General features: G+C 38.3%; 3 protein-coding genes and 1 non-coding gene across 6 annotated transcripts in view; 2 read left to right on the plus strand and 2 right to left on the minus strand.

The window, feature by feature from the left end:
• The first annotated feature begins 7,054 nt into the window (after positions 1–7,054).
• On the plus strand, positions 7,055–8,077 carry LOC126029264 (olfactory receptor 1G1-like). Its single transcript, XM_049787677.1, has one exon. The coding sequence runs from the start codon at positions 7,091–7,093 to the stop codon at positions 8,075–8,077; it is 987 nt and encodes a 328-aa protein (XP_049643634.1). The 5' UTR covers positions 7,055–7,090.
• Positions 8,078–29,067: 20,990 nt separating this feature from the next.
• Positions 29,068–29,174, minus strand: LOC125995975 (U6 spliceosomal RNA). Its single transcript, XR_007491194.1, has one exon. It is a non-coding gene; the product is annotated as a U6 spliceosomal RNA (small nuclear RNA).
• Positions 29,175–29,945: 771 nt separating this feature from the next.
• On the plus strand, positions 29,946–30,885 carry LOC126029419 (olfactory receptor 1D2-like). Its single transcript, XM_049787727.1, is given in 2 exon segments — positions 29,946–30,326; positions 30,328–30,885. Coding segments are annotated over 2 exon segments (939 nt in total).
• Positions 30,886–69,142: 38,257 nt separating this feature from the next.
• Positions 69,143–72,089, minus strand: part of RAP1GAP2 (RAP1 GTPase activating protein 2) — a 263,550-nt gene continuing 260,603 nt past the window's right edge. For all 3 annotated transcript variants that reach the window (XM_049782321.1, XM_049782311.1, XM_049782302.1), the window contains one exon: positions 69,143–71,512. The gene's annotated coding sequence lies outside the window, so the exon portion shown is untranslated. The remainder of the gene's footprint in view (positions 71,513–72,089) is intronic.

A 72,089-nucleotide genomic window follows, 5' to 3' on the forward strand; every position in this document is an offset into this window, starting at 1 on the left:
TTTAGCTTCATTCTGTACATATGTGTCTTTTTATTAGGGGAATTGGGCCAATATTTATTATTATCTTCAGCATCTTCTTACTAAACTAATGGCACAGATAATAGAGCTTTAGATACTGTCACAATTGTTCCCAAAGTTTGTTCCCAAGGCTTTGTTTTGTCTCTGAAGAGATTGGGTGGATAAGATAAGGGTAGTATCTTGTATGGTAAAATACAGAAAGTGGAATTTTTGTGTTGATAACAGTTGTAGTATAAAAATTATTAAAGTAGAAGACTAAACCTGGTATTTATAGAAAAAGGTTAACCAACATTATCTAAATAAAGTTTGAAATAATTTTTCTCTGGTTTTAGGTGAAATGATTGATATTTATATATAAGCAAGTCCATTAATTCTCATTATCATCTCAATTCTGCTATTAGGACCAAAATATGGAAACAACCCAGGTGCCTAACTACAAATGAATGAATAAAATATGAATAACTTTGTAAATCATGGTTTTTAATAACATTTTAAAAGAAAATTAAGTAAATACACATTTAAAAATTAAAATATGTGGTTGAAAGAAGTAGAATGCCTGTCTCAAATACAGACAGAAGGTGGGAAAGGAGGAATATGGGGAGGCATTGGTGGTGGGAAGGTTGTATTGGTGAAGGGGAGGTGTTTTATTTAATAACTGAAACCCAACTACAGACATGTTTGTAATCATAGTGCTCAAAGATATTTTTTAAATAAAATAAATAAAATATGTGGTTGTTATTTTGTTAAATTAAATGTTTAAATTATTAAACTACTAAGTTAAGAATAAACACTTAAAAGTATTACATATATGTGAAAAACTTTTACTGAAACTACAAAGAATGACTTGAATTGGGCGAGAATGGGTCTTATGCCAGAATACTTCAGAGGTATTTAGGCCAAGGATTTTTCTTTCTATTTCTCCCATATTTTGCTGGACGTATGCAAACAACAATTTCCACTCACACACCTTTCTAACTGCTATATTTCTTTAACTCTTATCCTTTAAAAAAAAGAGAGCTTACTAAACCTTCTGCTATTGCCTTTATGAATTAATTGGTGATACAATAATTTTCACAAATATACTTGCTACTGAACTTTTGTCTTTCTTTTCTCTTCCATTTGTTTTAGTTTTTCTTTCTATTTTCTATTTTTTTAACAACCTGGCTTTTTGTCATCTTGAAACAAATGTATTATGATCAGATATGTCAACTATGTAATGCATTTTCTTTAAATAAATTTTTAAAAAAGTATTACATATATAAAGTATAAACACTCATAAAGTATAAAATAATTATAAATTAATTATTTAAGTAAAATATGAGACTTCTAGAAAATCCAAGAAATTGCTCATTGTCCCAAAAAATACTATAAGAATAATTCATATTTGAGGCAGGAGTGGTAGCACAGTGGTATGGCATATGCCATGCACTCAGCTAACCCAAGATGAACATAGGTTTGATCCCAGGCATCCCATATGGTCCCCCAAGCCAGGAGCAATTTCTGAGCACAGAGCCAGGAGTAACCCCTGAGCTCCACTGGGTGTGACCCAAAAAAAAACAAAAACAAAAAATATTATTATTTCAAAGTAGTCCATACTCTGCCTTTTTTTCTGACCTTGATAAGATTGGAAAAGAAGGAGAGTTCTATTACATGATCATTTCTACAAGAGAAAGATCTTATTTTCTCAATTTTGTTTTTATTTCTTTCCTTCAGATACTTTTGTAGAACAACTTTAAGTCTAACATTCACGTTTCTATCACCCACTAAGGGGAACCCAGCTTTTTACATCTTTTTACATCTGGTCAACACAGACCAATGAAGTAATATAAGTTAGGCTCTAAGACATATTTTAACCTAAATTAGAATTATCTAGTTGAGAAGAGAAAAGAGAAAAATACTCTCTGAGTGAACAATGGTTCACTTCATCTGATATAGTTTCATAATGCTAAAAGCTTGTTTCTATGGCTCTCAAAAAAAATCACAGGGAAATAAATCTTAAGGTTAAGTGAAGTAAACCAGAATGTACTTTGCTGCCTTGATTGTCGGTGGAATGCGAAGATACCACTGAGATCACAGAAATATCATGGTCTGGTCCCTAATGCCTTTGCCTGTCTTGGACCAACTCACAGCAGAGACACAGTTCTAAATTCTTAATCCTCTTGAGTTTAAGATACCTCAAAGAATTAATTATCTTCAATTTAGAAGACCTTGAGATTGGCCCAATCTTCAACAAAGAATAGCAGAACCCTAATTCCTGATGAACCTGATGAAATTATAAAAACAAATGTCTCATGGATTCTATGAACAATAACTAGCAATGAGTCCTGAAATAAAATGGTTCAGGATGCTATATTGTTATTATTAGGTTCTTTTTGGTGTTCTATGAATCAAACTTCTCAGGATGACTTCTAAAGGAGTGATCATAAACATGACCTGGAGCTCTTGTCCTTTCTTCTTTAAATGGACAAAAATAAGAATTTTTTTAATACTCTGAGACAAAGAATAAATTTAAGTAAATGAAGTAATGGAAAAAAAATCATTATTCAACATATCAAGAGCATGAAGAAAATTTCTTTTTGTGTCTTTAAAGGAAATTCCTGTCATCCATAGTGGGAAGAAAAGAACATAAAATAATAGAGAAAAGACTGCCAATAATACCCTTTGTGACTGGCACAAACAGCCAGGTAAGGACTAAAAAGAGGAAAAATACAACTCTTCTTTGTCTTTTACCTTTACCCATTCTACGTTAAGGTCAGTTGAGAAGATATTTTAAACAAAAACATCCTGTAGTAAAAAGTATAAGCAATTCTTTGAGTTTATAGCAAAAGAAGGCAGAGAACCAGGCACTTAAATCTTATAAACATTGAGTCATTGTGCTTTAAGAACAGAGCAGAGGAATTGATTAACTTCTCTCTAAATAATATGATTATGATTCCTTTCATTAATGACCATATTTTTATTAAAGAATTTTCTTCCAAATTTTCTTTTCTTCTAATCTTTAACAAAGAGAAACTGAGTTATATTTGTTGTCTTTCTTTTTATACATTTGATGAGTTTTGATTTAGCGGAAAGATTTCCTAAATTTAATTTTCAGTTAATATAATCACAGTTCAAAGTAATCTAAATGTTCCCAGAAAAATTCTTCTCTCATCTTAAATCCCATACTTCTGACAAGTAGTCATTATTATTGGTTTCTTATTTATTATTCCACATAGTTTTAATATATTTAATAAGAATATATTATTTTTGGAGGGAGGATTAAATGTATATATGTATATAAATATGTATATGTTGAGTTTGGGGCCACACCTGGTGATGCTCATATGGGACGCTGAAGATAGAACCAAGGTCCATCCTGGTTCAGCCGTGTGCAAGACAAACACCCTACCACTGCACTATCACTCCAGCCCCTAAATGTATATATTTTTAACTATCTATTTGAAACTAACAGGGGAATGGGAGATTGAAATATAACCTGAATATATCTCCCACCTCCTCCTTAATTTTCTTTTTTTAATCTGTATCTTTTATATTATTATTATTATTGCATTCTTTCTTTTTTACCAGCAAGGGACTCTAAGGGTAAAGTAATTGCCTTTCAAACACTAACCCGGGTTTAATTCCTAGCACTATCTGTGGTCCTCTGAGCCACTAATAGGCACAAAATTAGGAATAATCACTGAGCACTTCCAAGTATGATCCAACAACACAGAAAAATATATATTATAATAACTTGGGTAAATTTTCACTGAGTTTTAGTGAAAAAAGACAGTAAACTGAGCGAATTTTGTCTTTGAATACAGTGTAAGGTATTTGCTGGGCAAGAGATTGCCTTAAAATTGAGACTAAACTGTATAAAAAGGGGGAAAAGAAAAAGGATGATTTTTTATTTGTTTTTCAGAGAGTTGATCATCTCTGTTCAGATTTGGTGGTCTCTAATTTATAGAAGGGATCTAAAAAGAAAGTTGCTAGGAAATTGGGGCTGAGTTTTCTGTCTTTACTGAACAAAAAAGGCAAGAGTAGATTCTGAGACTTTTTTTTAAACTATGTTAAAAAAAGCTCTCAGTTCTGAATGATGGAGAGGTAAGGGTCAACCCTAAAGGCATCAGTTGTGAGGTCAGAGAGACATAAAAGTGATCATGGCTAAAAAAAATTCAGAATAATCAACCAAAGCAACAGTGAGCACTAAAACTCACTAATCTGTCCTCTATAGTTAGACCTGTCTTCACAGACAGTGTAAATATCACAGGTTCTAATAAATACCTATCCTGAGTAGTTTGGGAACTCTTAAGATGGTAGTAAAGGGGAAAAAATTATCTATTGTAATTACATATTAGCTAATTATTCATGAGCCTGAGAACTTGAAGACTTGTTGGTGGACAAGATGGTGATTAAGAGACCATGTGGAGCCAGTACATGAAGGGATCACATGACACAGCCCCCAGATCATTCCCATATGGCTCTTCCAGGTTCTGACAGTGGTGGCTCAGACAATCAGGGTCTATATATGACCTTATCCATTATTGTATGTGACTTAGTGCTTAGTGATTGTTTATTTATTTATTTCTATTGTATGGTATTACTTATTATTTACAATTTCAAATGGTTTATTTATTTATTTCTATTGTATGGTATTTATTATTTACAATTACAAAATGTTCTTTTAAGAATGTTTTGAAAGTCACCTCTCATTTTTGTTCTTACCTTTTTAATGTTTGTGCAATCTAATTTAAATGAAAAGTTCATTCTAATTCTAATAAATTATAATTCTAATCTAAATTTATTTTAATTTAAAAGTTTTTCATTTGATTTGACTTGGCTAAATCAACTCTTTTCCTTCATTGTTGTTCTCATATATTTTACTCCAAAGGCTCCCTTGTTTTAAAGTCAGATGACTGTTAGTGTGTGCTATACTTCTTCTGGTTTTATAGATTGTATATATCTAGCCAGCTTAAATGTATTGAGTAAACACTATAAATATGGATCTAACTTAATTTTTCCCAAGGAGTAAGGCAGCTTGTCCCAATACATTGGTTCAATCTCTAGTTTCCTTTCTGAGGATTCTGCAAAGTCACCTTCAGAAAACCAAAGCCTCGTGTATTCTGCACTCTGTTTCTAGAATTTTATGAAATGGAGATAGCTTGCAACATGCCCTGGAGCATCTATCTATATGAGGAAGAGAGTCTGGTGAGAAATTACATGGTCAGTGAGAGAAATAAAACAAGCTGCCTTTTTTGTCCAGCAACAGAAATTTCAGTGGAAGTAATTAGGATTGGCAGATTTGTAAGACATGACTAACTCTGAAGGGATAGGGGTGGAATGGTGGAAAGCTGTTTTTCTAGGTTTGTTCCCAATTGGAACACTGACATATTCCCATAATTTCATCATTTCTTTGTCTAGTATCTTTAATCCCCCATAACCATACTATTTTTTAGAAGTTTCCCCAGCCAGAATCCTATTTACTCAAAGCTACATGTGAAACTACTAACAAAAAAGTCAAGTTGTTCCCTCAGCCTGATACTCCCTGTACTCAATCTTCCTTTCCATTCTTTTTATTCTTGGTGTTTACTGGGGATCTATGTTCTATCAGACTTAGGGCAAATGTTAGATTTCAAAGGTAAATAAATATCTTCTTGGTCTCACTCAGTGATGCTCAACATCAAAAGGACATAGAAGTGAATAGATTATCCCAAACCAGGATGACTCATGCTGTGGCCCTGGGGCTGTGAGAAGCAAAAAACTGAGTTTGTTGAGAAAGGGTATTTAAGGCAAGAAGACCAATCTAGAAGAAGTGACATCAAAGCTAAGATTTGAAGAATAACTTGTCTGATGAATGAGAAAGAAGAGACTATTCTAGCACTAGATAAGATAAGCAAATGCCATTGTCATTAAGTATATTCACCTTTAACTAACTGGAAGTATAATTGATAAATAACTGGGAGTATAAATTTGACACATAGCTAATAAATGCCAGTATGATCAAAGCTTTCAGATGAGGCTAAGAAGTTTTTTGAGTTTACCCTGAAAATAATGGGAAGCCTTTGAAATATTTTTCTGGTGTAATAACTAAATCATTAGTGATCTTAGAGATCACTGGGGAGACCTTATGGCAGATAGGTGTAATAGACATATTACATATACATAGTAGAATAGATAGACATATTACATTATACATAGTATAATTACCCAGATAAGTGACAGTGGTAGTGCCCTGAATGATGTAAGTGGCAACTAGAAGTGGGTACAATGAGTAAATATGGGAGAAATATGTGCATTTGAGCTTTATTAGAGGAAATTAAGTTGCCAAGATTTGGTGGGAATTGATATGGTGAAAGAAAAAATTGAATCAATGATGTCAACTGGATGATGGTCTACTCAGACCAGTTGTGTGGTGGTGGTGGTAGTAATTGAATTTTTTCTCGGTAGTACCATGTTACATACGTTTCTTACCAATTTCAAAACCACTTTTCTATTAGCCAGGTTTTTGAAGAATTGCAATAATATGCTAAATGGTTCTTTGGTCTGTGAAGTAGTAGGACATGAATGTCCACAGGATTAGCCTAACTTTAACTTAGGCTCAAACTTAGGGTCTCAAACTCGTGGCCCTCCGTACAACATTTTGTGGCCCTGCCCTAGAGGAATCTTTTTTTGTTTTGTTTTGTTTTAGTTGTTTGGGTCACACACCCCAATTTTCAAGGCTTACTACTGACTTTGCACTCAAGGATCACCCCGACTTTGCCTCCTGCAGCCCGCAGATAAATTGAGTTTGAGACCCCTGGAAGATGTCAGCAAACATATCCAACCTAAACATGAAATATATATACTTTGGGCTGATGCTTATGGTATAGCTTTTTTAAAAGAAAAATACCTTCTCCAATTGCAAACAAAAATTTTCCCCTCTGCCTGTATCTCAGGTAGCAAGCAAAAAATATATTGCAAATATTCAGCTGAACTATGTCAAATGGGTATTTTAACAGGTCTAAAACAGTTAATTACTAGAAAGTTTATATATTTAGACTACAAACCAGGAACAACATTAGAATAATTATTAATATTCAGAGTTTGCAATGTAATGGCCAGTCTCATTCAATTAACACAACTTTCTTCTTACAGACAAATGGGATGGGAAAACCTAACCAGCATCTCTGAATTTTTTCTCCTGGGACTCTCTGATCAGCCAGAGGAGCAGCTGGTCCTCTTTGGGCTTTTTCTGTTCATGTACTTGGTCACAATAGCAGGTAACCTCCTCATCATACTGGCTATCATCACTGATGTTCAACTTCACACCCCCATGTACTTCTTTCTGGCCAACCTCTCACTTTCTGATGCTTGCTTTGTGTCCACAACAGTTCCTAAAATGCTGACAAACATATTGACCCAGAATCAGGTCATCTCATATGCAGGATGTTTATCACAACTATATTTTTTCATGATGTTTGTGATGCTAGAGGCATTTCTCTTGGCTGTCATGGCCTATGATCGCTACGTGGCCATATGCCACCCACTCCATTACGTCATGGTGATGAGCCCTAGACTCTGTCTCCTCCTAGCGTCTACATGTTGGATCATGAATGCCCTTCACTCCCTCCTACACACACTCCTGATGAACAACCTAAACTTCTGTGCAGATCATGAGATTCCACACTTCTTCTGTGACATCAACCCCCTTCTGAGTCTGTCCTGCACAGAGCCCTTCATTAATGAGCTGGTGATCTTCACTGTTGGGGGTCTTGCAGGCCTGGTTTGTGTGCTTGCCTTAATTATCTCTTATACCTATATTTTCTCTACTATCTTGAAGATTCCATCAGCTCAGGGAAAGCGAAAAGCCTTTTCCACCTGCAGCTCTCATCTCTCTGTTGTCTCTCTATTTTTTGGGACTTCCTTTTGTGTTTATTTCAGTCCTCCATCATCTCGTTCAGCACGAAAGGGCTCAGTTGCTTCCGTAATGTACACCGTGGTAACTCCAATGCTGAATCCCTTTATCTATAGTTTGAGAAATAAAGATATTAAGTATGCCTTGAGAAAACTGATTTGGATTAGAAAAATTCATTCCTCTTAATGGTAGTGATTAATATCCAATTTACGGATATCAACCCAGTTCTATTTACCATATCAAACAGGATATGGTATGAAGGAGAGAACAGATAGAGATCTCACTTCCAGGATATCTGACCACAAATTGAAATATTCATGCCTAAATTTCAGTATAACTTCAGAATAAATTTGTCATTAGATCAATTTATTACCTTAAATTATAATCATAATATTCCAAAATTAAAGTCATCTAGATTTATAACATAGTAAAGATGTCCTGAAATACTCTTGTCACCCTTATCCCTTATTCCAAGACCTATGGAAACTTGCAATTACAGATAGTACCAAACCTCATAGATATTGTTTTTCCTATCTATACATATGTGTGGTAAAACTTAATTGTAATTGTACACATTAATTTTATTTTGTAAAGTAGTAAAAATGATAAGTGACAATTTATTAGGATAATTATAACAATTTTCTGTAATAAAAAGTATGTGAATGTGGTCTCTTTCCAAATATCTTATTCTATATAACATTTCCAAACACAATTGACAGCAGGTAACTTAAACTTTAGAAAGTAGCTAATGGGGACTGCCATATTTTAAAGCAATATAGACATGAACAAAATAAAGAAGTATCTGGTTGAGCTGCTGTAAGTGGCCAAGAGAGAATTTCAGAGCAAGATAACTTTCCTAAATATTTGCTGTTACCTTGGTGACTATCAATGCTGTCGTGTTTGTGTTTTGACACAAGGACTCTCCATGTCTGTGAAGTCTCCCTACTGAAAGAACAGAAAATGGGACTTGGAAAGCATGAATGGGGATAAAGTCTTTGGGTATACACTGCATATCTGATATTTTATCAGTTATCGAAAATGTTTTAGCATCTGAAACATTAAATGTAGCATGTAAAACATTAAGTCCACATAAAAACTTTATTTGTAACTTTGGGAGATTTTCTGCAAGGTAATTTCATCTGTATAGTCCCAAATCTTACCACTTGGCATAATATCTGGATTTTTTTTTTTTTGGTTTTTTGGGCCACACCCATTTGATGCTCAGGAGTTACTTCTGGCTATGTGCTCAGAAATTGCCCCTGGAAGGGGGGACCATATGGGCCACCAGGGAATCAAACCATGGTCCTTTCCTTGGCTAGCGCTTGCAAGGCAGATATCTTACCTCTAGCACCACCTTGCCGGCCCCAATATCTGGATTTTTTAATGTGTTCTGAACACCACTGACATTGTTAAAATGATAAAAAGAAAAGGTAAAAAAGAATTATTTGTGGACAGTTCAAATTATCTTACCTGAATGATTCAAAATCCCTTTTGCATGTTTTTTGTTCACGGATTTTCTCTCCATACCACCCATTCTGACTCTAAATTCACATTAATCTTCAAAAAAATATAATTATATCACCACAACCAAGATTTTAGTTAAAAGGCTGCAATAATTATATACTGTCTTCAGAATACAATTTAAACTATTAGTCCCAATATTCATTTCCCAACATTCATTTCTAATTTATGTGCCCACAGTTTATGTCTGTATTCCCTCTATGGTAAATTCAAGTCAATATTTTCATAGTACACTCTGTGATTAATCAAAAACTAAGTAAGTAGAAGTTGTTGAAAATCTATATCAACCCCCATCACTATTGAGGAAATTAAAACGGTAATCAAATGTTTGCCCAAAAACAAAAACCCACACCCAGATGGATTCATTAATGAATTATTTCAAATCTTTCAAGAGTAACTACTACCAATCCTGGCCAGGCTCTTTTAAATAGCTTTTATGAAGGCAACATCACCTTGGTACCTAAACCAGACAAATATGCTACCAAAAAAGAAAATTACAGACCAATATCCCTGATGAACACAGATGCAAAGATCCTCAACAAAATCCTGGCAAATAGGATCCAGTGCTTCATCAAGATCACTGACTATCATCAAGTAGGTTTCATCCCAAGAATGCAAGGATGGTTTAATCCATAAATCTATCAACATAATACACAACATCAACAAGAAAAATTAAAATCACATGATCATATCAATATATGCATAGAAAGCATTTGATAAGGTCCAACATTCATTCTTGATAAAAACTCTCTGCAAGATGGGAATGAACAGAGCCTTTCTCAATATAGTTAAGGCCATCTACCATAAGCCAATGGCAAATATTATCCTTAATGGAGAAAATCGAAAGCCTTTCCTCTAAATTCTGGCACAAGACAAGGCTGTCCTCTCTCACCACTCCTATTCAACATAGCACTAGAAGTACTTGCTATAGCAATTAGGCAAGAAAAAGATATCAAGGGAATAATTATAGAAAAGAAAGAAGTCAAGCTCTCACTGTTTGATGATGACATGATACTCTACTTAGAAAACCCTAAAGACGGGCCCGGAGAGATAGCACAGCGGCGTTTGCCTTGCAAGCAGCCGATCCAGGACCAAAGGTGGTTGGTTCGAATCCCGGTGTCCCATATGGTCCTCCGTGCCTGCCAGGAGCTATTTCTGAGCAGACAGCCAGGAGTAATCCCTGAGCAATGCCGGGTGTGGCCCCCCCCCCAAAAAAAATAAATAAATAAATAAGAAAACCCTAAAGATTCTACCAAAAAGCTTCTAGAAATAATAGACTCATATAGAAAGGTGGCAGGCTACAAAATTAACACACAAAAATTAATGGCCTTTTATACACCAATAATGATAGGGAAGAAATGGACATTAAGGAAACAACCCCATTCACATTAGTGCCACACAAACTCAAATATCTTGGAATCAAATTGACTAAACACATGAAGGACCTATACAAAGAAAACTATAAAACCCTGCTCCAAGAAATAAGAGAGGACACGCAGAAATGGAAACGCATACCCTGCTCATGGATTGGCAGGACTAACATCATTAAAATGGCAATACTCCCCAAAGAAATATTGTATAGATTAATGCACTTCCTCTAAAGATACCCATGACATTCTTCAAAGAAGTGGATCAAACACTATTGAAATTCATTTGGAACAATAAACACCCTCAAATAGCTAAAGCAATTTTTGGGAAAAGGAATATGGGAGGCATTACTTTCCCCAATTTTAAACTGTATTGCAAAGCAATAGTTATCAAAACAGCATGGTATTGAAATAAAGACAGACAGACCATCAGATCAGTATAATAGGCTTGAGTACTCAGAGAATGTTCCCTAGACATACATTCACCTAATTTTTTATAAAGGAGCAAGAAATCCCAAATGGAGCAAGGAAAGCCTCTTCAACAAGTGGTGTTGGCACAACTGGTTAGCCACTTGCAAAAAAAAGTGAACTCAGACCCCAGCTGACACCATGTACAAAGGTAAAATCCAAATAGATTAAAGACCTTGATCTCAGACCTGAAACCATAAGGTATATAGAGCAACACGTAGGTAAAACACTCCGTGACATTGAAACTAAAGGCATCTTTAAGAAGAAAACAGCACTCTCCAAACAAGTAGAAGCAAAGATAAACAGATGGAAATATATTAAGCTGGGAAGCTTCTGTACCTCAAAGAAAATAGTGCCCAGGATACAAGAACCATTCACTAAGTGGGAGAAACTATTCACCCATTACCCATCAGATAAGGGGCTAATATTCAAAATATACAAGGCACTGACAGAACTTTACAAGAAAAAAGCATCTAATCCCATCAAAAAAATGGGGAGAAGAAATGAACAGACACTTCGCCAAAGAAGAAATACAAATGGCCAAAAGGCACATGAAAAATGTTCCACATCACTAATCATCAGGGAGATGCAAATCAAAACAACTATGAGGTGCCACCTCACGCCACAGAGATTGGCACACCTCACAAAGAATGAAAACAAACAGTGTTTGCGGGGATGTGGAGAGAAAGGAACTCTCTTTCACTGCTGGTGGGAATGCCGTCTAGTCCAACCTATATGGAAAGCGATATGGAGATTCCTCCAAAAACTGGAAATTGAGCTCCTATTTGATCCAGCTATACCACTCCTAGGAATATACCCTAGGAACAAAAAAGTATAATACAAAAATGGCTTCCTCACACCTATATTCATTGCAGCACTATTTACAATAGCCAGACTCTGGAAACGACCAAGATGTCCTTCAACAGATGAATGGCTAAAGAAATTGTGCGGCATATATACAATGGAATATTATGCAGCTGTCAGAAGACATGAAGTCATGAAATTTTCCTATACATGGATGTACATGTAATCTATTATGCTGAGTGAAATAAGTCAGAGGAGGGAGGTAGACACAGAATAGTCTCACTCATCTGTGGGTTTTAAAAAAAATAAAAGACATTTTTACAATAATTCCTAGAGACAAAACAGAGGAGGGCTGGAAGATCCAGCTCACGACATGAAGCTCACCAAAAATAGTGATGAGTGCAGTTAGAGAAATAACTATTTTGAGAACTATCAGAACAATATGAATGAATGAGGGAAGTAGAAAACCTGTCTTCAGTGCAGGCGAGGGTGGCGTAGGGAGGAGGGAGAATTGAGACATTGGTGATGGGAATGTTACACTGGTGAAGGGGGATGTTATTTACATAACTGAAACCCAACTACAATCATATTTGTAATCAAGGTGTTTAAATAAAGATATTAAATAAAAGAAAATCTACATTAGTAAAATATGTGACAAATATATCATTCTACAGATAGTACACCATAATTAATTCAATTGATTCCTGTTTTATTCTGTTTGATTTTATTCTAAGTTATAAAAACTACTATTGATTTTAAAGGAGTTAAGGTCGATGTTTTGTACAAGCCCAACAACTTCTTGGTCTCCAGTACCACATGGTTATTCCCCTCCCACTTTATTCCCAGCATCTCTAGATGTGTCCCTAGAGTATCCCCAGACCTCCCAGAGCCTCGGAATCTGAGCAACACCAGATTCTTGGGTCCTATTATTGAACTACTGAACAGTTTGTAAACCACTGAGAGTGATGCCCCATCTGCTTGAACACTGCTTGAAACTTTCATCAAAAACATAAAAAAAATTACCACTATTTTTCATTATTTTTATTTCCTTTCTGATATCTGATAGTCTGTGATTGTTATAGATACCTGCTCCAGTGAGGTCAATTGTTGATAACCAATTTACATGCTCTCTAATTTATAGAAATTTACATACCACATTTTGATAATACAAGTACTGTAAAGAGGTAAACAGCATTGGCTCTAGAGCTAGACTGAAACACTTGACTATGATACTTGTAAACTTGTAAACCCTGAGAAACTACCTTTCAAAACAAGTAGATACATCTGCAAAATGGAATAATATGCACAGCATGCATAAACTTTTAGGAGAGTTCAGCCCACCAGATGTATCCCCAGATTTTCCTGGTGGGGAGAACTGAAATAGTCTCCTGCATCACTTTGTTTCATTAATTGTTTAAAAAAACTCATTTTTATCTTTTTCCTTTATATTGATATCTGTGAGTATATATATTCTTTTTTATATATTTATACATTTTTGATTTGTCTCTGTTTTCTTCTCTTCCTTAACTTCACCTGTTTTGGTTCTTCCATATGGTACAAAAATCGACAAGAAAAAGTCTTGCCTGGGCACAGATATGATGGAGCCTGACACTCTCACCCACAAATGCTCATGTCAAAACCAAGGCACAGATATGATGGAGCCTGACACTCTCACCCACAAATGCACCAGCAATATAATAGTACCTCTTCTTCTTCTTCTTCTTCTTCTTCTTCTTCTTCTTCTTCTTCTTCTTCTTCTTCTTCTTCTTCTTCTTCTTCTTCTTCTTCTTCTTCTTCTTCTTCTTCTTCTTTGGTTTTTGGGCCACACCCAGTGACGCTCAGGGGTTACTACTGGCTATGCGCTCAGAAGTCGCTCCTGGCTTGGGGGACCATATGGGACGCCAGGGGATCAAACCGCGGTCCGTCCTAGGCTCGCGCTGGCAAGGCAGACACCTTACCTCTAGTGCCACCATGCCGGCCCCAGCACCACTTCTTCTTGCAAAGGCATACTAAAAAAGGGAAAATTTACTTATAGAAACAAGCTCTTATCTACTAGGGATAAGAACTCATACATTTTATAATACAGGGGCATCTCCCACCTTGAACATATGTCATGTGGACTCAACTTAGACTCCAGATGATTAGACAGCTACTGATCAACTCAGAACCCTAGATTCCAGACATAGAACCAACACAGTTCTCCACAACAGCTCCAGGAACCAAACTCTCTCTGGGACATCCTTAATACTGTTCTCACACCACCAATATGGGCCAGCTTTGATCTGACATTCTGACGATGAGGAAATGGCAACAACTTGACCTAAGAGCAGATTGTCTTACCTCACCACCTAACAATAAGACAAAATCAAAAGACACGTCATCCTTTGATCTGTGCAAAAGCCAAGATCGTTATCTACAGAAGACCGACTGTGACTACATGACTGGACAGAGTTTATCCTGGGACAAATTAAAAAAAAGTCCCTAGTCTAGGCTTTGGCCTACAATCTGTACAATAACCAAGATCTCTAATTCCAGAGATCTGACTGAGACAACTGCAACTGAGCAGATCTTCTGGAAACATAATGAAAGACTCTACCCCAGGCTTTGTCAGGGGGTCAGTGTAAAAACCAAGACTACTAACTATAGAATAGATTGAAATAACAGTGATGGGACAGAAATCTAGAACCATAAAGAAGGATGCCATCCTAGGCTCCATCCTATGAACTGTGCAAAGACCAAGAGTTCTAACTACAGAGGCCTGATTTTATCATCCACAACTGAGCTAAAAGTTTCTAGCCACCATAAGAGGATCTAAGGGAGAGTAAAAGACCATGCTTGGGTCTGTAGTTATTCACATGACAGTATATTTCAAGGGTGGAGAAACCCTGTATCTATTAGGCCAAGGGAATTGCCTTTCTTTTTTTTTTTTTTTTTTTTGGTTTTTGGGTCTCACCCGGCAGTGCTCAGGGGTTACTCCTGGCTCCACGCTCAGAAGTCGCTCCTGGCAGGCTCGGGGGACCATATGGGACGCCGGGATTCGAACCGATGACCTTCTGCATGAGAGGCAAATGCCTTACCTCCATGCTATCTCTCCGGCCCCCGGGAATTCCCTTTCTAATCTCTCCTATTTTTACTGTGCCTATGCAAAAAAAAAAAAAAAAACTCAAACTAATTTTTTTGGTTTTGTTATTGTGTTTTTTTCTTTATTTTATTTTCTTTCCCACTTTTTTCTTACTCTTTTTCTTTCTTTTTCTTTTTTGTGCTTTGTTTTGTTTTATTTTAGGACCGTGGTTATTGTTTGGTTGTTGTCTTATTGCTGTGGTGCTTTTAGGGGTTTTTTTGTTTGATTTTTTCTTTCCTTCTAATAGAACCTCATAACTTGAACCACTTGTTCTGTCTTAAAAATTGAGGGAAAAATAATGGAAGGTACCAAGACCAAACAGTTGTATGAATAGTAATTAGAAACTAAAAGCCATTAGACTTAAACACCAAATCCAAAGCCAATGACAACAGAATCGATATCCAATCTACAAACTAGACCCCGAGGGACCACTTATACTGGCAGCCCAGTGGGGGAGTAAGAGAAGGGGATATGGGATGCATGCTGGGAACAGGGATGGAGGAGGACAACATTGGTGGTGGGAATGCCCCTGATTCAATGTCACTATGTACCTAAAATATTACAGTGAAAAACTTGAAAAAATAAAATTAAATAATAATAATAATAAAATTTTAAAAAATGAACCCAAATACTTTACACAAGGTGAATATGAGATGAAAAAGATGATAATAAGATAAAAACAAAAACAAACTGAACAGGCAAAAACATCCATTAAAAATAGCAAAACATCAATGAATCTATCATTTATTTCCCTAGAAATTAATAGAAAAGTTAAGCCAAATTAAGCAGGTGTTCCATATGGTCCCCCAAGCCAGGAGCGATTTCTGAATACATAGCCAGGAATAACTCCTGTGCATCACCGGGTGTGGCCCCCCAAAAAAAAAAAACAGATAAGGGAATCCATCCAACACTCTTTTTTATCATAACTGCAAACTCTACACCAAAACTAAAAACTAAATAAAATATAGAATCACAACAATATAAAAAAGTTAGAGTACACTCATCCTCTTCAGATAGGAAGCTCACTGTGGGAAAGTAAACTGCAGCTTACAAACAGACAATGAGCTCAGAGCTGCTGGGAGGAGTATTATACAACATGGAGAAAAGAGGAGCTCAGTATGAAACCCAGCAGCAGGGGGAAGAGCTGCAGTTGCAAAACTCTAAGGTACTGGAAAAATAGGATATAATTGTGCCAATCACCCAAGCTCCCCAAATAGCCACCTCTGTTTTCATATTTACTGAATGAGGAAATATTGCATTGAAAATTATTTGCTTGGGTAGAAGTCATTGGCTGTTCTGTCTGGCAAACTGATTAGAATTTGACATTCCTGAGGTAAACTCCACCCATCTCAAGTCAATAGCAATGAAAACTATGGGCTGATGTGATTCCTTCTTAGCCAAGTCAATAGACTCAGTTTCTTTCCATTCACACCAGTCTACTGGCAAGCTACCTATGCCTCCCAAAACATTTCCAGCTAGCAATGAGCTCATGCAGACTGCACAAACATCAACTCCAGAGGGCAGGCTAATGACTAGTGCTCCAATAGCCTACTAAATTTAAATCACCACATCAGATACCCAGCAGATACTCATGTCCCACAAACATGTGTGGACATAGTGAGGATGTTGGAGAACTCCTAGGTCTGTAGAACTAGAATTCCCAACTACCACTCAATCCCTTCCAATATAGGTGTTCAGGAGCCATAGAGCATTTGTTATCTGAAGCCTTGCCTTCCAAGACTGAATGAATCTGGCACAAAATAATGTATTGTCACTCACTACCCAAATTCCCCAGCCACTGTCTCCCATACCCTTGGAAACTAATTTTAAAAAAATGTTCAATGCATCAACACCATACATTTCCACATCATTGTAAACACAATACTGAACTATAATAAAAATTTAAGGATACCATTGTATGTTAGAAATCTAACATACTAGGCACCCCACAGACCTGTTAAAACTTGACACAAATTTATCACAAGGTAAAACTGACAGCATACCTCTTGTTAGACTTGCTTAAAAATAGTATTTAGGCATACTAGGACACACATTAATTCATTTATCACTTATCAATAATAGTCCACTTAAAAGGTACCAAGGGATGATTTAAATAATCATACCATACATCACTAGACAGTAAATAGTATAGTGAATAGTCACTATTATTTTTAGTGAACTTTGTCTCTATAGATATAGTCATGTGCTAGCAAATGAAAATCCCTACTAAACATGTAATTCAGCTCAGTAAATAACTTTGCTAGGTATGTGAAATAGTGGTCCCCAGTTACTGCTCAGACTAACTAACTTGGACATCAATGATTCTGAACTCTTGACCAGAGTCCAGCTTGTTAGATCTTGGTGCTACAAAGAATCTTGGTACTAGTTCTGTAGTTGCTACAGAGAATTTGTGACCACAAATCCACAATAGTCATCCATGCCTATAAAAATAATCAGAAACAGAGGGATTTCAATTCTGCAAACTATTCAGGCCAGTTCAAACTCAGACTTCCTAGATCTCTCATAACAATAAGCATAATAAAGAAATTCATATAAATATAGATAGATAGAGACAAAGATCCAGGAAGATCTCAAAACATATTTTGGTTTTGCCATTTTTTATTATTTTCCTGACAAAATTGTTCCTTGAAAGTTCTTGAGTGTTATAAATATAGCATTCTTTATTATCCTTTTAAAATATCCTTTATTCTTCAGTAATAACTCATGCATGTACTTCAATAGTAAATCTTTTTAAACCATTTTTATGAGGTATCAGGACTGACAATACTGTTAATCATACTTTTCATGGATATATTATTTGAAGACCACACCCATCCTAGAATACCCACTTCCCTCCACCAGTATTTCAAGGACACCTACCTCCCACTAACCCTGGGAGCTCAAAATTCTAGAAAAGATCTTCAATTCCAATGACTTTGACCATTTGTTGTTTCCCTGTTTCTTTTCTTATCTCATATTCTTATCTATATTTAGAATAGATGTCTTTTTATAATTGTGGCGGTGGTGACATCTTAGAAGTCAAAAAATTTGTAAATCATGATAAAATGATAAACTAAAAATTATATTCAAAAATTGTCTTTTTAAACAGGTTTATAAATTTTCAAAATTAATGTGAATAAATCTGATAATACATCTTAAAATGTACATAAAATATATACATGCTACAAATACAAAATTTAGTAAGAGTAAAGAGAGTTAAGAAAACTATAAGGAAAGAATCTGGATAGGCTTATAAAAAATGTGTTATTCAAGAAAAGGGAATATTGGTTTCATGTTAGAATAATTCTATTAGGGCGGGGGTTGGGTGGGGAGGAGGGAGATTTGGGACATTGGTGATGGGAATGTTGCACTAGTGATGGGTGGTGTTCTTTACATGACTGAAACCCAAACACAATCATGTATGTAATAAAGTTGTTTAAAGAAAAAGAAAGAAAAAAAGAAACAGATTGTGATATAAGGAATAAAACTTTATTTGCAAATGACATGATCACTTACACAAAAAAAAATCTAAGGGAACTGACTAAAAATAAAGTCCTCCTTGAAATACAAAAAAAAATAGAATAATTCTATTAGAGATACTGCTTGTCTATATTAATAAAGGATTGTAATAAAAATCTCCATGTATGTACATACCACCTCAAAATATATATTAAATAAAACAATAAAGAAATAATTCTTTTTGCAAATGTACATAATCCTTAAAACAAAGAGGTGTAAATATTCTTCTTGGTCCAGTAGAGGGCATCCATAAGTGCAATGAGTGAATGCTATATTCAATATCAAGTGCTGAGGAGATTGTCTTGCCTTTTAAAGACAACCCTTTAATGCAGGGGTCTTCAAACTACGGCCCGCGGGCCACATGCAGCCCGCAGAGGAGTCTGATCCGGCCCTCCAGCAGTGACAGCTGTTTGGTTGCCAAGATACCTGCCAGCATATGCACTCAGTGTATATCCAAATATCAGGAACCATGCACTCAAAATGGTAACCATCTTTGGTAGCACTTATGCCTGTGAACAGACTTTTTCAAGAATGAAACATCTGAAATCTCCAACCAGATCAAGATTTACTGATGCCCACTTGAATCACTTGTTACAGCTGGCAGTGACAAATATGGAACCGGACATTGACCCATCTCTTTAGCCAAAAGCAGGCCCACAGTTCCCATTGAAATACTGGTGCGTGATCTGTTTATTTATAAATGGTTTTCATTTTATTTATATAAGATATGTGCAGTGTGAGTAGGAATTAGTAGCTCATATAGTCCGGCCCTCCAGCTCTCTAAGGGACCGTAATCCGGCCCCCACTTTAAAAAGTTTGAAAACCCCTGCTTTAATGCTACTTGCAAGACTGATTTCAATGCTTTGAATTTCCTGACCCGTTCGTTACCTGTCTTTGAGATTCTATATTGGTCCTTTAAAACTAAATGATAATCTAGCTGAATAAATTATCCTTGGTGATTTCGAACTGTTTGTTTTTTTGTTTGCGAGCCACACCCAGCAATGCTCAGGGGTTACTCCTAGCTCTGCACTCTGGAATCGCTCCTAGCATGCTCAGGGAACATATGTAAGGCCAGCTCATTGTGCTATTGCTCTGGCTCTGATATTGAATTTTTGTACAATAGCTCTCCATTCTCTTCTATATCATAGAGTTTCACCATAAGACAACAATGAATCTTGTGGGGTTTTCTTTGTAAATCACCTTCTTGGTCTTCGTATTCTGTCTCTATAAAATGAATCCTTAGATTATGTCACTCTGAACACAATATGTCTTGGAGTCTTTCCATCTGAGTCTATTTTCATTGGGACCTTTTAGGTCTCTCTCTTGGATCTTGATGCCTGTATCCTCAATTCTGGGAAATCCTGATTTATTTAACTATTGTTACTTCACCAAATTTGCATTTCTGTTCTTCATAAACTCCAGTGACTCGTATAGTCCCTCTTGTTCTTATCCCATAATTCTCTAGTGTTCTGTTCATATCTTTTCAGACTTTTTCTCCTATTTTTTTCTAGTGCTTTCCTCCATCATCATATTTTCTTAACTACTGTTATTTTGCTCTCTGAGCTTGTAATATGTTTTATTAAAATATGAAACATATGCTTCTGGTATATTTTATATCATCCATAATACTCTTCTTTCCTGCTTGTAGTTTTCTCTTTTCAGTACTCATACTTTCTTCTGATTTGCTGACTGCCTGTGCCACTATTCCTTTATTAAACATTAAACAATTAATTTTATTTTAATTTAATGTTTAATTCGTTAAACATCCTCATTGTGGTATCACTGGAGTCATTGTCTGAGAATTTACTGAGCTGGTTGGTGTTTGGTTGAGCCTTCTATGTTATTGTCCTCACTCATTTAACTCTGTGAGCTTTTTGATGTCTTCCCTTTTGGGTTTGTAGTGCCCCTGCTGTGCTGAGGATGAATCTTTGAAACTATCCCTCCTAGGACACTCTAAGGAATTAGAGTATGAATTGCTCTTTTTCTTCCCTTCTTATCTTCACTCATTTATAGAATAACTGTGAGTACTGCGACATTTGATGAGGAGCTCAAGTTGGTGCAGCAGCAAGCAGAGGTAAAGGAAATGTGGAGGTGACTAAATTGAAATAGCAGCTGTCAAATGTGGAGGCTGGAAATTAACCTCACCTGGTGGGATGTGACAGTGAGCAAAGATTCCTGTAACTGGTAAATCTTTAAGTTCAAGTCGGATGGAAAAGAAAAATGCCAGATGAGCTCACTCACATGGGGTATTTATAAGGCAAGAGAATAGACACAATACAATAAAAATCCATCCCTGAATTCTTTCAACAGTTAAAGGTTACCAATGGCATAGAGGGTTTTAGTGTTTTGGTGGTAAGTGTAGTGAAATAGCATTGCATACCAAAAGCATAAACATTAACTCTATTGTAAATTATGTTGCTTATATAATAAGACTGTTTTTAATAATTTAAATAATGTTTGTAATACAAATAAAAATATGTAGACTTAAAGAAGAGGATGACTTTATTTTTCTCTAATATATATTCTGATTGTTTTTACTCAGTACTTAAGTTATTAGCAATCTGGGATCAACCTATTCCAAGTTCAGTTCTTAAGCTAATAGTGCATTGTGCAAAATCTCTAATTATATTTTTTTCTAACTCTTAGGAAATCTTTTAGGAGTAACAATCAACATAGAGTTAGTTCACTCCTTGTAAATAAGAGCCATTTCCCATGACACTAGCTTATAGCTACTATGTTGGATCAATTATCCAGGTTCATTTCAACAACTGTCATGGGATTGCTTGCTTCCCCAAACACTCTCCAAAACTGACAAATAGTCCTAAATGTATTCCCAGAACATCCCTTTTCTTTGAAAAGCTTAGATCTAAGTATTACTTCCTTGGATCCCTCACTCCTTTTTAGTGTGAGACAATCTCCCAATCTGTCTCCTTATATCCAGGCACTGAAAATCAGAGAATCAATTTTCAACCTTTGAACTTTAGCCAAAAGGAAAATCATCAAGTCCAATTCAGAAAGCAATGTCTTAGGGAGTCTAAGATTAAGTCGTGATTAAGTTTTTATCACATTCAGGAGAATATTGAGGCAACAGAACCAAGGGACTCTGAGACCAACACAGAACAGTAGGTAAGATTTGGATGTTAAGGCTCAGGTCCCTGTTGTATTATCACTCTGGCCCCTAAGATTTTTTTTATTACTGCAATATACAGTAATAAATATCATGGATAAATAAATATCATGGATAAGTTTCAAGCATGCAATATTCTAATGTTTAACTTTTATCTGAATTAACCTCCTCCACCTGTTAGTCCTCCTTTCTGGTAAATACTATTCTGCCCATATAATCTAAAGGTTTAGTTAAAATTTGTTTAGTTTATCTATTTTCTTTATTTGTTGTAGTTGTTTTATTTGTCTACATACAGTGTGCAAAACTTCTGTTTATTATTCCATTTGCTTAATGTTGTTTTTGTTTCCCATGTTATTGGAGATGGAGCCAAAAATATCACTGTGGCTGATATCAAAATTCAAGACTTACAGAGTCTGAGTTATTGGAGTAATAGTACTGCTTGTCTTACATAAAGTCATCAAGAGATAAATCCCCAATATCACCAGATGGTCTCTAGAGCCTCTCCAGAACTAATCCCAGAGAACAGATTCAAGAACAAACCCTAAGCACTACAGATATGCCCTCCCCCCAAAAAAGAGCTTGTTTTCTTCTGCATTTTTTATTTCAGGATTATATTTAAGTCTTCTATCCATTTTGAGTTAATGTTTGTGTATGGAGATAGATTGTAATATAATATTTAATGTTTAATATAATATTTAATTATAATTAATATTTAATATAAAATATAATATTTTATTAATTTCGTGCTTCTTTATTATTTTCACTTTGTCGTATAGTTTGAGGTTGTGTATCTCAATTTTTGTCTTTTTCCTTCAAGATTATTTTAACTTTAGGTTCTTATATAGTCCCAATAAATAATATTTTACTCTGTTTCTCTGAAGAATGCCATTGGAATTTTCACAGGATTGAACTGAATATCCTATTGTTTTATGAAAAATGTGACCATTTTAATAATGCTAATTCTTCTCTTTTTATGAGAGGAAATTTTTTGTTTTTGTTTTTGGGTCACAGCCGGATTTGCTCAGGGGTTACTCCCGGCTCTGCGCTCAGAAATCGCCCCTGGTAGGCACGGGGGACCATATGGGATGCCAGGATTTGAACACCATCCTTCTGCATGGAAGGCAAACGCCCTACCTCCACTCTATCTCTCCGACCCTGAGAGGAAATTTTAAATTTTTCACCAATGAGTATAATACTGACTGTAGTTTTATATGTATCTTTATTATTTTGTGAGACTATGCCCATTTTGCTAACAGTTTTTAATAATAAATGCTGAGTCTTCAAATGTTTTTCCATATCTATTGAAATAATATGTGCCTTTAATTCTTTTTTTTTTGTGCCACATCACATTCATTAATTTGCACATATTGGGAAAAGAGCTCAAGTGGTAGCACCTGTCAATATGCATAAGTTTCTGAGTTTTACCTTCAGCATCGCATGACTCCCTGAGCACCATAACTCTGGTAATATCAAGTACTGCCATGCCTGATCATTAAGTCAAGCCCACACTTCCAGGACCAAAATTTCCATAATTGATTCTGGATCTCTTCATCTAGTACCATTTGTTATCTATTTTAAAATTTGCAACTGTCAAACATGATCATGAGGCCATGCTTTATCATGTTTTTATTTGCTTGAACATGTTCTATCCTTTCATCTCTCTCCTTTAATGCCTTAATAGTATTCTCAAACTATCCCTCATACTGTAAATTCACTGTCAAATTAAATTAACTATAATTATTTTAACATTTCTTTTCCTTTAACTTTTTCTGCTTTGATTATTTTACACCTTATTCTGAGATGAGGTTCCAATATTTTGATTCTCTTTCACCTTATGCAGAAATTATATATCATTTGCTCTGTTGATGTGAAAGAATTTTCAAGATTTCTTGTAAGGAAGGACTGATGTTGGTATATCCAATAAACTTTATTTCTATTTTAAATTTGAAAGATAATTTTAGAATGGAGATTGTTCTTGACATATATAATTCCACTCTTAACTGAACTGTATTTTATGCAGATAACTATTATAGATTGCTTAACAGGAGTGCTTTCTTCACCCATAGTATTTTTTATCATTGACTTCTATCAGTTACCATATTAAGTCTTGATATAGGAGTTTTTGAATTTATATTCTTAGGTGTTCTCTTGGCTTTGTAGACTTGTCTTGTTAGTTTCTTCCCCAAGTTTGGGAAAGTCTCTTATGAGAGGAAACTCATCATCTTTATGCTTCTTTCTTGATGTCCTCTGATAGTTTTATGAGTTTTTTCATTATTAAAAATCTTTTCTCAAGGTTGGAGTGATTACAAAGCAGGTAGAGTGATTCTTTGTATGCAGCCAACCCCAGTTCAATCCTTGGCATCTGGTTTTTTTTTTGTTTTGTTTTGTTTTGTTTTCAGAATCCTTCCTGGAGTAAGCCTTGAACACAGAGTCAGAAGTAAACCCTGAGCACCATCAGATATGGCCCACAAAACAAAACAGAAAATTTCATTTCTATCTCCTCTTACACTTGACTCATTTCTGATGTAATTTCTATGTTCTGTATGATAGTATAATAGTCTTCACTTAATACACTGAATTATTTTAATTATATGAACTCTGGTGTTACTTTATAGACTCGATCTCTTTAACAATGTGGCTTTCTGCTCTTTAATTTTGTTCCTGAATCCATTACATTGCCTTTTTTGTGTGTGTTTTCTTGCAATTTTTAAAAGTTTTTTTCATGACAACTATTTCAAATTATTTTTTCGCTGAGTTTAAATTTCTGCATCTTTAATTTGATTTCTGGGGGATTAGTTCTTCTTATGTGTGGTGCCATATTCTTTTAGTTTTTCATGTTATTAGGTGGTATGCTTCTTAGTGCATTTGTCTAATCAAGAAGAAATCAAGTATTTTTCTTGATTCCAGTAGGTGATGCTGTGACTAGTTTTCTTTTCTACCTCAAAGCAGTAGATGGAGAGGGAGTTGAGGAGAGCTTAGTTCAAGTAGCAACTAGTAATGGGTGGTCAAGGAAGACCAGACCCAAGGGCACAGTCACTGCCCTGTCTGTCTGGGTACATAAAGTTGGTCTTCCCCTATGCACTTACTCTCTATTTATTGTCTTCCTTTAATAACATTTTAATTAGAATCCCAATTTAATAAGTAAAACTTATTTAATCTTTATGATTGGGGGATGGCAACTTCAGGTTGCACTTACTTCCAACTTGGTACTTAGGGTTACTACTGAAAGGTACATGAAGTACCATACAGTGCCAGGGCTTTGATACAGGACCTGTGTATGCAAAGCATGAACTTCAGTTCTTTGAGCTATGTCACTTACACCTAAAATTTATTGTTTTGTTTAAAGACCTTATAAAGACATATATGTGTGTCGTATAGCATAAATATAAAACTTTAGTAGTAGCTGTTTGCTAAGGGAGAAACATTTTATGACTCAGCAGGTCACAGTGTTCATGAATCCATTTGCCACATGAGAGATAAAGGACTCTTTCCAGCTGCAGCTCAGGTTGACCTTAAAGAAGTTGATGGTCTTCTAACAGACTGGCAAATAAGCTCATCTCCATAGTAGTGTCATCAAGATACAGAACTCTCAATCTTTCCATCCATCTAGATTTATTATTCCCTCCATTCCCCACCACTAAACCACCACCACCAGTGCATAAATGATTCAGTTACTGAAGAAAGAAGGCCACCAGCTTAAGATTCTCTAATTCTACTATATAACAGAAACAACTAACAATTTTGTCTCCCAGACTACAAGATGAAAGTGTCATCCCTCACCATGACCAAGGTAATGCTTCATCAGTCCCAGGGCAGTTGGGCACTGGTCCTGTGCAATAAATCAAGGAGAAACAGTCAAGGATGCCAATCCATGGGTTTTCTCCCTATCCTGCCAACCCTCCCACCATGAGGGCATCAAAATCACATCCACTTCCACGAGTAAAAAGAAGAGCAGCAGGCAGTAAAGCCATATAGGAGCTGGACCTAAAAGATGATAGTTTGGCCATGTAGCAGAAACTATGGACACCAAGAACAATGACCATAACCAAGGCAAGAAAACTTCAAGCGGGCCCGGAGAGATAGCACAGCGGCATTTGCCTTGCAAGCAGCCGATCCAGGACCAAAGGTGGTTGGTTCGAATCCCGGTGTCCCATATGGTCCCCCGTGCCTGCCAGGAGCTATTTCTGAGCAGACAGCCAGGAGTAACCCCTGAGCACCGCCGGGTGTGACCCAAAAAAAAAAAAAAAAAAAAAAAAAAACAAAAAAAAAAAAAAAAACAAAAAAAAAACTTCAAGCAGAAAATTGCAGTACTGCTGTGAAGATTCTGTTACAGAAGTCTGGACTTGGAGCAGGGCTCTATGGAGCATATTCCCAAATGGAAGAAAGATCTGGGCCTTCTGTGAGTATGGTTGAAGATTACCAAATCTTTTTTTTTTAATTATGTGAACAATGATGCAAAGAAAGAGAACAAGGTAAAGTTACAGTGGAAGGACACTCAACCAAACACAGAGTTCTCAGAAGAAATCCCCCTGCTGCCACCTTAATTTTGAACTTACAGTCAAAGGACATTAAGAAAAATAAAACAGAACCCATGTACAATTACTTTGTCCCTCAAGTCCCCAGATTGTACTTAGTACATTATAACATTTCTCAGCGGTACACCAAGCAATCTAAAGCCATAAAATTTATGTAACTCCTTAAAATTACCAGATCTTTTAAGTAACAGATCTTCTTAAGTAACACTAAGACCACATTTGACTAATAAAATATTATTCTGATAATTTAAACGCTGCTAGCAAGATGCACTTAGAAGAATTGATGCTAACTATAGGATACTATGAAATATCACCAGTTTTCAACATCCTTTGAAATAATATTGATTGATACTTACCTGGCAGGGGAGATAACATGATCAAGAAATAATATTGATTGAGGAGAAATAAAACCCAACATGTGTTGAAAAAAGATTTCAAAAACCTTCTTTGTTATGTGCATTTGGATTAAAGTCACAGCTTCTTTAAGCAAGGATTTACTATATATATATATATCCTCTTCTGCTTAAACTTTTATTTTTAACTTTTTTATTTATATTTAAAATATCTCTTTTTTTCATTTCCAAATGTTTTCTTTTTCTTCATTTCTGTTTATGATTAAATTCCATTTTCAAAGCAATGTGGTCTGAGAGGAAAGTTGATACCATTTCTATCTCTTGATTTTACAGAAACATGTTTTCTGATCCAACCTATGATTTATCTTGGAGCATGTAATAGGTGCACTGGAGAAGATTGTGTGCTCAACTTTGGGTAAATATTGGGTCCTATATGTGTCTATTAGGTATCTCTTCTATTTCTTCTTTTAAGGCTGTGTTGAGTAGTTGCATACTTGATCTATCCAGAATAATAGACAAATGTAAATATCCCCTACTCTAACTGTATTGTTCTAAGTTCATGTCTATTCATAGGTTTTTTTTTTAAAGATCCAGGTGGTCCATCATCAGGTGCACATATTTTGAAAAGGGTGAATTCTTCTTGACATATTGGTTCCTTAGAGATGACATGGAGGTGGGGTGTTTGTCTTGCATGCAGAAGGACAGTTGTTCAAATCCCGGCATCCCATATGGTCCCCCGAGCCTGCTGGGAGCAATTTCTGAGCCAAGAGTAGCCCTTGAGCACTGCCTGGTGTGACCCAAAAACCAAAAAAAAAAAAATTTTTTTTTTGAAGTCTATGTTATCTAACATAAGTATGACCACCCCAGCCTTTGTAAGAAAACTGTTTTAAAGCCTTTGACTTTGAGGCTCTGTTTACTCTGACTGTTTAGGTGTGTCTCTGGTAGTTAACAGAGAACATTTTAAAGTTCTTGGAACTGAAAAGATAGTACAGTGGATTGGGTACTTGCTCTGTTTGTGGCCAACCTAGGTTCAATCCCTAGCATCCTGTATGGTCCCCTAAGTACCACCAGAAGAAATTCCTGGGTTCAAAGCCAAGAGTAATCACTGTGCATAGCCAGGTGAGGCCCAAAAAAGAAAAAAGAAAACATTTTGAGACTCTAAGACTCCACGAAAGAGTTGCATTTTAAGATCTTCACACAATTCTATCATATCCTGATCCCTGCTTATCTATAAATTGAATTCTTAGCCTCTCTCCATTTCATTCTAAATTATATAAATTGATATTTCATTTCTGTAGTATTACAAAGATTTAGGTGAGGGGCTTACACATGCAACTCTCTACAATGTTCTTTTCTTCAGACTGTTTTCATTTTTAATCTAACAATCTTAAGAAATAATAACATTAATGTGTAAATATTCATCATCATAGTATACCATATGTGCCTACCTTTTATGCTTTTAATATTTTAACTTTTAGTCTGAATATATTAAATTTGAAAAATAAAATAATACATTATGTTATTTTTGTTTGTTTGTTTGGGGGCCACACCCGCTGAGGCTCAGGGGTTACTCCTGGCTATGCTCTCAGTAATCGCTCCTGGCTATGCACTCAGAAATCATTCCTGGCTTGGGAGATCATATGGGACTCCGGAGATGGAACCTTGGTTCATCCTAGGTCAGCGTGTATATGCTAGGTCAGCTGCATGTAAGGCAAAAGCCCTACTGCTGTGCCACCTCTCCGGCCCCTCATTATGTTATATTAATATTTGGCATGTCTGAAATGTATTCATTAAGAAAGAAACTAAGGGGTCAGAGAGGTAGTATTGCAATAGGAGTTTTTCCTTATATGTGGTCTAAATAAATTTAATTGTCAACCATATGAATCTATATGATTTCACTCCTCCAAGTCCCTCCAGAACACAGAGCCTCCTGGCTCTGAGCACAGCCAGGTGTATCCCAAAAACTAAAAGGAAAAAAAATTAATATTTGAAAATTTTCCTTGGTTTTCTTATTGTCATTTATTAAACAATATAAAACATAAAAACAGTACTTGACAAAGTAAGTGCTAATATAATAATTAACTAGCCACTGCATGTTCTTGAATCTGTGTCTAACATGCTATCTATTCTACTGATCTATTTCCTCCAGAACCAGAATTACAGATATTTTTCAGGCTTTGTGGGGTTTAGGCCATAACTGGTGATGCTTAAGGGATACCCCTGGTTTTGCAGTCAGGAATCACTCTTGGTGGTGCTTCAGGGATCATATGGGATGCTGAGGATGGCACCTAGGTTGGCAATATGCAAGGCAAGTTATTTCTTTTTTTTTTTTTTTTTTTTTTTTTTTTTTTTTTTTTTTTTTAAAATATGGAACGCTTCACGAATTTGCGTGTCATCCTTGCGCAGGGGCCATGCTAATCTTCTCTGTATCGTTCCAATTTTAGTATATGTGCTGCCGAAGCGAGCACGGCAAGTTATTTCTTGCTGTGCTTTTTCTTCCATCCCCAAACCACACAGTCTTAAGTCCCTTTTTACTATTTTCTTTTCAGCATTTTTCTAACATGTTTACAGTAAATTTGGATGCACTTTTCTTTCTTAAAAAAAAAAAGAACAGTTAGAATTTTTACTGCAAATAAATGATTATGATTAGTTGGAGATGCAGCACTGAAACATTTGCCTTTCCAGTCTGCACTCACCTTAAATATGTCATTTTAAATATCTACCAGCCATGGGGCTGGGACAAAATATTTAATAGGGAATTTGCCTTGCAGGGAGCTGACCCAGTTTCGCTCTCTGGCATCCCATATGGTTCCCCAAGCATTCCCCTTTCCAAGAGTAATTCCTGAGTTCAGAGTCAGGAGTAACCCGTGCGCTACTGGATGTGATCAAAATCAAGCAAATAAATAAATATTTATCATCTATAACAATATTGTACTCATTCTTAAACACTTCAAGAAAACTCTAAGTACATACTTTGAGTACATCACAAGAAAATTCTAAGGTAATATAATTAAAATATTTTTCTTACAACTTTTAGTATGCCACAGATTTATGTTGAATTATTTTTTTTCTGTCAGTATCTGCTATTACATTATTTCTTCTTCAAAAAGCTTTAAATTTAGTGTAAAGTATTTATAATTCTAAGAAAGTAGCTGGTTTTGGTTGGATTAAATGCTTTTTTTCAGTTGAGTATTCTTAGTTATCATTTGCTGATTTTGATGTTACAGAAAGTTGGGATTATGGATGGAAGCAACCAGAGTGAAGTCTCAGGGTTCTTACTCCTGGGGATCACAGATGATCCTGAGCAGCAGCGGGTCCAGTTCTGGATGTTCCTGATCATGTACTTGGTCACAGTGGTGGGAAATGTACTCATAATCTTGGCCATTGGCTCTGACTCCCACCTGCACACTCCCATGTATTTCTTCCTCGCCAACCTTTCCTTCACTGATCTCTGCTTCATCACCAATACAATACCCAACATCCTGGTAAATCTTCAGTCTGAGGATAAGGCTATCTCCTATGCAGGATGTTTAACACAGCTCTACTTCCTGGTCTCTTTGGTGGCCTTGGACAATCTCCTCTTGGCAACCATGGCATATGACCGCTATGTGGCTATCTGCCGCCCCCTTGCACTATACTACAGCCATGAGCCCTACACTATGTATTTTGTTCCTTGTCTTGTGTTGGGTACTGTCTATCACATATGGGCTCATTCATACATTGCTTATGACCAGAGTGAAATTTTGTGGGGCCCAGAAAATACGATACATCTTCTGTGAGATGTATGCCCTCCTGAGGCTTGCATGTTCAAACACTAAAGTCAACCATGTAGTGCTGATTGCCACAGGATCCTTTCTCTTTCTTACCCCCTTAGCCTTCATGATCATGTCCTATCTTTGGATTATCAGAGCCATTCTCCGAATACCCTCTGCCAGTGGGAAGTATAAAGCCTTCTCTACATGTGCCTCCCATTTGGCTGTTGTCTCTCTCTTCTATGGGACACTTTGTATGGTATACTTACAGCCTCTCAAAACCTACTCCATGAAGGACTCAGTGGCCATAGTGTTGTATGCTGTGGTTACTCCCATGATGAATCCTTTTATCTATAGCCTGAGGAATAAAGAAATGCATGGGGCACTGGGAAGACTTCTTCTAGGAAAAGGCTTCCAGTTGGCCTGAGGATAATTTTTCAAAAGGAGATGAAAAAGACTATATGGAGACTAAAAAGTTCCCCTACCATATGCTTCTGGAAGATACATAAGTGATTTTATAGTTATAACTCATAAGAAACTCAAATTACCAGGGAGGAGAAAGAGACATAAATGTATAAACTCAGGTCAAGCTAACCTCACCAGTCTTGGCAATAAACAAAGCCATAATAGCACAAATACCACAAATACTAGTTTTTTGTAGGATCAATCCTGACCAGGATTATATATCCCTGAACTGATCTAGGCATGTATTGCTATGACATAACTGGGCTATCTCATGTTCTCTAGACTTCATCTGCTCAAGTTCTTCAGAATCCTAACATCTCTTAAAAGTATTTATGTAATGCATGGGAGACATCATGAACAATTCCTACAGTGGGTACCTTTAGTAACACCAACTCTATCATTTCCTAAGTACATTATTTATTAAACATTTTCATAATGTAGACTTAGACATTTCTATATACATCATTATTTCATTGCTGATTCATAGTTAGGAAAAGAACTGACAAGCAATTCCTCCCTTTTGTGCTAGGAATAGTTCAGTCTTTAGGAACTCAAATCAGTAATGCTTTTCATGCCTATTTCCTGTATTCATTTTTCTCTGAGAGGTCAGACTTTCTCCTTGGGAAGTCAATTCTAGTATTTATCTTGGTAGTTTATCAATTCTCAATTATTCTTCATTGTTTGGGACAAAATAAATAGCCCTCTGAAACATCAAAACATACTAATAGGTGTAGTGAAAGCAGTAGAAGAGAGAAATAATTGAGAATGTTATGTATGTTCTAGGATCTGATACCAATTCTTTTATATGTGGAAATTCTAACAAGAAATGACCCACAATTCAATTCAGTTTTGACAATGCGTACATGGAGATACCATCAACTTCCATGGGTTAAGAGTTCAATTCTATAAAGTTGTTCCCCTCCTTTCAGAAACCTAGGATCACCTGCATTTCTGACTTAGAAACTGTAGGTAAAAATTTCCAAAGGTGCATGTTGTATTTGATTAGTTTACTAAAAGGTTCACAAAATTTAAAGAGATATTTTAATTAATGTTTCCAGTAGTAGTTATTTTAAATGTAATACCTCAGGTGCACTCAGATAGCACAAGTTACGTGATTTCTATGTCTCTATGTGCCAGTTTTCCCAAAGTTTTACATAGCTAGCCTGATAATTCACTGAATTTATCCTTTCATGATCTAGGAGTATTTTTCAGGGGAGGAGATATTTGGTGATTCTTAACTAATGGGCCCGATCTTTCAGTGCAAAGTCCTGACAATGCTATGATGCTTGGGCCTTAGAGTACCAGCGATTACCCAGGCCACCCACAGTATAGGGTTAGTATATAGTTATATATATATATATATATATATATATATATATATGTATATATATATATATATATATAGGTTATAATGAGTTTAAAACACAAACTGATAGGTAATTGATTCAACTTTTCAGACCATCCCAGAAATGTAGGTTGTGAAATGAAAGTTATACCTTCCCATCACTAAGGTGACTCAGACAGTTCCATTTCTCAGTTATTTTAAATGTTACCTCATGAACAAAACTGTGTGATTAGAAGAAATTGGTTATAAATATTAAGAGAACTAATTTTATTATGCTAATCACTTAGCAAATTCCAAAGATTTTAGAACACTGTGCCCAATAGGGTAACAAAGATTTTATATATGTGAGTAAGTATATATATATGTATGTATGTGTCTTACAGGTTCTATCAATCTTTAAAAGTAAAGCCCTGATTGGGGCTGGTGGGATGTGAAGTCTTAAATCTCACAACCACTATGAAGCAACTACACCTTGGACACCAGAGCAACCCGTTAGTATGAACACTTATGTTGTAACCCTAAATCATGTATTCTGTATCTGCATCCTAGTATCAGTTCTTTGGGAGAAAAAAAATGTCTATCTTTGCTTGCCTTTATATAAATAGTTTTAACACTATGATGGGTGCAACTGCATTCTGACCACCAATGCCACAAAGCATTTTTTCTTTTCTTTCTTTTTCTTTCTTTCTTTCTTTCTTTCTTTCTTTCTTTCTTTCTTTCTTTCTTTCTTTCTTTCTTTCTTTCTTTCTTTCTTTCTTTCTTTCTCTTTCTTTCTTTCTTTCTCTCTCTTTCTTTCTCTCTTTCTTTCTTCTTTTTCATAGCAATGTAAACTTTTTTATATAAAAATCTTTATTTAAGCACCATGATTACAAGCATATTTGTACTTGGGTTTCAGTCATAAACAGAATACCCCCCTTCACCAGTGCAACATTCCCACCACCAATACCCCTCCTTTCCTCCCCCCCGCCTATATTCACAACAAGCATTCTACGTTTTTTTTTTATTTTTAATTATGTGAACAATGATGCAAAGAAAGAGGACAAGGTAAAGTTACAGTGAAAGGGCAATCACCCAAAAACAGAGTTCTCAGAAGAAATCCCCCTGCTGACACCTTAATTTTGATCTTACAGTCAAGGAACATTAAGAAAAATAAAAACAAACCCATGTACAATTACTTTGTCCCTCAAGTCCCCAGATTGTAGTACATTATAACATTTCTTAGCGGTACACCAAGCAATCTAAAGCCATAAAATTTATGTAACTCCTTAAACTTGAAGGCATAGTAGTTGACAAGCATTCTACTTTAATCCTAGCATTCTAACCCTTTCAAAAACACCTATACTCCAGAATCTGGATATGTAGTTTCTGTGTATCAGATACTGATTCTACTAACACTACTAGTACTCCTGTGAGCTGAATCCAGGACTAAGAGGAGTCCCTTTAACTACAAATTTTAGTGGTATGTGTGTCTGTGTTTTTAAGAGTAGATCTATAGTTTTAGTAAACAAAGACCCTAACAGTCCTTTATTTGGTCCTTTAATATTTTTGATGTCGTGATTGTCTCATTTTTCAAATGTATTATTATTATTTTTATTATTCCACTTAGTATCCCTCTGCATTCTCATAAAATTAAAAACTTCTTTAAGATAATCATTTAAAATTCTTTTTCAATAAGTGCCAGGTTTCCAGTTACTTAAGAATAGTTATTATAGGGGCCGGAGAGATGACACAGAGGTGGGCATTTGCCTTGCGTGCCGCCAACCTGGGGGGAACCCGGTTCAATTCCCGGCATCTAATATGATTCCCCTAGCCTGTCAGGAGTGATTTCTGAATGCAGTGTCAGGAGTAACCACTGAGCACCACTGGGTGTGGCCCTAAAACTAATCAATCAATCAATAAATAAATAAATAAATAAAGTTTTTTTAAAAAAATAGTTATTATAGATTTCTTTCCTTGGTAATATCATATTTTTCTTACTCTTCATGATCCTTATGGTTTTGTATTGATAGTTGTGTATTTGAAGAATCTTCGCTCTTTTGGTCTTTCCAAACAGACGATGTAGCAGGTAAAGATTTTCAGAACTAGACTAAATAAATATTCTGGATGTGTCAGTTGCTAGGGTTCAGTAAGTATGGTTAGCAGGCAAGTGGATCTGGTGCTGATATTCAAAAATGGATGTGCCCAATACTTCATTTTGTGGCTAGATGGGCTTATTGTGTGTCATGTATGAGACAGCTAGTGGGAGCTGGGAGCTGGTTCTTGAGATCTGGGTGTTGGTTGCTGAAAATTCCTGCCTCTTTACTTCAATTTTATGTACCCCTATGTAATCTGGCTGTGCCAATTCCTTCCATTTTCAGTGCATCATAATACATAGTAAAAACTATCCTGAAAGACTAGAGAAGTGGAAGTCTCACTTTGCTCTTTCTTTTCTATGAGGAAAAATTATGGACCCTGGTGTTGTACCATGCTGCTGATCAAAGGGTTGTCATGTGCAAAATAAAACTTTCAATTTTCATTTTTAATGTTTACTTCCACTTATTTGCTGTAAATACTTACCTAGGTTTTAGAGGTCTTTTTTTTTTTTTTTTGGGCCACACCCGGCAGTGCTCAGGGGTTACTCCTGGCTGTCTGCTCAGAAATAGCTCCTGGCAGGCACGGGGGACCATATGGGACACCAGGATTTGAACCAACTACCTTTGGTCCTGGATCGGCTGCTTGCAAGGCAAACGCCGCTGTGCTATCTCTCCGGGCCCCGGTTTTAGAGGTCTTAAGGTATTATTTTGGCTATAGATTGTTGCTTAAGTGCTTTATTTGGTTGGGATAATGATTTGAATTTCTTCTATAGCTTTCTGATATCACTACTGTTTTTAAGTCTTGGTTATCTGAGGTTAATGATCATATTTACCTATCTCTTAATTAGTATTTTTCAAATGTGTTTATTTTTATCATTTTAAACACATGTTCTAAATATTTTGTATTTGTATCTTTTAAATAGACATCTATATATATTATCTGTTAAATTTCCTTTAAATGGATTATTTATATTTATTTATGTATATTGCGATTTTTTTCTTTTGAGAGATCCCTATTCTTATTTTCAATTCAACTTGAGGCTCCTCTTAGTTAAAGTCATAATTAATTGAATGAATTGAGGACTGAATGAAAATCAGCATACTCACATCGCCCTGTCAAAGACTAGGTCAAGTGCTAATTCTATGATTATCTAAATGGGATTGTTCTTCTTTCAGCCCATCATGATTCAGTGATGAACCATATCAGTTATGCATGGTGAGGCAATTAATCTCACCACCAGATTTCTCAGGGAGCCATGGACTCATGTTGGAGTAAGAAAATTTTCTTTGCAAGAAAGGAAAGTCAGTCCTAAACCTTACTGTGCCCTTTCAGGTCCATCACCTTCCCCTCAAGAACAGAATTTCAGGAGATAAGCAGTGAAGTAAAATCAGGTTTGATTTAGAAGCTCTGAGGAAGCACGGGGGAGAGAAAGACACGCGAGAGACAATTCCAGGTTTTCTTAAGGTGAAGAAAGCCTTAAATGGTTTTTAGGAGTGGCTTTCATCAGGTTGCCTTGGGCTGGAGTATTTTTATAGAGGACATGCGAGTTGAACACAGAATCTAAGAGCTTTGAATCTCTGCAGTCAGAGAATGGGCCTCAAATTACCATCCCTCAGTCATCTTTATCTGTGCGATTCCATGTTCATCACTATCTGTAATGTGAAGGCTTCAAGCCTGAAATAAACAAACATGACAAGAGGATTATTAGGCCAGGTATTTCCTGTCAGTTTTGACAGGTTTAGGTCACCACGGGATCAAGAAGGGCAGAACCCAAGTGAGCCAAAACCAAATATTTTTCATGAAAGCCACTTCTGAGAAGTCTGTTCCCAAAACGTTTTTGGTAGGCTGAAAACTGATCTGAATTTACCTAGCTTGCTCACAAAGAAGCAACATTCCTTTCCAAGCATAGTACACACACATGATGGTGTGATATCTGGGTTCTGAAAAAGGAGAGACACCATTTTGGAAAGGCCACATGGCAGACTTCTCAGGTTCTGAGCAGAGAGAGATGCCAATTTGTAAGAACCACATAGTGTAAACCACAAGCTAGGTTTCTACAAGTCAATTTCCATTAACACTGCCCCAAGCTGCCTGACCATACCCAGTAGCCTATCAGGGAAGGGCACTAGGGAGCAGTAGGAAAGTACTCCTAGACAATAGTCAATCATTTTTAAGATCACCAGAAAGCTAGAACCTCCTTATATCCATTCCCTATATAATCCTCTTCATGACCTTGAGCAAAGTTCATCTGCTTCTGGAGATGGCCCTGCCCAGCTAGTGTGGGGACTATTGGCAAACAGATTAAAGTATTCAGGTTTATTCTAATTGTGTGGTCTCATCCTTTGACTCTGGACTCTAACAATGGGCTGAAGAGACCTAGGGGATGAGAACAATTTTTGGAGGTCAAAGACTGTGTGTCTCCAATTTTAGACAGGGTCTGTGTGTACTAAAACAGATTCAAAACTAAAAACACATGTATTAAACCATTCAAACAGGAGAGAGGATTATCTTCTGGTATTTCCTCTTGTCCCCTGCCTGTCTCTCTGCCTCTGTGGCAAATTTTTCCTCCCTCTCTCTCTCCCTCACTTCCCCTTCTCTCTCTCTTTCTCTCTCTCTTTCTCTCTCTCTTTTTCTCTCTTTTTCTCTCTCTCTTTCACTTCCTTATTTTCCCTTTTAGACACTGGTTTGCAATATCATTACTGAAGGGAAATCACTTTATCTCCTTTCAGCACCCAGTTTCTCTCCAAAGTAATAATGATCATTGTCAAAGATTATTGTCATAGTAATTCCTTCTCTGCCCAAATTGCACTCCCCTGCTATTTGTGACAAACTTCCTACCATGGAATGGTCCTCTGGGATATTAACTCTTAACATTATATTTAATTAAATTAAAGCAAAGTGCCTTTATCCAGAAAGTATTTGGTTATTTGGTTATATTTTTCAGCTTCAGGACTCAGTCCAATCTTTCAGTTTGCCTAACCCCCAGAGGATTCTTCATCTATGTCTAGAGGAGATAAAGGCTCCATTTTCCCCATTTTCTTCTGATTAGTGGCTCTCTCTTTAAGATTTTGCCTTTATACCAATGTTCTTGGGCTCTTGGGCACTCCCAAGTCATAGCCAGGATGGCACCAAAGCTTGCCCCCAGGTCCATTTGAGGCTCTCGGTGAAACCTACATTTGGGAGTTTTAGAATTTAATGTCAATATTTGAGCAACTAAAGCTTAAGACAAACCAATATGACAAATATTCAGGATTCTGTAAGACCTACCTGCAAAATTTTAATTTGGGGGTTCATAGTTCTCTACTTGAGGTTTCAATATATACAGGTGGCTACTTTATTACTCTGTTGATAGAAAAGAACCCCTTTACCACCATTCAGTAAGATGTGAAAACAAAATATTGCCACAAAGTATTAGATATAAGGTGTTAAGAAAAGTTACATCTCATTCTTTTTTTTTTTTTTTTGGTTTTTGGGCCACACTCGGTGACGCTCAGGGGTTACTCCTGGCTATGCGCTCAGAAGTCGCTCCTGGCTTGGGGGACCATATGGGACGCCGGGGGATCGAACCGTGGTCCGTCCAAGGCTAGCGCAGGCAAAGCAGGCACCTTACCTCTAGCGCCACCACCCGGCCTCCCATGCATTTGAGATTTATTCTTTTTTTTTTTTTTTTTTTTTTGGTTTTTGGGCCATACCCAGTAACACTCAGGGGTTACTCCTGGCTATGTGCTCAGAAGTTGCTCCTGGCTTGGGGGACCATATGGGACACCGGGGGATCGAACCGCAGTCCATCCAAGGCTAGCGCAGGCAAGGCAGGCACCTTACCTTTAGCGCCACCGCCCGGCCCGAGATACATCTCATTCTTAACATAGATTCAGTTTATATGTTTGTTATAGACCATAGTGCTAAAGAAATATTATTAAAATCTACTAAGGTAGAGAACACTCTACATGCCAGGACTTCTGGGTGTCTTCAACTGGTATGTTGGGGGCTCTGGGAAGGACAGCTAGCCATAGGCCCCCTGGGCTGACCACTTAGTCTAGGGGACCGAGATCCCCCCACACCAGGCTGGTCTTCAGGGCCACGCCTGGTTAATCGGGCCCTGGGGGGGAGGGGGGGAGAAATTCCTCCCTATGCATCCACAAACTACAGAACCGCGCGGGGGCATGCATGCGAGCACTGCATGTATTAAGAGTATTCCTTATCCTTATGTTATGTTTTGCATATCCAGAATGTCCATTTTGTATTCTGCCCTTTCCCACACCCCTACAAAGCTCTTTTTTACTCCTTAACTCTCTCACCCCCCCAAACATCACTAACCTACATTACTCTTTTTAACTTCAGTACTGTACAATCCTAATCACAGACCAAAACCGTGCATTGTGTGTAACAACCCCAAACTGTTTCAAGAGACATAAAATGGACACGTATTTCTTTAGAATATTTTGTGTTTTTCTCTGACAGCAATAATTCTTACTAAATGTTGTCTTATACAGTGACAATTCTAACCACTTTTTATCTTCTCTTTATGAGCTCTTTAACAAGGAATTTTGGTGAAAGAGTCCCCCAGTTTAATGCTTATGCTTGAACCATATCATGGGAATTGTTTGAATTGTTCCTATGGCCCCCATATGCGCCAATAACATCACGTGGCATTGCTCTTTTTTTGCATAGGCACATTAAAATGGGAAAATACTATACATACAAATAAGATCCTATCTAATAGAGATTGGAACACAAATCTTGTAGTGCAAAGAGACCTTACACCCTGAACATTGACATAACAACCTGGCACAGACCTCAGAAGAAAGGGCATTTTCCATTCACCCCTGAACCAGGGAAGCCATCCACGAAACATCCAGGCTTGTCTGTAACATCACCTGGAAGCAATCCTCTACCACGGAAGATCCTACACTGCTCAGACATTGACCTGCTCAAAAGAGACTTCCCTTAACACTGAGAAGACTTAACAACAACAACGACCTGCTTACAGGACAGGGCTCCCTGCATTGCCCTTTGATTGTGAGGACGCTCCACATCCTGACTTCAATGTAGGATATGCAGATTCCAGGATCTTTAATACAGAAACATGATACCAACAATAGAGACTGTGTGAAAAATAAAAGTGGGTTGGCACTACAGACAATGTCTTGGATTGGTTGATCTAGCTTGCCTGGAGCCTGGAGTTGGTCTTATGCCAGGAAACTTCAGGGGTAGGGTCTCTTTGTATTTAGGCCAAGGTTATTTCTTTCCATGCCCCTCATATTTTGGTGAGCCTATGCAAATAACAATTGCCACTCTAACACCGTTTTTACTGTGCTCCTTTGACTCTAATCCTTAAAAAAAAAAACACTTAAAATTTGAGGTTAACTTAAGCTAATATGCATGTACATATAAATGTAAAAAATATTATGACTGTAATGTTTAAGGAGTTACGTAAGTTTTATGGCTTTAGATTGCCTTGTGTGCTGTTAAGAAATACTATAATGTGTTACAATCTGGGGACTTAAGGGACAAAGTAATTGTACATGGATTCTGTTTTATTTATCTTAATGTTCTTTGGCTTCAAGTTCAAAGTTAAGATATCAGCAAGGGGACTTCTTCTGAGAATTATGCTATGGGTGATTGTCCTTCCACTATAACTTTACCTTGTCCTCTTTCCTTGCATCTTTGTTCTCATAATTAAAAATAAAAAAAAGAAAAAAATCTACTAAGGTAGAACACACAGTTTAACCAGCAGGCTTTATTTTTTTTCCTCTTAACTCCATATGGAAAACTTTGATTTCCCATCATTTTCAAGTGTTTGATTTTCTAAGAGCACTGTCACATGAATCTGGATCATCTAAGATCATTTTCAATAGCTTCATCAAAAATATTAGAACAATTGCAAATATAAAAATATCCTTAGAACAATTGAGTTAGACCATATAGTTTCTTTCTGTTAAACACAACTTTCAAAACTTCTACACATTTCTTTACATTCATTCTGTTCTATAGCTTTCCTTCATTTCAGTTTTACAACCAACTGGTTTCACTTAAACAGAACTTTTTTCTTTTCCAATAATCTTACCCCCATCCATTATCTTTCTTGCTTAAAATATAAAGTATCAACACTCCTTATAGCCACATCTTATAGATATTAACATCTGCATTTTTATGAACATAGAAAAACTCTATCTTCCAAGAAATTTAGAAATGTTTCTAATAATTTTCTTATTTAGCATGACTAAATTGTACACTACAGTACTTTGTAAAGACTTTCCTGCAGACCTTTTGAATAGAAAACATGAGAGCTGGGGCCGGGAAAATAGCATGGAGGTAAGGCATTTGCCTAGCATGCAGAAGGATGGTGGTTCAAATTCCTGGCACCCCATATGGTCCCCTGAGCCTGCCAGGAGCGATTTCTGAGTGTGGAGCCAGGAGTAACCCTTGAGCGCTGCCAGGTATGACCCAAAAACCAAAAAAAAAAAAAAAAAAAGAAAAAGAAAAGAAAAAGAAAAAGAAAGAAAAAGGAAAACATGAGAGCAATTCTAGCAATTCTATAAATTGCATAAGGCTTCAGAATATTCACTGCTTACTACGCATGCTATAATTAGCAAAAAGTTTGCTCCGTATTGAAAAGTAACAAGAAAGATCTAGTCTTTAAGAGTTTTGGGGGCCCGGAGAGATAGCACAGCGGTGTTTGCCTTGCAAGCAGCCGATCCAGGACCAAAGGTGGTTGGTTCGAATCCCGGTGTCCCATATGGTCCCCGAGCCTGCCAGGAGCTATTTCTGAGCAGACAGCCAGGAGTAACCCCTGAGCACTGCCGGGTGTGGTCCAAAAACAAAAAAAAAAAACAAAAAACAAAAAAAAGTTTTAAGAGATATTAAAAGGTTTTAAGCACTCTCATAGATTTCCATGAAAGAGCAAAGATTTCATGTAGATAAAGTTTACTTCTCTTAAGGTCAAGACTAGGTTCAGTACCTGGTGACAAGACTGACATATAATAAAACTACTTCAGGGGCTGGAGTGGTAGAGCAGCAGTAGGGCATTTGCCTTGCACACAGCTGACCTACAACAGGCCACAGTTCAATCCCCCAGCGTCCCATATAGTCCCCCAAGCCAGGAGCAATTTCTGAGCTCATAGCAAGGAGTAACCCCTGAACGTTACCAGATGTGCCCCCCCAAAAAAATAAAAATAAAAACCTCTTAATAGCATGTATTTTCATGTACGGGCAGATTAATAACATAGTCTGAAAAATCTTGTCATTGCTCACATGTTTTATCCAGTTTTCTATTTTCAGAACCAGTTATTTTTCGAGGGCTGTTCCTATCCGGCTAAATGTTAAAGTGGCTCATTTGTTCTCTCCAGTAAGAATTTCTGAGGCTGGACTGGAATTCCAGCAGGAAAGCTTTTATACTTTTATACAAGGCACAATGCTATGGCTTCAGGCTATCAGGATGCCTGAAATCACCCATTATTTACTTTTTGCTAAATAGCTCCAGATGTTTAAGTTACCAAAAGTCTCAGAGATCAAATATTCCTCGATGTGATAAATATTTGTTCACTTCTTTCCTCTCAACCAAGATAATTTGATTTGGAAATTATTGGTGTGACTAACTTTGGTCCAAAACTCCTGAAAGACCAGTTTCTCTGCTTAGATAACAGAAGCAAATTCTGTTTTTCAATCACTGATAGGATAAAAGTTTTTTATCCAATTTTACAACTCTAGAAACCAATGTTTTAGACTAAAATAAGTTTTGAACTTATTTTATGTATCACAATTTTTTCAATTCACAAGATCTTCTAGGTATATATTTTAGTAATCCAATGAAGAAATAAAACAAGCATGTACATTTAGACATATAAAGAAGCCTTTGATTTTTATCAAGCTTTTAGAAGACAGCACAAGAAAACATTTAAACTGTCAATGTTTATAAAACACAAGAAACCCTTTGATTTAATTTTGATAGTTTTTATTACTCATGAGCCATCCTAATTTCTCATTAAAATTGACTCACAACTAAAAATAAATCCCTGAACTTTCTCACAAAGTTCTTATCTCATTGTAGGTATGGGCTCCAGTTCAGCAGTCCTTCCTAAACAGTATAGGTTATGAGTTCAAGAGAATTTTAGGTGTTAGGAGTCATTTTAACTTTTTATAATAGATATATTGAGAATTTCTACTTCTCTGTAGGCCAAATATTTTGTTTAAAACCTTACAAGGTTTACAGCTTACAAGGTCCAATGAGGTTTAAAGCACCTACAATTTTTATTTGTTGGGCTGCATATAACTCTGACATATAATGATGATGCAGCTTGCCCAGGTCTGAGGATTTCCACTTCTAATGTCAACCTGCCTCTAACGTTCTATTGTTAGTCAGATAGAGAAACAGAAGAGTTGGCTGCAAACATAGGGATGGCCACCACACATGGATGCATGCCTAATAGACATATTACTATTTCTCTGACCCTAAGAATTGCAGGAGGGCAGCTGAGATTGATCAAGAAAGATAGAATGTCTCTAGGGAAAATTGAGCCTTATCCACCAATTGAGATTAACTAGAATTTCCAGACCCTCACTCTCTGCTCCCAGACTGTTTTTTTTAGGAGAGCACATAGAATCCTTCTGGTACCAGACATGCAAGTTAAATTATAGCCAAGTCACTGTAAGTCTAGGACAGTAAGAAATTACCAACTCAACTTTTCTGGTGTATCCAATCTCATTTACAAAGCAATTAGAACTCTCAACACATCAGTTTCCCAACTTCAAAGCTACATCTAGCTTAAGTTGGTGATTTTCACCATTTCCAACTCTAATTTATCCTCAGGAGAGAAACAGTGGACTCTTCAACAGGGACAATGAGGAAGATAAGTGAGAAGGATGGTAAGGGCATCACCAGTGGCTGCTGAGGTGGCAGTATGGGTGACTAAGGCACAAAGTCATATGCTTTGTTTTCAGAATCTTAATCTTCAGATATTGTTCCTAGAGACAGAAATAATGCTTTTCTTGGTTTTGTTCAGTAAACCAAACCCCTCCTACAAGGAGCCCATGGTGGTGGTATACAATACCCTGAAAACTTGACATAAGATCTTACATCCAAAGAGTTTCTCAGTCCTCAGGAAGATATACCAGGGACTTGATATATGCCTTGCCCCAATAAATGGTGTCACAGGAGAGGGGTGTTGGATTACTGGTCCTGCCCTAACCAGTATTCATACTCCACCCTAGGGTTTGATCTGGTGATGGGATTACTGTACCCCTCCCTACTTGGTATTCCTCCTCCACCCTAGGATGTGGCCTGGTTCTTGCTAATAAAAGCCTGGGTTTGAGGAAGGAAAGGGCTCATTCTTTGGTCTTCCTCTACTAACCTGCTTTCCTTCTTAGGAGCAGAAGATATGATGGGATTCCTGGCTTGAATGTTGGAATTTCTGAACCTGTTCTTGCACCCTTTCACTGTGTAGATTATTTCCTGCATCGACATTTGCTTCCAGACCCACATCTCTCCAAGTCCTAGTTGTGGAGCCTGGGGCTCTGCATATAGAGAGGAACCAATGGACAAGCCACAGGTGACTCTCGGATACTCATCTGGCCAAACCCTTCATTACAGCTCAAGTCTTAGTTCCAGAGTTAGTATAAACCCCTGACTCTGGTCTGAAAGGACTAAAGTCTGAGACAGAAGTCTCTGTTAGGCTGAAACGAAACTCATGGAAACACAGGTGGGAGTCCAAACAGATCCTATATGCATGGCCTTGAGACCAAACCATTCACTCCCACAAAAATTCATCCAATCATCCAGAGTTTAAAACCTTCCCAATTTTAAATTCCTGAACTAAAGTCAGTGCTATTTCTAGAACAACTTTATCAGATAAGTGCCACCTCTGGATCCACATCAGAGTCCTTGCCACAGCAGTTCTTAAATTCAATTAGAAGAGGATTAATGCAATTTCTAATCCAGAAGCTTCGGATGCAATCTTCAGCAGGGTGATCAGTCCTGCCTCAGCAATTAGAGAAATGCCCAGCCAGTTTCTATGGGGCCTCCTGTCCTAACGTAGGCCCCTCCCTGGGCACATACCAGTCTGTACATCCTAGCCTTAAACCGATCTGCTATTAGCTTATTTCTGCACTTCCACCCAAGGTGTATCTCATCCAATGTGCCAATCTGTTCTCAATAAAGGAGACTTCTGAGACAACTTCAGAGATGTGTGCTTTCCTGTTCTGCAGCTGAGTCAGCAGACTGTGTCTCCCAGGCGGAGTAGCCTGAGTCTAACCCAACTTTGGAGCCATGGCCAACACATCTCATTGGGGCCTCCAGAAATGTTAGGGAATATCACAGAATCTAAACTTCAGCCAAGGTAGATAGAAGAGAATGGACTTTACTTGTAAATTCTTATCAGTTGTTTTTCCTGTTTCCCTCACAGTTCTTTGTTTTAGTTTTTGGTTTTGGGTCACACCCAGCCGTGCTCAGGGCTTATTCCTGGCTCTGTATTGTAGGGCTAAGGAGACTACATTAAGTCAGACAGGAAGAGAAGAGCCCCAACATGGCAATGAATTCTTTAGACAATAAGGAATACTTGAGAGGTAGTAAAAATTCTGAGGATGTCATAAAATTAAGAGAAAAGATTGGAGAAGTCACTTTGTCACTGATGAGAGTTTCACCAGGTACATCTGCAGTCCAGAGAAGGCTGGACCCCTCTGAGATAAGCTCCAGCAGGAATAAAGACCAGAAATGGAATGCCAAGAAAGACCATCAATTATCCCAATTACTCATGAATTACTTTCTCTGTCAATCATCCTAGTAACCACCCTAGCAACAGACCCTCACCTAAGTAGAAAGACCTAAGTAGAAAGTTCCATGCAAACTTCAATAAATTGCATGACTTTACTCCTTGCATCTGCATAGTATTCCTATATTTATATCTGTATCTATATCTATAGACATCTTCATTATCTGTCATTGGGCATCTGGGTTAATTCCATATCCTAGCTAAGTGCTGCTATGAACACAGGTGTGCATATGTCTTTGTAAATAAATGTTTTTGTGCTTTGTGGGAAGAGAGTGAGAAGTAGAATCACTCGTCATATAGCAAAAAGGGTTGTTTTTGTTTTGTTTTCAGAAATCTCCATCCGTTTTCCATCCCACCAGCAATGTTTATTTTGTTTACTACATCCCCACCAACACACAGATTGTTTCCAATCTTTTTGATTTATGCCATTCTCACTGGTGTGTGGTGATATCTCATTGTTATCTTGATTTGGATTTCTCTGATAAAAAATGGTGGTGAACACTTTTTCACATGCTTATTGGCCATTCTTCCTCTCCCAATCTTTGATAGGGCTATTGGTTTGGGGGTTTTTTTGGTAGGTCTTTGTGAGTATTCTATGTTTCATGAACATATTATGTATAAATGTTTCTTTAACAATGAAACAACTCCTCTATAAATTCAGAGATCTGGAAAAATGTTTACTTGCTTCCGCAAAGGGAAAAACATAGGGAGCCTGTTCTATTGACCAAAGAGGACCTAGTTGATCTGTCCTGGTAAATAAATCCTGGTCTTTCCTTCTGCTTCAGTCTCACTTGGCTCTCCCTGGAGGAGATAGCTGCCAAAACGTACAAACAGAGGGAGACCAGAAAGAAAAGATTTCCACAAAACCAACAAATGAAAATTCATGTGTGTTCTTCCAGGATAGTAACTGAGCATCGCCTGTTGGTTCTGCGGGCTACGCATGCCATCTAGTGGCAGCTATTTGATATCTTCAGTGTGATTATAGTACTAGAAACAAAATATAGCAGTTCTAATCTTCCTTGAGACCCCCCAAAGTGAAAGAGAAAGGACTTCCCCTATGCAGGGAGGCAAAATAGCCCCAGGTCCTCCCACACATTCTTAAAATTAAGTAATTCTTTCCCACGATATCCATGCACCTTCTTTCACTGGTCTCAGCTCTCATTCCAGAAGGCATTTGATATGATTCTAAAGGATATATTAACAAATTAAATTGAGGATTATATTAGTAATATGTGATATATATTATATATTATCCTGTTATATAAATCATTAATATTATTTTATTTTTATATTATATGATTATATATTATATAATTATATATAATAATTTATGTGAATAATATATATCATATATGATATATAATATATAATATAGTATATATGTTAATTATTGATTAATATAATTATTGATCAATTGTGTTGTTTGATTATATTAATATGTTGATATAATATGTTATATGTTATATATAATACATGATCTCTTGTCATGTAAAAATTTAAAGGTAATTGGTAAAATGTATTATAGACTCAGAGTCTAAAAGCAAAATAATATGAAAGTCACAGTGAACTAGAGATTCAAAGGAACTTGAGTCTACTCAGAAAACTATAGCAAGCCTCACAATGTCAAACACCTACATATAGTGTGACACAAACACCTCTCAACTCTCTATTTTATTTGAAGGGGTGGCGAGGGGCTTACTTTTTAAATTTTTTAGACCCTTCTTTTCCATCACATTGCTATGTGGATGACCAGACTTGCTTACACCTGTTTGCTACTTCCAGAGAAGCCCCACTCTGTTGGGGTTCCAGTAATAACAGCAACTGAGGCTGGGTTCTCAGGACCCCATCCCTGTAAGGTCAGCACTCTGTTTCAGTATTGTCCCTAGTTTCTTCCCATTTCTTTCTTTCTTTCTTTTTTTTTTTTTTTTTTGTGGTTTTTGGGTCACACCCGGCAGTGCTCAGGGGTTATTTCTGGCTCCATGCTCAGAAATTGCTCCTGGCAGGCACGGGGGCGATATGGGAAGCCCGGATTCGAACCGATGACCTTCTGCATGAAAGGTAAATGCCTTACCTCCATGCTATCTCTCTGGTCCCTCTTCCCATTTCTTTACTATTTTTAAGAGCTAGATTGAGCCCTAAACCCTTAAAGGAAAAAAAGTCATTTATTAAAATTGGAAAGAAAAAAGTACTATTTCAGGTGAAATGAGTTATAACTGAAAATCCAGAAAAATTGCCCCAAAACTGGAGAAATCGATAAGTTATCTCAAATATATGAAATATATGTAGAATATTTTGACTGGTGGTGGGATGGAGTAATGCAGATAGAAGAGATGGGAGAAATAGTACAGGGGCTTAAGGTGTTTGCCTAACTTGGGATTGACCTGGATTCAATCCATAGTACCCTATATAGTCCTCTAAATCCTGCCAGAAATGATCCCTGAGTACAAAGCCAAGAGTAAACACTGAGCACATCCAGGTGTGGCTCCAAAACAAAAAAAAAAAAATTTAAGGGGCCAGAGCGATAGCACAGTGGTAGGGCATTTACCTTGCTGGCCCTGGATAAACCTCAGTTCAATCCCCAGTGTCCCATATGGGCCCCCAAGCCAGAAGCAATTTCTGAGCACAAAGCCAGGAGTAACTCCTAAGTGTCACCGGGTGTGGCCCAAAAACCAAAAATAAATAAGTAAATAAAGTATAAAATAATCAAAAGTAGTAACAAGGAAAATATCTGATATAAATAATATTAATAATTCACATTAGGGGCCGGGCAGTGGCGCTAAAGGTAAGGTGCCTGCCTTGCCTGCGCTAGCCTTGGACGGACCGCGGTTCGATTCCCCGGTGTCCCATATGGTCCCCCAAGCCAGGAGCAACTTCTGAGCACATAGCCAGGAGTAACCCCTGAGCGTTACCGGGTGTGGCCCAAAAACCAAAAAAAAAAAAAAAAAAATTCACATTAAATAATAGTAATAATAATTCACATTTCCAGATGTAGGGAAGATGGATAGTGACATATCAATATTTAAATAAAATTAAAGCTAGAATAGTATACCACATAGGCAAGAATATATACCATATAGCAGGGGTCTCAAACTCAATTTACCTGGGGGCCGCAAGAGGCAAAGTCAGGGTGAGGCAGGGCCGCATAAGGGATTTCACAAAAAAAAAGTCCTCAAACATCATTATTAACAATTTTATTTCTTCTGAACATGAATAGAACATTGAGTGAAGATCATGAACAGTTCTTCTGAACATGGCATCTTTTGCCTATTCCTTGCTGCCAGAGACTTGACAGTGCTTCTTCTCACAAATCTGAACCACATTTGGCTTTAGAGAGGAAGCAGTTGGGACCCTCAGTATGGCTTGAAGATGATCATCAAGTCTAGACCTGTACTTTGACTTATTGAAGTTCAATGTAAAGAATAACCTTTCACACAAATATGTGCTCCCAAAAAGGCACATGGTGTGCTTGAACATTCGAGAAAGCGCAGGGAACCTGGGGGCAATTCTCTCAAAAATTGCCCATGCATGTCTGCTTTTCCACTAATCTCACTGAACTTGGCTTTGAGATCAGAGTTGCATTGCAGGTCAATGAGCTCCATTTGAAGCACAGGAGGGGCATCTTGCACATCAAAGGAAAAGGGGTCCACAAAAATTTGGAAAGTGGCTCTGTGCTTTTTGAAGTCTGCAAATCTGTGATCAAATCCCTTCTCTAGCTTAAAAATAGCATCAACATATTTCTCACCACTGAATGGTATGCCTGCATCCACAAGTTCCTTGCATGCTGGGAAATGCCAAAGGTTTGTCTGAGAGGGCTGGGATTTCCATAACACAAGTTTTGTGGAGAATGCTCTCACATTGTCATAGGCAGCACTGATAAGCTGCCCCAGGCCTTGTAACATCTTGTTTAGTACATTCAGCTTATGTGTGATGTTAACAAGAAAAGCTAAGTCCATGAGCCATTTCTTATCACTCAACTCAGAAACAGCATTCCCATCCTTCTCCATGAAGGCTTTCACTTCTCTCAACTCAAAAATTCTTTTCAGGACATTTCCCCTGCTGAGCCAACGTACCTCGGTGAAATAGAGCACATCTCCATATTCTGACTCCATTTCCTCTAAAAAAAAGTAAAAAAGCACGGAACCTCCTGTGCTTTAAGCCCCTGGATCTGATTTGGTTGATGCATTTCACAACAGACATCACATTGTCACACGGTAGGCATTTACTGCAAAGGGCCTGCTGATGGATAATGCAGTGAAGAGCAATGGCCTTCTCTACACCCTCCTCTTCAAGTTTTTTTTGAACAAGTGCCACCAGTCCATTTTTCCTCCCTGTCATCAATGGCGCTCCATCGGTTATTATTCCAACAAACCTCTTCCATGGCAAACCTGCATTCTCAATGGCATCACACAGATGCCGAAATATCTCATTAGCAGTGGTCTGGCCATGCATAGGAATTATTGTGAGCAGCTACTCTGTCAATTAAAAATTGCAATCAACACCACAGACATAAATTGTGAGCTGTGCAGTATCTGTTATATCTGTGCCCTCATCAAGAGCAACTGAATATGCATCAAAACATTTGGCTTTCTCACACAGTTGATGATAAATGTCACTTGACTTGACATGTCAGAAATGCGCTCTGCCACAGTGTTGGCAGAAAGGCTCATTTTGCTAAACTGATCTTTCTTTTCTGGACAGATAATACTTGCAGCCTGTAATATGCATTTTTTTTTAACAAACTCTCCTTCTGTGAATGATTTCCCTGCCTTAGCAATCATCTCACTAACCATGTAACTAGCTTTGACTGATGCAACATTCTCTTTGGTTGCTTTCTTTTTTTTTTTTTTTTGGTTTTTGGTTTTTGGGCCATACCCAGCGGTGCTCAGGGGTTACTCCTGGCTGTCTGCTCAGAAATAGCTCCTGGCAGGCACGGGGGACCATATGGGACACCGGGATTTGAACCAACCGCCTTTGGTCCTGGATCGGCTGCTTGCAAGGCAAACACCAATGTGCTATCTCTCCGGGCCCTTGGTTGCTTTCTTGAAGAAATCTTGTTGCCTCATTGTAACTCCACCCTGGAATTATTTGATTCAACACCTCATTAGACATGCTTTAAGACTGGCAACCTGCTTGGCTCTCTCATTTCCTTGATATTTTGCACATTCCTCAGCATGTTTAGTTGAATAATGGCATTTCAAGTTGTATTCCTTGTGCACTGCAACTTTCTCTGAGCAAATAAGACATGTGGGGATGCCCCTGTGCTCAACAAAGAAATACTGCATCTCCCACTTTTCCTGAAATTGTCTGTGCTCATCATCAATCTTTCTCTTCACTGCAGGCTTTGATGAAGTCATGATGAAGGTATGACAAAATCTAATTCTGTAATAAACTTCTTTCCCTTCTCTCCCTTAGGCCTCCAACAATGCAAGGGACAGCAGGCAAGAGCAGCAGAAATGACGTCTGCGCTAGGCGCAAAGTATTTGCAATTATTCGCTTACCGAATATTCACAACAAAAAAATCGCATTAGTAAGAAAAAAAATCGCAAAAAATCACATTAAACAGTTGCTTATCCCAAATGGAACTGTTCAGGGTATGCGAATGTTTAATGCGATTTTTTTTCTTACTAATGAGATTTTTATTGCAATTATTTGGTAAACGAATAATCGCGAATACTGCGATATTTGAAGGCCAGCCACGGGCCACAAAATGTTGTATGGAGGGTCGCAAACGGCCCGCGAGCCGCGAGTTTGAGACCCCTGCCATATAGGTAAAAATATAAGAATGGGAGAAGCTATTCACCCAATACCCATCAGACAAGGGATTAATATCAAAAATATACAAGATCTTGACAGAACTTAATAAGAATAAAACATATAGCCCCATCAAAAAATGGGGAAAAGAAATAAACAGACATTTCCTCAAAGAAGAAATACAATGGCCAAAAGACACATGAAAAAATGCTCCATATCACTAATCTTCAGGGAGATGCGAATCAAAACTACAATGAGGTACCATCTCACACCACAGAGACTGGCACACATCACAAAGAACAAGCACAATCAGTGCTGGCAGTGATGTGGAGAGAGAGGAACTCTTATTCACTGCTGGTGGGAATGCCATCTAGTCCAGCCTTTATGGAAAACAGTATGGAGATTCCTCAAAAAACTGGAAATTGAGCTCCCATTTAATCCAGCTATTCCACTCCTAGGTATATACCCTAGGAACACAAAAATACAATACAAAAATCCCTTCCTCACACCTATATTCATCACAGCACTATTTACAAGAGCCAGACTCTGAAAACAACCAAGATGCCCTTCAACAGATGAATGGCTAAAGAAACTGTGATACATATACACAATAGACTATTATGCAGCCATCAGGAAAAATGAAGTCATGAAATTTTCCTATATATGGATGTATATGTAATCTATTATGCTGAGTGAAATAAGTCAGAGGGAGGGAGACAGACACAGAAGAGTCTCACTCATCAATGGGTTTTAAGAAAAATTAAAGACTTTACAGTAATAAAGCCCAGAGACAATAGAGTTCAGGGCTGGGAGGGCCAAAAGGACTGGCTCACAATTTGAAGCTCACCACAAAGAGTGGTGAACTCTGTTAGGGAAATAACTACACTAACAACTATCATGACAATGTTAAAGAATGAGAGAAGTAGAATGCCTGTCGAAAATACAGGCAGGGGGTTGGGGGGGGGGGCATTGGTGGTGGGAATGTTGCATTGGTGAAGAGGGGGGTATTCTGTTTATGACTGAAACCGAACTACAAACATGCTTGTAATCATGGTGCTTAAATAAATATTTATATTAAATTTTTTCAAAAAGAGAAAATAAAAGAATTCATGAGTGAAGAAAATAAGATTTTCATACATTCAGGGGGGAGAATAAATCTTTTGTGGGAGGAATCTCCCATTATTGTGTAGCTAGATACAACCCCTGGTGAGATTCACCCTATTTCTAGTTGGGCCCAGCAACATCATGACCTCAAGGCCATTCTAGTAGTACTCTGGAAACTATGCAGTGCTAGAAATCAAACCAGTAATCTCCACATTTGTGCAGCATACTCTTTAGCCCTTTGAGCAATATTCTTGGCTCCCGGAGGGATACATTTGAACAAAGCCCTGTGAAAAAGAACTGGCAAAAATCTGTAGAAGACCTAGGGACAGTTGAGCAGCTTCACAAACAGAAGGCCACAAATTCAATCTCTGTCCCTGACCCACATGCTACACCCAATCCTGGTAGCAATGATAGTTGTTCTCAGTTCTACAACAAAGTGTGAAATCTCCAGAGAACACCACACTCAATAGTATGAGCATCACAGTCAAAGCTTTATTGCCAAGACCTGTCTGGCAAAGTTTTATCCCTGTGTTTTCTTCTAGTAATCTTAAATTTCAGGTCCTCTGTTAAAGGTTTTAGTTGATTTTAGATATGATATAGTAAAGGCTAATTTTGTTAACAGTTGTTGGGAATATCTATTAATAGAGCCACTATTGAAAAATCATAAGGCACTTCAAATCATAAGACACTTCCTCCAAAAATCAAAACTAGAACTACTATATAGCCCAGCAATTTCATTTCTGGATAGATTTCCAAAGGAACTAAGTCAAAATATTGAAAGAGAGTACTATCTCCATTCCTGTTTTCATAGTATCTTTTACAGTAGTCAAGCTGTGATAACCTTCATTCTCAACTAACAAATAGATAAAAATATGATAAATTATACATGTATACAAGTGTATAATATATATAAAGTATTACCATGTCCATAAGAATCTTGAGCCCAGGGATGTGGCCCAATGGTAGAGTGCCTGCTTTGCAAGTGTGAATCCACCATTTTGAAAGGATACAAGACCATAAGCCAAGAGTAGTCCCTGCAGCATGGCCATTTATGACACTGAGCACCACTAGTGTTCAAGTCCCACTATCAAGTGTCTGAGTACCACAACCAAGTACAAGACTCCTCCCCATCACTGCAGTAACCAAAGAGGGAAGTGGAATACCCAAATAAATAAATTCATACATACATATATGCATACATACATACATACAAAGAAGATGTTGAAAGAAGCAAGATGGATGAATCTGAAGGACAGTGTGTTAAGGATATCAGCCAGATCAGACACAGAACGATAAATACCACATGAACTCATCTGTATGCAGAATCTCGTTTAAAAAAATCACTGGTGAAACAGTCCAATTCATAAAGGAGAAAAAGAATGCTGGTTGCCAGGGCATGGAGTGGGTCAATGTAGCAAGATTTATCAAAGGTGAAAATTTGCAGCTATACAGGATGAATAAGTTCTGGAGATCTAATGTAGAGGTTGGTGATACATTTAACAAAACTGCATTTTGGATGGTGTCCAGTGGATATGATACTTGCCTTTCATGTGGTCAACCCAGTTCAATCTCTGGCACTGCACATGACCCTCTGATCATCTCTAGCAATGAACCCTGAGTTTAGAACCAGCAGGGTGGGTACAGCCCCAAACAGAATAAAACAAAAAGCAGTGCTGTGTTGTAATTTGAAATTTGCTCAAAGAATACAGTTTTCATGTTGTCACCTAAAGAATGAGAAAGAATAAAGGGTAATTGTAAGGTAGTAGATATGCTAGCTTGATTATGAGGATCCTTTCTCATGTATGAATGTATTGAATCATCAAGGTGTACTGTGTGTGTGTGTGTGTGTGTGTGTGTGTGTGTGTATCTGGTGTCACAACTCTTACTCTTGGCTCTGCAGTACTCCTCTGTACTTCTTTGCAGTGCTTCCCTATTCAGGAAGACAGAGCTTTCAGAAAAAGCCTCTGGGAGCCGGAGAGATAGCACAGCGGTAGGGTATTTGCTTTGCACGCAGCCAAATCAGGAAGGAAGATATTTCGGCATCCCATATGATCCCCCATGCCTGCCAGGAGCAGTTTCTGAGTGCAGAGCCAGGAGTAACCCCTGAGCGCCATCAGATGTGACCAAAAAATCAAGAAGAAAAAGGAGGAGGAGGAGGAGAAGGAGGAGGAGGAAGAGGAGGAGGAGGAGGAGGAGGAGGAGAAGGAGGAGGAAGAGGAGGATGGGAGGAGAAGGAGGAGAAATAGATGGCAGAGGAGGAGGAGGTGGAGGAGGAGAAGGTGGAGGAGAAGGAAGAAAAAAGGAGGAGAAGGAGGAGGAGAAGGTGGAGGAGAAGGAAGAAAAAAGGAGGAGGAGAAGGTGTTAGAGGAGGAGAAAAGAAAAGTAAAGAAAAGAAAAGAAAAGAAAAGAAAAAAGAAAAAGAAAAGAAGCCTCTGGCCACTGTCTGGCATGCATTACAGAGGCAGTAGAGAAGCTTAATGCAAGGTAAGAGAGAGGCCTGGAACCCACACTCCACAGTGGGCTAGAGCCTGCCAACTGAGGATAAAAGCAGCCAAACAAGCAAAAGAATCAGAAGTCATTTTTTTTTTTTTCCTCTTGTAATATCTCTCCTGCACCCTCTACTGACAAAGTTTAATATGTGCCTGCAAGGAAAACATTCAAGACTCCGATATATTTTCACAAGAGAACTTGGTGCTCAGACCAGTTCAGCAAGTCTTCTGGAAGAAAATCAAACTAAACAAAGCTACAAGGAAAAAAAATTAACTACCCAAGAGAAAGAAAATAGAGAAAAGCAGAGGAAGAGATGAACAAGAAGTCAGACAACGTTTACTACCCTTCCTGTAACCCAGCAATATCCCTTTTATTCTAAGAATTTTCTTCCATTCTAAGAAACCCCCTTGAATCTTGTTAATGAATGGCTCCTCTTTGCCAGTTTAAATAAGTTTCATCTGGCTTCAAGTTCTGCAATTAAGAAATCTTAATTCTAGTCAAAAATAGTCACTGAATTAAAGTCCTACGTACTAGTGGGCATCAGTTGTTTGGTTGTTATTGTTTTGGGGAGGGCAGTAAAGAAGAGTTGGGCCACATCCTGAGGTGCTCATGGACTATTTCTGGTTCTGTGCTCAGGAGTACTACATGCCTTACTTCCTGTATGTTTCTCTGGACCCTATCATTGTAATAGGTCACAGTTGTTCATATCTTCTACAATTGGCAGTTTGGGGAAACTCTCTTCCTGCATGAAAAATTTTATAGTCAATGGTTCAAATGAGGAACTTTTGCCTCCACTCTGCTCTGTGAAGCAGCTATGAACCACCCCACAAGAACAGCAGAGAACATCTCCTGAGAGTAGGTCAGCAAAAGTAGGCTATCTCCGCCCATGAAGGGCAGAGCCAGAGGAGTACAGCTGCTCCACTTCATGGCTTCATACACCTTCTAGCCAATGAACCACAGCACAACACACAGAAACCACACTAAAACTGTGACAACAGGTAAACAATGCAGGCCAACACCATGCACATAGAATGAAAATGGCAGCTCTGATAACCCAAAAAGGGACAACCACTTATTTAGCCTCTCAGATAAGGAGTTTAGAGAAGAAATATGGGGAATGTTCATAAAACCCAAAGAAAGCTTGGTTGTCTTCAATGAATATAGGTGTGAGAAAGGGATTTTTGAATTGTATTTTTGTGTTTCTAAGGTATATCCCTAGAAGTGGACTAGCTGGATCATAGGGAAGCTCAATTTCTAGTTTTTTGAGGAATCTCCATATTGTTTTCCATAAAGGCAGGACTAGACAGCATTCCTACCAGCAGTGAATAAGAGTTCCTTTCTCTCCACATCCCCACCAGCACTGATTGTTCTTGTTCTTTGTGACATATGCCAATCTCTGTGGTGTGAGATGGTACCTCATTGTAGTTTTGATTTGCATCTCCCTGATGATTAGTGATGTGGAGCATTTTTTCATGTGTCTTTTGGCCATTTGTATTTCTTCTTTGAGGATTTTTTGATGGGGTTATATGTTTTTTCTTAATAAGTTCTATCAGTACCTTGTATATTTTGGAGATTAGCCCTTGTCTGATTGGTATTGGGTAAATAGTTTCTTCCATTCTGTGATGCCCTTCAATAGATGAATGGCTAAAGAAACTGTGGTACATATACACAATGAAATATTATGCAGCTGTCAAGAGAGATGAAGTCATGAAGTTTTCCTATACGTGGAATATATTATGTTGAGTGAAATAAGTCAGAGGGAGAGATAGACACAGAATAGACTCACTCATCTATGGGTTTTAAAAAAAAATTAAAGACATTACTGTAATAAAGCCCAGAGACAATAGAGTTCAGGGCTGCAAGGACCGGCTCACAATTTGAAGCTCACCACAAAGAGTGGTGAACTCTGTTAAGAAAATAACTATTCTAACAACTAGCATGACAATGTTAAAGAATGAGATAAGTAGAATGCCTGTTGTGAATACAGGCTGGGGTGGAGGAGGGGGGGCACTGGTGGTGAGAATATTGCATTTGTGAAGAGGGTATTCTGTTTATAATTGAAACCCAACTACAAACATGCTTGTAATCATGGTGCTTAAATAAAGATTTATATTTAAAAAAAACTCAGAAAAGCATTAATCTAATGGACCACAAATAAAAGCCAAGAGGATATGAAAATATAAATGAGAAAACTCAAAACTGAAATAATGAAACTGAAAAACTTGGTAGGCAAAGTGAAAACCTCACTGAAAAGCCTTTCCAACAGAGTAACAGTAGCTGAGGATAGAATCAGTGAGCTGGAAGATGAGATGCATAACAACTCCATACAATAGAAGAGATTGAAAAAGAGCCTTAAAGCAAACATCAGACAATGAAAAAATCCTCAAAGAATAGGAATAGGTTAAAGTAGAGGTGTTTGATAAACTCAACAAAAACAACATAAGAATCATTGGTGTCCCAGAGATCCAGAAGAAAATGCCCAGGAAGAATCAACAGTCAAGGACAGCATTGCAGAGAAACTCCAGGAAGTAAAGACTGCATGCAACCAAACCCTACATGCTGGAAGAGTGCCAGCTAAATGAGACCCCAAAAAAAAAAAGTACCCAAGATACATCCTAGTCACAATGACTAGGAGCCCACAGTTAGGGAAGGAATACTGAAAGCAGAAAGATCAAAAAGAGAATTTATGTACAAAGGAGCATCCTTAAGATTTTTCAACAGACCTGTCACAAGAAACCCTCAAGCCTGAAGGTGTGATGGGATATAGTGACAAAATTCAATGAAATGAATGCTTCGCCTAGAATACTGCACCCCGTCAGACTCAGATTCAGGTTTGAAGGAAGTATACATCGCTTCGTGAATAAACAACAGCTCAAAAACTTTACAGACTCAAAACCAGCCTTAAAAAAAAAATGAAAGGTCAACTTTAAGACAAGACAGACCAAGAGACACACCAAAGTCCTACATAAACAAGACACTAAATTTCATGACAATTATCTCTCTCATCATCAATAGACTAAATGCACTTGTTAAGAGACACAGAGTGGCAGAATGAATCAAAAAGATGAATCCAACACCTGCTGCCTATAAGAAACACATCTGAATAATCAGAACATGGAATCAAAATCAAAGTTTGGAGGCAAATCATTCAAGCAAACAACTCCCTTAAAAAAGTGGAGTGGTGGGGCCAGTGCAATAGCACAGCAGTAGGGTGTTTGCCTTGTACGTGACTGCGCAGCATGCACCTGGGTTTGATACCCAGCATCCCATATGGTCCCCCAAGTAGGAGCAATTTCTGAGTGCATAGCCAGGAGTAACGCTTGAGTGTCACTGGGTGTGGCCCAAAAAACAAAACAAAAAAAAATGGAGTGGCCACATTAATATCAGATGAAACAAACTTTAGACTTAGAAAAGTTATAAGGGACAAAGATGGACAATTTGTAATAATCAAGGAATATGTACAACAGGAAAAATCATACTCCTAAATATATATAAACCCAATGATGGAGCAGCAAAATATTTAAAACAATTGTTGACAAATCTTAAAGAAGACATCAATAGCAACACCATAATAGTAGGAGAGCTCAACCTGCCACCCATTGATAGGTCAACCAGGCTGAAACCCAACAATATACTAGCTATGAAAGGAGAAAAGGAAGAAAGTGGCCTAGTAAATATACATAGGGCACTACGTCCCCAGAAAAATGGATACACATTCTTCTCCAGTGCACATGGATCATTCTCCAGGATAGATCACATGCTGACACATAAAACATATCACCATAAAATCAAAAGGACAAAAATTGTACAAACTACCTTCTCAGATCACAATGCACTGAAATTAGAAGTGAATTGCAAAGGGACACAGAAGAAAAACTTTAACACCTGGAAATTAAACAGCTCACTATTGAACATCCAGCGGGTCAGGGGCAAAATCAAAAAGATTCCTGGAAATAAATGCAAATGAAGACACAAATTATCAAAATTTGTAGGACATGGAAAAAGCAGTAGTAAAAGGAAAATTTATAGTTTTACAAGCATACATCAGGAAGGAAGAAGGGGCCTACATAAATAGCTAATGACACAGCTTATAAAATAAGAAAATGATCAACAAAATGAACCAAAAATAGGTAGGCAGAAGGAAATACAAAACTTAGAACAAAAATCAATGAAGTGGAAATCAAAAAAAAACAATCCAAAAGGTCAATGAAAGTAAAAGTTGGTTCTTTGAAAAATTAACAAGATTGATAAACCACTAGCAAAATTCACAAAGAAAGGGAGAAAGAGAAAATTAATAAACCGAATTAGAAATAAGAAGGGGAGACCATTACAGACAATACAGAGATCCAAAGGGTAATCAGAGACTACTTTGAGAAACTCTATGCACAAAACATAATGACCTGAAAGAAATGAATAAATTCTTGAACTCATAATCTTCCATGGTTGGATCAGGATGATCTGGAATATCTAAACAGAACCATCACTATTGAGAAAAATTAAAATGGTGATCAAAAGTCTTCCCAAGGAACCGAAGAGATAGCATGGAGGTAAGGCATTTGCCTTGCATGCCGAAGGATGGTGATTCGAATCCCGGCATCCCATATGGTCCTCTGAGCCTGCCAGGTGCAATTTCAGAGCACAGAGCCAGGAGTAACCCCTGAGTGCTGCCATGTATGACTCAAACCCCCCCTCAAAAAAAGACTTCCCAAAACTTAAGCCCAGGCCCAGATTGATTCACTAATAAATTATTTCAACCTTTCAAGAGGAAATACTACCAATCTTTTTCAAGCTCTTTCAGGAAATTAACGAAACAGGAACACTTCCAAATAGTTTTTATGAAGCTAACATGATTCTGATACCAAAATTAGATACAGATGCTGCAAGAAAAACAGACACAAAGATCCTCAACAAAATTCTAGAAAATAGGATCCAATGCCTCATCAAGAAGATCATATACCATGACCCAGAAGATTTTATTCCAGGAATGCAAGGTTGGTTTAACATACATAAATCAATCAACAAAATAACTATCAACAAAATAAAAAATAAAAACTATATGACCATATCAATAGATCCAGAGAAAGCATTCGATGAGGTCCAACACCCATTCATGATAAAAACTCCCAACAAGTTGGGAATGGAAGGAACTTTTCTCAACATAGTCAAGGCCATCTACCACAAACCAATGGCAAATATTATTCTAAATGAAGATAAACTAAAATCCTTTCCTCTAAATCTGGTACAAGACAAAGCTGCCGCTCTCAACACTCCTATTCAACATAGTACTGGAAGCACTTGCCATAGCAATCAGGTAAGAAAAAGATATCAAGGGCATCCAAATAGAAAAGGAAGAAGTCAAGCTTTCACTATTTACAAATATGTAAATCCAAACAATAAGGTACTATCTCACACCACAGAGACTGGCACACATCACAAAGAACAAGAATGATCAAAGCTGGCAGAAAAGTGGAAAGAAATTCTCATTCACTACTGGGGGAAATTCCATCTAATTCAGCCTTTATGAAAACAATATGGAAATTCCTCAATAAAATAGACATTAAGCTCCCATATGATCCAGCTATACCACTCCTAGAGATATTCCCTACGAAGACACACACACACACACACACACACAAACACAATACAAAGATGCCTTCTGTAAACCTACCTATATTCACTGCAGCACTATTTACAATAGCCAGAATCTGGAAACAACCAGATGCCAAACAACAAATGAGTGGCTAAAGAAACTATGGTACATAGACACAATGGAATACTATGCAGCTGTCAGGAAAAATGAAATCATGACATTTTCCTATACATGGATGGACATAGAAACTATTATGCTGAGTGAAATAAGTCAGAGGGAGAGAGATAGACACAGAATAGTCTCACTCATCTGTAGGATTTAACAAAAATAAAAGATATTATTGTAATAATACCCTGAGACAATAGAGATGAGGGCTGGAAGGACCAGCCCATGGTATGAAGCTTACCACAAAGAGTGGTGAGTGCATTTAGAGAAATGACTACACTAATAACTATTATGACAATGGTAGTGAAATAGAATGCCTGTCTAAAATACAGGCAGGGGGTGGAGGAGGAGGAAGATAGGGGGCACTGTTGATGGGAAGGAAGCACTGGTGAAGGGGGATGTTCTTTTTTATAACTGAAACCCAACTATAAACATGTTTGTAATCATGGTGCTTAAATAAATATTTTCTTTTTTAAAGTTCAAATGTTCTTCCCTTCATCCACTCTTGTACTCTCATTCCATTTTCACTGGATTTTTCTTTATATATCTTATTAAGTTCTTATAATACCAATTGAATTTTAGTTCAAAGTTATAAAGACTTGTTTGTCTTATATTAAACTGCCATGTTTTGCAGGGTACTCAGTAAAATTTGCCTGATCTAATCTGTGGAGCAAGAAAGCTGAGTTATATGTACTTTTCCAGAACAGTCTGTCTTTTATATAATGTTTTCATGTGGAGCTGTTTAGATTGCACCTTGTTTTGCTAGTTCCTTTACATGGGCTGTTTCATGTTGTTATTGCACTTAACAAAGTCAATATATCAGCCATATTCTTTAATTTACCACTGGTAGCACAGAAACAAAATGGAGCTCCCGGAGAGAACTGATACTGATGCCATGGGTGAAATGTTCCCTCTTCAGTGATGCTTAAAGCAGAAAACAACAAACAACTGTAAATTAATTTTACTAAAAAATAGGCTGTTACTGTATTACAGCTTTTTATTTCAGTTTTTGATTCTCTCAGTTTCTTATTTTTCCTTTCACCCAATCTCTGTTTCATGCTGGACTCTCATCTTTCCTCCCAGTGTCTCTTATCACCGAATGCCACTTAGCCATGATCCATGTTTATATTACAATGTTCCTTACACGTTTTTCTACAGGATGGAGCAGTGGGGATGCTCTGAATCTGTGCTCAAGAAGCCCAGGGGCACCTCCCAGTGATTCTGTTAACTGAGCCAGAGGTTCAAGGTGAAGGCCTAAGAATATGGTGCTGCTAAGTCCCTGTAGTGTCATCAATTACCCAGGGTCACCATGATGGTGCTTGGTGTTTCCAGGCTGTGCCAAGTGATGCTTGGGGAGCCATCGGGTACCAAGTCTAACTGTGTCTGCTACATACAAGTCATGTACCTTTATCACTGTGCTATCTCTCCAACTCTGCTACAAATATTTGTTTTAAGTACATTTATCAGAGAGAAATTCTCTCTAGTCATCATTTTGTTTTCCTGCTGGGTCTTACTAGAGCAGATATTCTCCCACATGTATGGCAATGATGGTGACAGTTCTCTTAGATGAGAGTCTGGCATCTCTCAACCATACATCACCTGCATGGCTTTCCACCCCTCTCTCACTAAATTTAAGAGGAGAGAAAAGTAGAAAGTGCAACATGAGGGGCCAAAGCAATAGTATAGCAGGTAGGGTCTTGCATGCAGCTAACCAGGTACTGATCCTATGCATTCCTTATGGTCCTTCAAGCACTGCCAGGAGTGGAGCCAGAAGGAAGAAAAGGAGGGCGGGAGGAAGGAAGGAGGATGGGAGGAAAGGAAGGAAGGAGGTGGGAGGGAGGGAGGGAAAAAGGAAGGAGGGAAGAAGGAAGGAGGGAGGGAAGAAGGAAGGAAGGAAGGAAGGAAGGAAGGAAGGAAGGAAGGAAGGAAGGAAGGAAGGAAGGAAGGAAGGAAGGAAGGAAGGAAGGAAGGAAGGAAGGAAGGAAGGAAGGAAGGAGGGAGGGAGGGAGGGAGGGAGGGAGGGAGGCGGGAGGGAGGGAGGCGGGAGGGAAGAAGGAAGGAGGGAGGGAGGAAGGAAGGAAGGGAGGGAGGGAAGGAGGGAGGGAGGGAGGGAGGACGTTGCAATATGGACCAAATTTGAAGAACCACATCAGATTTTAACAACACACAGCCAAGACTCAACAGATAAAGATCTATTCCTTACCTTCAATTTCTTTTTGGAAATTTGGAAAGCAAGTGCAAGCACATACACAGCTTTGCTTGAGAAACATGCAGAGCCTGGATCAAACATTGACCTCCTCCATGTAAGACTGCTGTTAGCCTGGTATGCTGTCTCTCTGGACCCACATTCAAAATTTAAATCAGAAAAAAAAAAAAAAAAAACAAGAACAGAGATGGTATGATGGGCGAGAATATAGGAGGACCAGTACCACATGGTCCCCTGAGCAGCATTGTGAATAATCCCCTAGCTCTAAGCCAGGAAAAGTCCCTGAACCTTGGCAGGTATGATCCAAAATAAATAAATCATTAAAAACAGAGATAGCGGGGCCGGGCAGTGGCGCTGAAGGTAAGGTGCCTGCCTTGCCTGCGCTAGCCTTGGATGGACCGTGGTTCGATCCCCCGGCGTCCCATATGGTCCCCCAAGCCAGGAGCAACTTCTGAACGCATAGCCAGGAGTAACCCCTGAGCGTTACCGGGTGTGGCCCAAAAACCCAAAAAAAAAAACCAAAAAAACAAAAAACAGAGATAGCAGCATTTCCTTCTCTTTTAAAAAAAATGATGTATTTTTATTTTAACAATAGACCTGTGATGTGACTCAGGGCAAAGGTTAGGCCTTGCATGCATGAGGCTCTAGATCCAATCTCCAGTATATAAATGACCAATCTCCTCATGAAAAGGAAAAAATAAAAAACAGTACAGATTTCACATCTTAACATATATCTAAACATTGTAAAGCAAAATGTGTATTAGAGCATGGTCATTCAGAAGTCAAAGCAGGGGTGAGGGTGTAAGAGAAAGGGCAATTCATTATAAAAGGTTACTTAGAGGGAAACAGGAATTACTTAAGGAAGGAAACTTCAGAATTGAAAAATCAGTGCATTTAAGGCTTTTTAACTCAACAACTTATAGGGGTCAAGTAAATATCAAGAATGAGGAGCTGCCAGGTGAAGGGAATCCAAGAAAAGAACCAGTGGGGCGCAGCTGCTCTGCTCCACTCCACATCCACGCTCCTCCTAGCCAAGCAATACCAGCACAGTACATAGAAAACACCACATACAACCATGACAATGGGGAAACATTGCAGACCTCCACCATGCTTAGAGAACAAAGATTGTATCTCCAATGACCTGAAAAGTACCAACCATTTATTTAACCTCTTGGATAAGGACTTTAGAGAAGAAATATAGAAGATATTTATAGAACTCAAAGAAAGCATAGAACAAATAAGAATCAAGAGGATATGAGTAAAAATGAGAAAACTTAAAACTGAGATAACAGGGCTAAAAACTTGCTAGGCAAAATGAAAACCTCACCGAGAAGCCTATCCAACAGAGTAACAGTGCCTGAAGACAGAATCAGTAAGCTGGAAGATGAGGTGCATAACAATTTCATACAATCAAAGATGTAAGTAAAAAAAGTCTCAAAACAGAAGTCCAGACAATGGGAAAAGTCCTCAAAGAATGTGAGCAAGCAAAAATATAAGTATTTGATAAACTCAACAAAAACAACATAAGAATCATTAGAGTTCCAGAGACACAAGAAGAAAACCTCCATCAGGTATCAACAATCAAGGGCATCATTGCAAAGAAGTTGCCAGAGTTAAAGAATGCATGCAACCAAATCCTACATGCCCAAAGAATACCAGCCAAAATGGATCCAAAGAAAAGCCTGTCCTAGTCACAATGACAAACCCCTCAGATAGGAAGGGGATACTGAAAGCAGCAAGATCAGAAAGAGAAATTACATTCAAAGAAACATCCCTAAGATTTACTGTAGATTTGTCACAATAAACCCTCAAGTCTGAAGGCAGTGATGGAATATATAGTGACAAAACTCAATAGCACAGCAGTAGGGCATTTGCCTTGCATGCAGCTGACCCAGGATGAATCTCGGTTCAATTCTCAGTGTCCCATATGGTCCCCCAAGCCAGGAACGATTTCTGAGCGCATAGCCAGGAGTAACCCCTGAGTGTCACCAGGTGTGGCCCAAAAACAAATAAACAAACAAACAAAACTCAATAAAAGAAATGCATCACCAAAATTACTTCACCCAGCCAAACTTACATTCAGGTTTGAAAAAAAGATACATAGATTCATGGATAAACAATAGCTTAAAAACTTTACAGTAAAAACCACCCTTAGGGGTCGGAGAAATAGCACAGTGGTAGGGCATTTGCCTTGCAAGTGGCTGACCCAGGACCGATAGATGGTGGTTCGAATCCCGGCATTCCATATGGTGTCGCCCCCCACCCCCCGTGCCTGCCAGGAGCAATTTCTGAGCACAGAGCCAGGAGTAACCCCTGAGTGCCACTGGGTGTAGTCCAAAAATTAAAAAAAAAAATCCTTAAAGGATGAACTGAAAGATCTACTCTAAGATAAGACAGACTGGGTGCCGGAGAGATAGCATGGAGGTAAGGCATTTGCCTTTCATGCAGAAGGTCAGTGGTTCGAATCCCGGCATCCCATATAGTCCCCTGAGCGCTGTCAGGTGTGACCCAAAAAACAAAACAAAAAAAAAAAAAAAATAAGATAAGACAGACCATAAGACACACCAAATTCCTACTAAAAGATGACACTAGGGGCTGGAGCAGTGGCACAAACTGTAAGGCGTCTGCCTTGCACACTAGCTTAGGACGAACCGCGGTTCAATTCCCTGGCATCCCATATAGTTCCCCAAGCCAGGAGCGATTTCAGGAGTAACCCCTGAGCATCACCGGATGTGGCTGAAAAAAAAAAATCTACTTGAGTACTCAAAGAATGTTCTCCAGACATACAATTAATCTTTGATTAAGGGGCAAGAAACGCAAAATGGAGCAAGGAAAGCCTCTTCTACAAGTGGTATTGGGGCAACTCATCAGCCATATGCTAAAAAGAAAACTAGAACCTCCATCTTACACCAGGCACACAGGTCAAATCCAAATGGATTAAAAACCTTGATATCAGACCTGGAACCATATAGTAAATAGAAGAACATGTAGGTAAAACACTTCATGACATTGAAACTAAAGGCATCTTCAAGGAGGAAACAGCACTGTACAAACAAGTGGAAGCAATGATAAACAAATGGGACTATTATTAAGCTGAGAAGTTTCTGTACCTCAAACAAAATAGTGACTGGGATACAAAGGGCACCCACAGAATGGGGGAAACTATTTACCCAATACCCATCAGTTAAGGGCTAATAGCTAAGATACACAAGGTACTGACAGAACTTAACAAGGAATTAACCCCCATCAAAAACTGGGGAGAAGAAATGAACAGACATTTCCTCAAAAAAGAAATAAAATGGCCAAAAGCCACATGAAAAAATGTTCCACATCACTAATCATCAGGGAGATGCAAACCAAAACAACAATGAGGTACCATTTCATGCCACAGAGACTGGCACACATCACAAACAAAAAAAATCAGTGCTGTCAGGAATGTGGAGAGAAAGGAACTCTCATTCACTGCTGGTGGGAATGCCATCTAGTCCAGCCTTTCTGGAAAACAATATAGATATTTCTTAAAAAACTGAAAATTGAACTCCCATATGATCCAGCAATACGATACAAGGGATATAACCTAGGACCACAAAAATGCAATACAACAATGATCTCTGTGCTACTATGTTCATTGCAGTGCTAGTTACAGTAGCCAGAATCTGGAAACAACCCCAATACCTGACAACAGAGGAGTGGCTAAAGAAATTGTGGAGCCGGAGCGATAGATATCAAAGCAGTAGGGCATTTGCCTTGCACATGGCCAATCCGGAACAGACTATTTGATGCCCAGGAGCAGATGGTCCTCTGAGCCTGCCCAGGGCAATTTCTGAGTACAGAGCATTAACCTCTGAGCGCTGCTGGGTGTGACGGAAGGAAGGAAGGAAGGAAGGAAGGAAGGAAGGAAGGAAGGAAGGAAGGAAGGAAGGAAGGAAGGAAGGGAGGGAGGGAGGGAGGGAGGGAGGGAGGGAGGGAGGGAGGGAGGGAGGGAGGGAGGGAGGGAGGGAGGGAGGGAGGGAAGAGAGGAAAGGAAGGAAGAAAAAGAGGGAAGGAAGGAAGTAAGAGAGGAAAGGAAGGAAGAGAGAAAAAGAGGGAAGGAAGAAAGAGAGGAAAGGAAGGAAGGAAGAAAAAGAGGGAAGGAAGAAAAAGAAAGAAAAGAAAGAAAGAGAGAGAAAGAGAGAAAGAGAGAGAGAAAGAGAGAGGAAGAAAGAAGAAAGAAAGAAAGAAAGAAAGAAAGAAAGAAAGAAAGAAAGAAAGAAAGAAAGAAAGAAAGAAAGAAAGAAAGAAAGAAAGAAAGAAAGAAAGAAAGAAAGAGAGAAAGAAAGAGAGAGAGAGAGAAAGAGAGAAAGAGAGAAAGAGAGAAAGAGAGAAAGAGAGACAGTATAGTAATAATACCCAGAGGCAATAGAAACGAGGGCCAGAGGACCTGCCCATGATTTGATGCTTACCACAAAGAATTATTGATAAGCACAGTGAGAGAAATAACTATACTAACAACTACCATGACAATGATAGAGAGAGAAATACAATACTTGTCTCGAAGACAGGCAGGGGAAGGGGTGAAGGGTAGGTAAATAGGGAACACTAGTGGCAGGAAAGTTGCACCAGTAAAAGTGTGTGTGTATTTTATGGCTGAAACCCAATTATGAACATGTTTATAATCATGGTGCTTCACTAAAGAAATTATTAAAAAAAATAAAATTAAAAATAAAGAATGAGAAGGCTGAAGTGACAGTACAGCCGACCCAGGTTTGATCTTCAACATCCCATACAGTCCCCTGAACATTAACAGGAGCACAAAGGATGTGGCACAAAAATCAAATAAACAAAAGAAATAAGGGAAATGTCCCAAGTTTTAACAATAGAGAACAATGGAGACAAAGATACTCAAGGCCCCACCAAAGTATTAGCACCCTCTCCTGAACTTAGGAACATTAGTATCACTCCTAAGTGACTCCAATATTTCATTTTTAAGAGAAGCAAAACACTCAGGTATTATATGAAATTTCCAGATTGTTGGTTGTTTTTTGTTTGTTTGTTTTTTTGTTTTTTGTTTTTTTTGTTTTTGGGCCACACTCGGTGGTGCTCAGGGGTTCCTCCTGGCTGTATGCTCAGAAATAGCTCCTGGCAGGCATGGGGGACCATATGGGACACCGGGATTCGAACCAACTACCTTTGGTCCTGGATCGGCTGCTTGCAAGGCAAACGCCGCTGTGCTATCTCTCCGGGCCCTGGTTTATTTTTTTATTTAATTGTAGTCAGCTTATGTACTTTTTAGGATCATTTCTTTAAAACATCAGCAACTAATTATAAAAGTTTTAACTACTTCTCAAACAAATGTAGTTTGTTTATAGTTCAGAGAGGCTACCAGTATTTGGTCCCTGGTGAATTTCAGTGAGGATAGAAATATAGGTGTGGGTTCCAGCAAAAAATCGATTGAACACTAATGGACACAAAATATGTTATTTATTGTCAATTTCTGCAAAGACACATTTAAGCAACAAAATATACATTTTTCCACCTTTTAGAATTTGTTTTATACATTAACAAATACAATGTGCTACCATAGCAATAAATTAAATGTACACTATTTACATTACAATAGTCTGTCAAGGTCTACTACATCATCTCTTTCAGGAAAAAAAAAGAAAAATCAATCATCCCATGAATCATTATTCCAAGCTAGACTTCTTAGGACAAGCACACATAAAAGCTCTTCACACTAAAACATCCGCACTCCCATAGCTGGAGTGTGGGAGAGAAATACCCATGATTGAGGAATTGGCACACATGCTAAGGAGTGGGAAGGTGGTGGCTAACCCTTCTCCAAGCGGAAGTGTCACAAAATCAACTACGATGGCATTTAAACTACAGTCTTCCAGCCCAATATGCACTCTCCAGGGCTGGTACTCCATAGAACAGAGCCGCTGTCCCCAATCACCTCTCGTGAGGCCACTGGACTCAGGCACACAGTCCTGATAAAGAAGGAGAGATGTGGGGATAGGTTGGAAGATGTGGGGAAGGGGCTGGTGGCAGACCAGGACAAGCATCACCAAATCCACCAGGCTTGGAGAACAGTCTTAGCTAACTTCTACCTGCCCTCTCTTCTGAGAAAGGGGTAGCAGGCCCCAAGCATGGATGGATAATTGGCCTGGTTCCTGCCAGCCTTCTATATCTATTTGGTCTTCCAACCATGCTCTATTTAAAAAACAAAAACAAAAACAAAAAAAAAAAACATGTCTATTGACTCGGAATTGAATGAAAAAGGTAGTGTCTGAGGTGGCACTTTACTTAAAGCACCAAGGTAAAAGTAAAAAAAAAAAAAAAAAAAAAAAGTCTAGCACTTGAGGCTTCTACATTATGAATTTTAAACTGTTTACAGAATCAGTTTCATCTTACCACTTTCAACTTAAAAGGAAGAAACGAAGGCTTGCGTTGTTGCATCAATGTCCTGGCCTCCACCCCATCCCAAATTCAGAGTTAGAAAACTAAAGTCCCAGATAAATATTTCCTGGAATCGCTTGCCCTCATTTTCTTTGCTTAAGTTGCATCCAAATCCCAGAAGTTTCACTGTAAAACCTAAGAGCCTGTCGCTTCTGATGCACTGGAGGGAAACTGAGCTGTCACTAACAGTACTTTGGAGGCATTTTTCAGGGCTCCAGGAAATGCTGCTACTATTCAACAAACAGAAGAAGGATCCTGCTTTGCATATTTTAATCCCATTGAGTGTGTGTCTTCAAAGCAAATTGTTTCTCCCTCCTTAAATTTCCTACTTCGAAGACAACCATCCTACTTGCCTGGGTTGGATACTATAGGGAGCCAGAAAGGTGAAGAACAACAAGATAATGCTCACAAGGCTGAATCACAAAATGTTTTCCATAAAACACCACTTTCTATTCACTAGTAGCTAAGACGTTGGATGTCAAGCTTTTCTACATCTGCTAAACTTGGACTGGGCAGGGACAGATGTGAGCCCTTCAGAGCCTGAGAAGTGTTGTTACTTCCATTCTTTTTGATTAGGCAGAAAACATAACTCAAGCACAGAGTGCCACAAATACCAGCATGAGCACCATTAGGGTGAGTCCTGTCACAAGGACCAAGGAGGCTTGAGCAAATATTTGAGTCCCAAAACTGGGTGTAGCAACAAAAGGAAAAGACATCTGGGTTAAGAGATGATTCAGAGCAGCCTCCCTTCAAGACCAGGTTGTATTTCTCTGATGCTAACCAGATATATGTCAAGTCCTAACCAGACAGTGACATTAACAGAATTTAGTCCACTCCTGGGGTCCATGCTTGTTCCTCTCAGGTTCTCTGGCCACCCCCAGACCCCACCACCACCACTACTGGCTCGGAGGTCAAGAAAAAGTCCTCCAGGGAATGGATGCTGCAGAAAGCAGCAGAAAGATGGATTCCTACAGACAGAGTGGGACAACCTGGAAAGTCCAAAGGCCCCAGATCATGACACAACACAGCACAACCACTGGGCAGCTATGACTAGCAGCCCCCTTAGAAAATAAGCAGAGTTCACAAAGAAGCCCAGTTAGACTTCTGGCATTCCCTCAGAAATATGACCAACAGAACCTACCAGAAGTCATAGGCCATATCTAGCAGTGGGTGCTGCTGTGGCAGTTTATTTTTTTTATAAAATCTAAACTTCTATTTTACTGTCCCTCTAGCTAGATTAGTATATAAAGTAAACACATTTCCCATAATGTGAGGAGACAGGGCCACTAGCCTGCAAATATTGTCACCGTGAGGGAATGAAGAAGCGAGGTTGGACTCTAATGGAAAAAGCAGTGAGAAAATAGACACATCAGTGAAAAACAAGTCTAACATTTATATGCCTTCTCTTGGAAACAGGCCCAGATCCCCATGCAAGGATTTCAATTGGAAACCCTTGGCATCTGCTCATTAAAGCTTGGGTCCAGCTGGTTGTCACCTAATGGCAGAGTCACAAAGCCCCGTGTGCAGGCAACTGATACACACAGCACAGGGCCTACTGCCCAGATGCTCTTGTTAAACTTGGAGACTGTCCCAACTGTAAACACTACCGGGGCCAATGGACAACATGGACCCATAACCCTGCAGAAGCAGAGAAGTGAGCAATGAGAGGTGGGTGCACCCAGAGCTCTCTAGCTAGGAGTGGAGGGAGCACACCAGACCTGAAAGACTCCTAACTGGGGCCAAGATTGCAGGATACCCAATGGGCAGATCAACTCTCAATAGACCTGTCACAAAACTACTGCCAAAATACACTGGCCCCTGCCCAGTCCCTGGCCCTGCCATATTCCCTCCACAGAGCACGCCTTGGCTCCTTCTCCCTGAATTCTTTCTCATTCCTGGTTGAACCTTCTTCATAGAAAAATTATTTGCTCAATGCGGAGACACTGTGACATATGGCTTTGCCACAGCAAACACTACCTGAGCAGCATCAACAAGCAGAACAGAATGTCCTAAGAGGGGGCAGAAATATGCCCTGCCTGGAAACAGGCCATGTCCCCGGCTGCTCAGCTGCAGCAGATGCCAGGCAGTTGGGATGAGTGCAGCCCTGAGCCTGATGGATGCAGGTAAGGAAGAAGCTTTTAATCTGTATGAGAGTTCCAGAGATGTGCAAACAGAAGAGCTGGTTTCTGTCAAGACATCTTCAAAAACTGCCACACATTTGACTCCTGGAAAAGGGCTCTTTCCACTATCACTAAATTTATCTGCTCTGTTTACCTGTGTGGGTGGGCCTGTGACTCAGTCCCCCAGCCCTTCCTGGGCACAGTGTCCTGCTACAGTCCCTATCCATCCCCTCTCACCACTCTGTCTCTCTGGTCTCTGCCTAATTATCAGGTACCCAGATCCCCCATGGCCAACTCTTTCCTCTATAGACAGAACAAGATGACAAATGGCCAAGACACACATCACTCCAGATGGGCTGAAGCTGGGGAGCCTGGAGAGATGAGATCTTGTGCAGAGATGAAGAGGTGCTTGTAGGACATCTTGGTGAAGGGACAGGCAGGGCTGTGTTGAGGAGAGGACAACAGGACCATGACAGAGTAGTGAATGGCACCCCCAAACTTCTGGAATTGGAGCTTTCTCCAAGGCAGAACCAGGAATTCCCTGGGGGAGACAAGGAGGAAGATGATGAGTGAAGGAGGGAGAGCACCCCTGCTCCTTACCATGACTGAAGCCAGAGACCTACTTGTCTCATAAAGAGCTGCCAAAGCTGAGGCCAAATTACAAAGCTAGAAAATGGGGAAATACACATGAAACTGCGGAATGGAGGGATCGGAGCACATAATGGGACTTGGTAGTGTGATAACTCCCATTGTAGAGAGAGGACTCAGCTCACCTATCCCCTTGCTTTTAGTTCAGGGAGGGAAGAAAGCTGTGGATTCAGGCAGATTTATACTCTACTGAAAACCATACATTCCCAGGGAGAAAAGTCCTCCAGGGATCATCAGACTGTATATAATCTAGGGGACTGGGCAACTATGGATATTCAGGAAGAGCACATCTGGCCCAGAGCCTTGACTAGATATATAGCCAGGTTTCAGGGAACAGAGGGGCAAGAAGGCAAATTAAAGAACCCCCAGGAGAATAAGGCAAGTTCTATGCTATTTCCCATTTGCCTTCTGGAACCAAGCTCCTGAGGATACAGGAAAGGAGACCAAAAATCTGTCAGGCAACCTTTCCC

This window comes from Suncus etruscus, chromosome 1 (genome assembly GCF_024139225.1).
Source record: "Suncus etruscus isolate mSunEtr1 chromosome 1, mSunEtr1.pri.cur, whole genome shotgun sequence".
Lineage (NCBI taxonomy): Eukaryota > Metazoa > Chordata > Mammalia > Eulipotyphla > Soricidae > Suncus > Suncus etruscus.

Excerpts from the sequence above, each read along its gene's own strand:
- LOC126029264 (XM_049787677.1), top strand. The coding sequence starts at position 7,091 with ATGGCCAGTCTCATTCAATTAACACAACTTTCTTCTTACAGACAAATG.